At 42.4% G+C, this 72,089-nt stretch overlaps 2 protein-coding genes across 2 annotated transcripts; one reads left to right on the forward strand and one right to left on the reverse strand.

Moving 5' to 3' along the window:
* Positions 1-11,395: 11,395 nt before the first annotated feature.
* LOC308306596 (coagulation factor XIII A chain-like) lies at positions 11,396-31,966 on the forward strand (the record flags this gene model as incomplete). The annotated part of the gene is made up of 15 exons (XM_080751635.1): positions 11,396-11,546; positions 14,590-14,856; positions 15,800-15,918; positions 17,794-17,901; positions 19,970-20,144; positions 21,038-21,176; positions 22,383-22,486; positions 22,919-23,007; positions 23,122-23,275; positions 24,680-24,795; positions 27,120-27,285; positions 29,501-29,670; positions 30,664-30,803; positions 31,330-31,435; positions 31,928-31,966. The coding sequence occupies 15 exons, from the start codon at positions 11,396-11,398 to the stop codon at positions 31,964-31,966; spliced, it is 2,043 nt and encodes a 680-aa protein (XP_080607761.1).
* A 5,653-nt stretch (positions 31,967-37,619) lies between these two features.
* On the reverse strand, positions 37,620-52,903 carry LOC308306597 (apolipoprotein B-100-like; the record flags this gene model as incomplete). The annotated part of the gene is made up of 28 exons (XM_080751636.1): positions 37,620-38,621; positions 38,740-38,926; positions 39,127-39,238; positions 39,359-44,749; positions 44,858-45,222; positions 45,342-45,451; positions 45,541-45,704; positions 45,950-46,122; positions 46,271-46,475; positions 46,736-46,854; positions 46,970-47,149; positions 47,244-47,449; positions 47,555-47,722; positions 47,804-48,007; positions 48,112-48,291; positions 48,399-48,594; positions 48,710-48,921; positions 49,062-49,208; positions 49,298-49,412; positions 49,529-49,970; positions 50,100-50,185; positions 50,283-50,407; positions 50,544-50,696; positions 50,819-50,966; positions 51,573-51,718; positions 51,824-51,936; positions 52,446-52,472; positions 52,852-52,903. The coding sequence occupies 28 exons, from the start codon at positions 52,901-52,903 to the stop codon at positions 37,620-37,622; spliced, it is 10,728 nt and encodes a 3,575-aa protein (XP_080607762.1).
* Positions 52,904-72,089: the final 19,186 nt, after the last annotated feature.

Below are 72,089 nucleotides of genomic sequence, written 5' to 3' on the forward strand. Positions count from 1 at the left end.
CCATCCAGCCTAAAGCTGTATCATCAAATCCAATGGCCTTCAGCTTGTCCATTAGGATTGGATGATTTACAGTATCAAAGGCCTTCTGGAGGTCCAGCATGACCATGCCACAGTACTTGCCCGAGTCTACCTCTTTTTTAATGTAATCATTTAAAAACAGTAGGCATGTGTCAGTGGAGGGAGGACAAAATAAGTAGAAGTGGTTTTGCCGGATAGCTCCCAGTACAGGACTGTGTAGGTACTGGTCAGCTCCCAATACAACAGTAGAAGACTGTGTAGGTACTGGTCAGCTGTGTAGGTACTGGTCAGCTCCCAATACAACAATAGAAGACTGTGGTTGTACTGGCCTACTCATGCCTTCCTCCTGCAGATGTCTTGTTGTAGCTTTGATGGTTTCTTTCTCGTGTTGCAAATGCTTATGAATTGTAATTTGGGCTGTTTGACATTGTATTCTCCCTCACCCATCATTCACAACAAATGGTCACAGAGTGAGTCAGGAGAAAGTGTAAGACACAAAAACAGGATGAGGCAGAGGCAGGGCAGGCCCATGCGGAAGTGTTAGTAACACAAACAGAATGGGAACTTGGAAAGCAACTACTAGCACTAGGAACACAAGGTCATATTCAAGAGAACTAAGCCACAAGACCCACTCAAGGTACTGGAGTTAAAGGAGAATTTCCGTGAAAAACAACTTTAAAAGTATGTTTTTGGAAGCTTCCAGGGTGATCTAGCAGTTGTTTGGTCCAAAGCAGTAATTTATTCCATTTTTCGATCGCATGTCCTACCCGACCACGGCTCCATACAGGACTGCGTTAATCAACCATTAATCCGTTGTTTTATCTCTCTCGAAAGTCCATGTTTCGCTATGTGCAAGCATAGGTCATGTGTCTGTTGAATGATTGCCATCTCTCGTGGGACTTCCGTTGCAATGCAAGCAAACAGGCTCCTGAAGTCCCGCGAGACGAGATTTCACTTTGTTAGATATGGGCTTGTGTTTGTTGACATCGCGGATCTCTTTATATGGGCATAAAAGAGATTATGTTAGAGTGGTTCCCATGACATCACAACATAGATTCTCTTTTATGCCCATATGGAGATCTCTGTCTGAACCAGCCACACAGATATGGGCTGTCTTCCTCCATATATGGGCATGCCCTCCATATATGGGCATGCATTCCCATATGAAGTCCTGCTAGATATGGGCTTAATATTGATGACATCAGGGATTTCCATATATGGGCATAAAAGGGATTAGAGTGGTTCCCATGACATCACAGTGATGTCAAAGCGTGATGACAGAGCGGCAAACCCATAGACCACGCCTGACGCTGTGGTTCCCCTGACACATCACTGGGGAACCACAGTGTCAGGCGGTACCCATCCGGACGGACGTATACGGACAAGCTGTGGTTTTATTGCAACCTACGGTTGCAATAAAACACTCCTTCAAAACTGGCTGACGTCTACACTCACTGATCCTCACTCCAAACGTGGCTTAAGCCTCCTCTCGACTCACTATCAGCTCTTCCAAAGAAACAGAGCAAGCGAGCAATAATAATAAGAACAAGCAGCTGATTGTGGAGGGGAGAGCACGCCCCTATCATACAGTATCAGACACATTCATTCAACAGACACATGACCTGGTGAGCTGCTAGTTGGCTGTGTGCTGTTCACGATGATGAGTCACTTATGTTTCTATCTAACCTAACTTCTCTCTGCCCTGCTGGCTGGCTGTCAGATCAGAGGCCGCATTTATCAGCCATGAAGCCCAGAGCTGAGCGAGATGCTATTATACAGCAATTGTGAGGAGATGACAAAACAATGGGGACTGCCCATAAGTCTGAAGGTTCATTAGTCCGAAGGTTCATTAGTCCGAATTTAGTTAGGGTTACTGAGGTTAAGGTTAGGGTTAGGGTTAGAGTTAGGCATAGTATTCTTAACAAATTCGGACTAATGAACCTTCGGACCAATGCCATGGCACCGGACCAATGCCATGGCACCGGACCAATGCCATGGCACCGAAACAATGGATTAGAGATAGCCCACAGGAGCTTCAAAAGTAACACCCTTCACTCGGTCTTTGTTTACAGTTATAAGATCCCCCTCTCCTCTCCTCTCCTCTCCTCTCCTCTCCTCTCCTCTCCTCTCCTCTCCTCTCCTCTCCCCTATCCTGTGTCCTCAGGGTGTGTGATTGACAGGTGGTGGGAGGGGTCCTGCGGTAGAAGTGCTGACAGGACGCTGATCATCCACAGCTCATATCGATCTGCCAGAAAGATTAAACACAGTCGGAGGTGAGAGACACCAACACAGACACCAGACCAAATAACAGCTTCTGCTGATCTCACCTCTCTCTTGCTCTCTCTCTCTCTCTCTGCACAGGGTGGAGAGAGAGAGAGAGCTTTATCATCTTCATGCATTGCTTTACAGGTGTAAAGAAGTGGGTGAAATTAGTTTTTGCATCAGATCATTCTTGTTGTTTTCCAGAAAGGGAGGAGTAAAAAAAAAGTAGGGGAGGGAAACTAATCTAACATTAAAGGTGGTTACACACTGCACTGCGTGTTTTCGTTGCGTTTTGGAAATCCGAAAGCCGTAGGCCAGGGAGAGAGAGAGGAAAGAGAGAGAGAGCAAGGGGCTCAGTGCGACACCTGCGAAAATCGGGAAAAATCAACCCTGGTCCGAAAATAAATACGAAACGGGCGGCAGTGTGCAAACGTGATTGACATAACGTGAGGTTGATTTTTTTATTCACGCACTCCGAAATTCACTCCGATATTCGCCCCGAAAAACGCAGCAGTGTGCAAAGACCTTAAATAAGCAAAGACACCATAAAAAGGTCAATATATCTGCACTATCTCATTTGACCCTGTCTGTTATTTTTCCTCACTGTATGCCCCAAATGGTTACATATGGTCCCAAATGGTTACATTGTGTCGCATGGCGACACATTGTGAGCTTCTCGATCTGCTATTTGTGCTACTTTTATGTGAAGACTGCAGTATGACGAAGCAATACATGGATTTATGAAAAGAAAGCATAAAAAGTTGAAACATGGATTTCTGTCCGACAGTAATGGCTTTAATATTTGAAGACCAAAACCCCAAACTCCTGCCTGCATGCCTGATCCACTGTGTGCAATCTGTATTCTCAGTACAGGAAAGTAACTAAGTAGCCTACATTTATTATACTGTAGCCTACTGCCTACTTGAGGTACATTTATTTACTTGAGTATTTCCCTTTCTTTATACTTGAACCTTCTACTCCACCAAATCTCAGCGGCAAATATTGTAGACCTACAGGGTGTGCCAATGGTGACGCAATTGTAGTCCTAGAGCAGCCATATTTTGGGTCAAACACAGGTGTTTCAATTAGCCCTATTCACGGCCCGCCCACCTACTTCCGTTTCTCAGTTTTCCCCGGGTGCTGACTTCAATTTAGAAGGGGAAACTATACTGGACTTAAAGCCAGCAAATCGTTATTTCTAATGGTAAAGTAAATTATAATGCTTTGTGCCGTTTACTATCTTGTGTTCTTGATCATGCTAGCCGTATTTTATACTTTACTATTCGGAAATTGCATTAAATTTGCGATTTCTGTGCTAACTCTATAGGCTCTAGTAGGATTTACCCCTTCAAAACGGGACTTCAGCACCCGGGGGATGCTGAGTGGGCGGGTCGTGAATAGGGCTAATTGTCTGGCATAGAACTAATGATCTACTCCAATCAGAACACCTGTGTTTGACACAAAATATGGCCGCTCTAGGACTGCAATTGGCACACCCTATACTGTACTTCTCACTCCACTATTTTATACTTCGGCTATATTCGAAAATAGTCAATCGCAAAGTGACAGGTTTGTGAGCTTGTGGGTCTGCTGTTCCCGGAAAAGGTTTGACAAAATTAAAGAAATTGTTAAAACGTGCAGGTCTGTCTATAAAGAGCAGACAGACAGACACACAGACACGCAGAAAGGCAGGCAGGCAGGCAGGAAGGCAGGAAGGCTTGTCAGTAAACAAGGAAGTGAAAGTGCAGTCATTTGACCAATCAACAGGCGTGTCAGGGTGACCTGACATCTGGGTCGGCCCGGACGAGGAACTGGAGGTCACACATGCAAAAAATAGCAGATCTACAAGGTGGCTGTTTTCCGCTACTTAAAAAACACACAAATGGGAAACTGGCAGCATTTATTGGAGGTGTGCGTTGGCACTGGCCTCGCGATTAGATTAAATTATGTTCAGTGGTGGAAAAAGTAGCCTGCTACACTCTTTTACAAGTAAAAGTCTGGTAATCAAAATGTACAAAAGTATTGGCATCAAAATATACTTAACTTAACAAAAGTAAAAGTACTCATCATGCTGAATGAAAAAGTTATATGTATTCAAATATAGCCAAAGTCTGAAGTGTGGCTAATTTATGTTTTTTTTTTAACAAAATGTCTTAATTTTTATCAATTACACACCCCATGAAGTATTTAATTCATGGAGATGTTTTTGTCACATTCCTAAGCCAATAATTTGATGACTGGGTCATCAGTCATGCAGTAAGAGACTCAGTAGTCTGCAAGTCTCCTACTGGCTCAGGAATGCGAGAAAAAAACAAAAGAATCTCTGTGAATTCAAAGCTTTATGGGCAGAGATGGGCACAAAATACAACAAAGTATAACAAAATAAAAACTTGGTCAGTAGGCCTACTTGGTCTAATACTGACCAGATTACTGTCACAAGATACCATCCTGGTGACAGTATCCTGGTAAGTATTTCACATAGTATGTTTAATTTGTTTTTCAAATACATTTTTGTATTTTGTGCCCATCTCTGTGGGGTGTTAGTAGAAAATAAGTCATTTTTGGGGTGAACTACTCCTTTAACCCCTTAATGATTCAATTCTACGATGCATCTCGATGCATCTCACTTTTTGAAAAGTTTGAGTATGAGTCAAGCAGTCAGATACACATTGAACTGACTTTTTGTTTTTGTTTTTTTTATATATGGTTAGGCCCTATATGTATAATCACTCTCTCCTGGACATAGATGTCTTAACATTAAAATAAAATTGATCGTCTATAATCGATTATGTCATGTCACTGCATCGATGCTGAATCGTACACAGACAAAGCAGACTAGAGATGCATTCTAGAATAGATTATTTTAGTTGAAGTTCAAGCCTTTTATTTTAATCACTAAACCCCATACTTTTCTGTTCCCACTGTAGATTCATGCGACACATTGTGAGCTTGTAGATCTGCCATTTTCAAAGTTTTACCTCACAATGCGGAAGCTGGGGTTTAAGTGGTTAAAATGTGACTATAATATTAGTAGAATTAAGTGTATGATTACATTTGGCTCTGAGTGTGCACATTAATTATAGGTCTGGTGTGACTGCGCTGTACAAAAAACAAAAGAAAAATGAAGAAAAAACTGCAAGCTTGCAAATCACAGATAATCACTATTAATGACTGTTCAGATATTCATGCAAATGGATGCTAATGAGTTGCACATCTGCTGTGTCATTGGAAAGCAAAGACAATTAACATTGACTCATATTAATGGGTAAAATATTTATAATTTTACTGCACCTGTCAGAAGTATTTTGGCCCAAAGTTTAATGGGGTAGAAGTTCCTGTGAGCAAGGCAGTAACACTACCAGTGTTTTGTGTGAGCTTTTTTGCCAAATGTTTGAAGAAATCTTTGCTTAACATTTGCCTATTTTAGCTGAATGGTCATCTCAAACGTTCTCCTATTTTCACCAAATGGTTCAGAAGTGTTCATGTGCTGAACATTGAACCGTCACACAGATGATTCAGGAGTGAAAATCTACTTTGTCAGCATCAAAGTCCATTTTTAATTCACCCTTCTTCACACACCAGGAAACTTTGAGAGATGAATAATAATAATACATACTGACAAACAATAACGGAATATGAAAACAACACCAAACATTTCCATACAAATGAGAAACCCTGACCCTTTTTGAGAGAGAGAGAGAGAGAGAGAGAGAGAGAGAGAGAGAGAGAGAGAGAGAGAGAGAGAGAGAGAGAGAGAGAGAGAGAGAGAATGGACATTACTTACAATGAGTTAAGTTCTGAAAGGATGAGTGTACACTACAGGTGATGACAGGACAAGTGGAAGAAGTTGCTAGTTAGTTAGTTAGTTAGTTAGTTAGTTAGTTAGTTAGTTAGTTATTGTATTGACTGTAGTTTCAATGCCATTTCTACTACATGCTTGCACCTCATGGTTCACTAACATCTCAATGTCACTACAATCAAAACTACAAGCCTCTCAAAACAAACTAACTAGTAAGACATGCAACCTCGCCCTAAAGGGCGAGGTCAGGCCAATTCTTTGCCATCTGGCCAGTGATGTACTGTAAATCGGACCAGTTACCCATACTATATGGAGACCCCTGGTACCCATATATGGAGATCCATGTACTGTATGGAGATATGCTGTGAGAGCCCAAACATGCTTACTCAGTTATTCGTTATGTGAAAGTCCTATGATGTCTATGACATCTGACATCATACCCTTTTATGCCCATACATGGAGATCCCTGTCTGTAGAACCAGCCACACAGATATGGGCTGTCTTGGCCATCTGTCTTGGCCCTATATGGATTCTGTTAGTGTGGTACAGTATGTGGCCGATGTGGCCTCCATATATGGGCAATCCCATATGAAGTACTGTTAGATATGCGCTTAATATAATATTGATGACATCAGGGAAGTCCATATATGGTCATAAAAGGGATTCTGTTAGTGTGCCATCACAGTGTGCCATCACAGTGAAGCCAGAGCGTGATGTGCTGGTTTTCATAGTTAACTGCGACCTACGGTCGCGATAAGACTACTGCTGTGGTTAGATGGGTGGGCCGCGAACACGGGTGGGCCCTGACCCCTATAGCCAATCTACAAGCTTACAAGTTACAACACATTGCAACACGATGCAATGTGAGCTTGTGGATCTGCTATTTTCGCAGAGTGATCCAGTCTTTGGATCCTTAAGTGGTTAAGCTTGTTTGCAATGAAAAAGTAGTTGAAAAAGCCTTGTGAAGTACCGGCATCTAAGCTAATGTGGTGTTTATGAAGTTAAGTGTATTAGTGAGACGCTGGATCAATAAGAGTGTTTGACAGACAGACAGATTGAGTTGGCATCGATTGCTGTGTCATTGTGTGTGTGTGTGTGTGTGTGTGTGTGTGTGTGTGTGTGTGTGTGTGTGTGTGTGTGTGTGTGCGTGTGTGCGTGTGTGTGTGTGTGTGTGTGTGTGTGTGTGCTGTGCGTGCGTGCGTGCGTGCGTGCGTGCGTGCGTGCGTGCGTGCGTGTCATTGTGTTTTGGGTCTGGGTCACCTTAATCACAACAAATATCGACTCAGCACAATCACAAAACCGCACACTTCCCTGTTCTGTCTGAGAATAGGTCCGCTGTGTGTGCGAGCATGTGTGTGTGTGTGTGTTTGTGTGTGCGTGCGTGCGTGCGTGCGTGCGTGCGTGCGTGCGTGCGTGTGTGTGTGTGTGTGCACTTATATTACTACACTTTACACTTTACTTGTGGGACCAATTGTCCCCACAAGTAAAATAGTTGTAAAATCTGAAAAATAGACATTGTGTTCGGATCTACATTGTGTACCGATCTACAAGCTCACAGCACTTTGCAGAGTGACACATTTTGAGCTTTTAGATTTTAAGTGTTAGGGTTGTGGTTGAAAATGGCTAAACAATTTGCAGAAATGGCATTCATAAAATCCCGTCCTAAACTGCTGATGTCCTCACAACCGTTCCTCAGGTAATATTTAGTTCCTGAGTGGGGGTTGTCCGTTCCACATAATTAAGGGCCTGGAATCAAAATGTTTGATAAATAATAAAAAATAAATGGAATAAACTCTGTAAACATAATCACAGTAAAATCAAACACAATACATCAATACATTTAGGTCGGGGGGGGGGGGGGGGGGGGGGTTACTTCACTGGGAAATGTCAGCTTTTTTGGCTTATTTGTCAACTCGGATTTTGAGATCAAAATATTTCATCGGAGTGGATCAGATTTGGATTTTGCGAATTAGAAAAATCAAACTCACATTATTTTTATTGGCAATTCTATGATCACTGCAATGCAGTTATTGTTTAGTTTTGAATCCCCCCAAAGTTCAAACAGTGTTGAACTTTGACGAACTTTGACAAACTTTTTTGAAGGTGACACAGGGCAGTGAATGTCTGCCATTATCAAGGACCTGCAGTTTATGCAGTAGACCTCAGACTCAGACCCCCATTAGATATGATTTGTTTCTTAGTGTAATGGAACCAAATGAACAAATAAGGGTGTGTGTGTGTGTGTGTGTGTGTGTGTGTGTGTGTGTGTGTGTGTGTGTGGCAGAGTGTGTGCGCGCGCGTGTGTGTGTGTGTGTGTGTGTGTGTGTGTGTGTGTGTGTGTGTGTGTGTGTGTGTGTGTGTTTGCGTTCATGTGTGCGTGCGTACGTGTGTGACTCAGAGAAGAGGAAGCTGGGTGTGTATATAAGCAGTATGTGGGGAACAGTGAGACATTGGGTGGACCAGCTTCATCCTCCACAGAGACTACCTAACCTGCCTCTTCTTCAGGTGAGCAACATCCCACACTCCACTGCACCATTCATTTAACCCTTTAAAACCTGAGGCACATTCTACTAATGTCTTCTACAGTGGTGTAAAGTAACTAAGTATATTTACTTAAGTACTGCACTTAAGTAAAACGTTGAGGTATATTACTTTATTTGAGTATTTCCTATTTCCAATACTTTTACTTCTACTCCATTCATCTCGGATGTCGTGATGTTGCGATGCGACCCATTAAGAGCTTGTATATCGGCTATTTTCAAATATTTTTTATACATTTGAAAACTTCAAATGGGACATTCTGCATGACGACGAGTACTATACGACGATTACTTTCTGCTTTTGTTACTTTAAGTACATTTTGATACAAATACTTTTGTACTTTTACTCAAGTACATTTTGAATTCCGGTCTTTGACTTGTACCAGAGTATTTCTGCATAGCAGTATTGATACTTTTACTTAAGTAACAAATGTGAACTTGTGCTTCTTCCACCACTGGTCTTCTAAATCTTACCAGTTTTCTGAGAATGCTTATGTTTCTATATCAGTGGTACTAAGACCTTTTCCTGTCAAGGACTCACAAATTGATATGTATTTGTGTTCCAGGGACCCCCCAGAAGCAAAGATTTTAGTAAAACTAATAATAAGTTTGCTTTACAAAATGTACATATTCAACGTTTCCACAAATGTTTGTGATTTTTCAAAAATAGAAGATCTACAAGCTCATAGCGCAGAAGAACGTAGTGACGTGCTATACGAGCTTGTATATCTGCTATTTTTTAATAGCCAAGTATAAAATATGCTTGAAGTGCTTAAAAGATAAGTGATGCAAAATAATGTAAAATGACACAGAGGCTTATTTGATTGTCAGTAATTTCGCAGTGTTTTGCCAATTATTTTGAGGTCCACTTGAAATATCCTCACGACCCACCGGTGGGCCCCAGTCCACAGGTTGGGAATCACTTGTAGGCCTACAAGTATTAATATTTAGTTGAGTTCATGTTTTTATGTTTTATGAGTCCGAGTTTCCTGTCAGAAACGCTTACTTGATAGAGGCGTCATTACAGTAGATAGAAAATCTATATTTCTCTCTCCCTCTCTCTCTCTCTCTCTCTCTCTCTCTCTCTCTCTCACACACACACACACACACACACACACACACACACACACACACACACACACACACACACACACACACACACACACACACACGATTCGGACAATTCTGTGCTATTTTTAACCATTATTCTCTCTCTCTCTCTCTGCAGTATTTCAGTGACCTCTGAGTGACATTGAAGTTTGACCCTACAAAAAAAATGTCTCGACCACCCGATGCACTATTCAAGGGGCGCTACAACGGTGGACGGGTAATCAATCAATCAATCAATCAATCAATCAATCAATCAATCAATCAATCAATCATGTCATGCCATACCATAATTTCTGCCCATCCCATATGGGATTATTGCGACCGTAGGTCGCATTTACTACCAAAACCTCCACCGGCTGTCCGTGGGTGAGTGAGTGAGTCAGTCACACTTTTGCCCTGCTCATATCTCCACAACCGTTGCCCCCATCCATGCCAAATTGTGCACACACACTCCTTGACTGCCAAACTACAACCTCCAGGGACCCCCAGATGTAAAAAATGACCAGATGTGCTCACACGTCACACGTCACACTTTTTCCCTGCTTATATCTCCGCACCCGTTGACCCGATCCATGCCAGATTTTACACACACACTCCTTGCCTGCAAAACTACAACCTCCAAGGACCCCCGGAGCCCCAAGATGTAAAAAATGACCAAATGTGCAAAAATGACCAAATGACCACCCCAACGGGGCTGCTCACGGGGAATTCCCGGGGACCACCGACTCCTGGTGCTCCAGAACGGATGCAAAAGTGGTGGCGCCCCCCAGTGGAGGACCCCCTGCCACTGCAGCGCACATAAAATGCCGTAACTCGGGCTAGGAGCGTCCGGGAGAGCCGGGGCCGGTACCTATTCGTCCGCCAAGGCAACACGGAGACCCTCATTTCTCACATGGCCCTATTCTAGCGCCACCTTCAGGCCGATTTTAAAACACATTTTTGGACACTGCTCCTACAGTTTTTGCCCTAAAATCACGAATATCACTACACAGCATGTCTACACTCATGTCATCAACATGGATCAGGAAGATTTTGGAAAAACAAATTTTTGCCCTATTTGTGGAGATAAGCCACCTACGGTCGCTTATCTCCCGATTAGGGAGTCTTACTGGTATGACAAGACAATGCAAATGTACGTAAATGGCCCTCCTCCTCATTGACCTGGCCTTTTCAAGAATCTCTCTCTCTCTCTCTCTCTCTCTCTCTCTCTCTCTCTCTCTCTCCTTGTATAGCAGCCTGACAGTTCCAATAAGGAAGATGATGAATTTGACCTGCCAGAGTTTGAACCATTTGATGAAGAACACTCTGAGGCACCTGAGACCCCTGAGGCACCTGAGATACCTGAGACACCTGAGGCCACGCCCAGAGCATATTTACGTGAGCATATGTGCATATGTGCATGTGTGTGTGTGCACGCGTGCGTGCACGCACTTGTGTGTGTGTGTGTGTGTGTGTGTGTGTGTGTGTGTGTGTGTGTGTGTGTGTGTATACTATAGGCTTAAAGCCTAACACTAATGACGCCCCTCCCTGTTTCTCTCTATTTCTCTCTATTTCTCTCTCTCTCTCTCTCTCTCTCTCTCTCTCTCTCTCTATCTCTCTCTCTCTCTATCTCTCTCTCTCTCTCTCTGCAGCCGATCCTCTCACTATCGAGTCAAGAGACATAGACATGCTCACACATGTGAACAAGCCTCAGCATCACACAGAGGACTATGACAACCTCAAGCTGATCATCCGCCGGGGCCAGGAGTTCTACCTCCGCCTGCGGTTCTCCAGACCCCTCCACGATTGGGACGACTTCCAGCTGGAGTTCCTGATTGGTCAGTTTGAGTCAAGCTTATGGGGCTTTTAAGCCGTGACATCATTTTGTAGTCAGACCTCCAAGCAGATTTATTGTCAATATGTGTCCCTCACTATTTCAACAGATCCGAGACAAAAATAACGACTAAAGTATAATGCTACCACTTTCCTGTCAACAAGAAAGAGAAGCCAAATTAGTAAATAGTAAAAATAGTAAAAAAGATCCACGGGCGCTGGGGCCTTTTGGCCCCAAAAGTTCTCTGTAGTTCTGAATCAATATTATTGTAGTTCTGTAGTTCTGAATCAAGTTTATTGTAGTTCTGAATCAAGATTATTGTAGTTTTGATAACTTTTGAAACAAGCGTGAGTATGTAGATTCATTTGCATTTATTTATTTTTTGTCAATTACAGCAAGTGTTAAGGTCCGTACACACCGCCGGTGAATTGGCGAATAGCGAATTAGCGTATAATTCGCTTTTTAAAAAAAAAACCTTATAAAGTCAATGGAAGCGTCCACACCAACCGCGAATTTCATGTCGCTTTCGCTAATTCACCGGTCTGTACAGAGCTTTAGTCTTCATTAGTTGTAATGCATTAGGTTTTCTTTATTGTAAATTGTAATATCATCATGGGCATAACAATATAAAGATATCAATTCTCACTTAGAGAGACAGCTTGGTGTCATTATGGAAAGTTGTGCTACAGTGAACATGATCCTGTGTGTGTGTGTGTGTGTGTGTGTGTGTGCGTGTGTGTGTGTGTGTGTGTGTGTGTGTGTGTGTGTGTGTGGGTGCGGTGCGGTGCGGAGCGTGCACGTCTGTCTGTGTGTGTGTGTGTGTGTGTGTGTGTGTGTGTGTGTGTGTGTGTGTGTGTGTGTGTGTGTGTGTGTGTGCGCGTGCGTGCGTGCCTGCGTGCGTGCGTGCGTGCGTGCGTGCGTGCGTGTGTGTATGTGTATGTGTGTGTGTGCATGTCTGTGCACGTGTGTGCGTGCATTTGTGCGTGTGTGTGTAAGTATATAGGGAACTAATTACAGTCTCATTAAGGAACTTGACTGCATGCCATCAGGGGAGAAGTTTGATTCTTCATCATTAATTCTCTTCAAACGATAATTAAAATATCTCCTCCTCTCCTCTCCTTGTGGATCTAGATTTCACCTGTGAAAGTAGTCGCCCTATTGTGTACCATATGAACCTGACAATGCGTTGATACTCCTTTGACCCTTAATATTGTGTGCAGGGGCGTCACAAGGGTGGGGGGGGGGGGGGTGCATGGGACTGAGTTACTAGGGCCCAAGTTGAAGGAAGGGCACTAATTATTTTATACTTTAGCTATTGAAATATATATATATGCAATTTATTGAAAATTGCAGATATACAAGCTCAAAGCAAGCTTGTAGATCTGCTATTTTTGAAAAGTCATGAACATTTGTGCAAATCCTTTGAATATAGGCCTATTAAGCAAACATTTGTATCTCAAATTTTGCTTCTGGGGGGTCCCTGGAACTGAATATTTTGAGATTAGGGTCCGTGGTCAAATACATATCATTTTGGGGGTCCTTACATGAAATAGTTTGAGCACCACTGACAGAGAAAAAACATAGGTTTTTCAAAAATCTACAAAATCTACAAGCTCGCAGCGCGGCACTCGGTGCCGCGCTGTGAGCTTGTATATCTGCTATTTTTCAATAGTTAAAGCACAACATATAATGAGTAATAATGCATTCCCAGTCTAAATGGGAAAAAACCCTCCCCCATTAAAGGGGGAGACCACCCATTTTCAATATTGAACTATGTCATTAATATACCTTAGAGGAGTTGTGTGGAAATAGAAAAAAAGTTTCCCCCCTTCTGTGTTGCCTAGAACTGGAGGATCGATTTTGGGGTTTGTATTGCAAAGTACAATGGTGTGATGTCATCAAGTTGTACTTTACAATACAAACCCCAAAATCAATCCTCCAGTTCTAGGCAACACAGAAAAGGGGGAACTTTTTTTCTATTTCCACACAACTCCTCTAAGGTATATTAATGACATAGTTCAATATTGAAAATGGGTGGTCTTCCCCTTGAAGAACATTCATGGGGGGCCCGCAGTGAATCCTTGTACCCAGGGCCCAGAATGTGTTGCGACACCCCTGCTTGTGTGTAAAACATTGATATTCTTATGCACAGTAATGTCATGTCATGTGCATACTGTACCTGCTGGTTTATGCCATGTGTATAGATGTCGATATCTTAGATTTCTCCTTGATAATTTATGTTTACTTTACTGTTAGATTTTGTCCTGTGATCAGTGTTCTAAAATAACAAAGTATATTTATTCAAGTACTGTACTTACGTAGTTCACCCCAAAATGTCTTTTTTTCTATTGATTACTCAAGCCATGGAGACTTGAGTTCAATAATATGAATAGGAATAGGAATGTGACAAATACAAACAAATATTATTGAACTCAAGTCTCTATGTCGTGAGTAATCAATAGGAAAAAAAAGTCATTTTGGGGGTGAACTACTCCTTTAGTGGAATATTTCCAATTTTCATTATTTTTACTTCTAGGCTACACTGCCCTACAAAGGCAGAGTGCAGTAACTACGTTCCTGAATTTCACCCAAAAATGGGTTTAAAAGTGTTACAGCTGATCAGCCAAATGAGATAAAGGCATTTAAGTGATATTACACTGATTGTAGGTCTATATCTGTTCTTGAGCTAATTGCTCATCCCCCAATATCATGAAGGCTAATTTGACCTTTGTGTCCGAAAACGTAGTTACTGCACTCTGCCTTTGTAGGGCAGTACAGTACTTCACTAAATTCTAAATATTGTACTCTTACTCCACTATGTTTGAAAACGATAGTTTTACTCTTGATTATTATTACAAAACATACATTAACCACTTCAGCCCTATATAGCCTACATTTCGTCCATTTGAAAATAGCCGATCTACAATTTGAAAATGCCCACACCGAGCACACTCACGTATTAGTTTGTATTGGCCAGTGCGTTCCGTGCTGTATTTTCGAACGCACCCTCTGAAGACCCTGGCCTCTCTCTCCTCTGCCCCATGCAGGCTCCCACCCCACGGTCAGTCAGGGCTCTCACGTCCAGGTGATTTTCGGGCCTCGCTCGGACCCGGCCGCTGCTTGGCGGGGTCGCGTGGTGGTGGGGAATGAGATGCAGGGTGCGGAGGTGGTGCTGGGCATCACGCCGTCTCCCAACGCCATCGTGGGCAAGTACAGGATGTACGTGTCCATTTACCGCCAGAGGCTGGGACTGCATCGCACTCAGAGGGACCGCAACAAGGACTTCTACGTGCTCTTCAATGCCTGGTGTCCTGGTGAGTTTTATGACGGGCGGCAGTTATAGGGCTGTCACGATGGTGACATTTTACATGACGATTAATTGTCACTCAAATAATTGCGATTAACGATTTAATTGTTTCGTTGACAATTAGGTCTACATTTCTGTTTGGCTTTTAGGCTTTGAAGTTGCACATACATTGCAATCACATATCACACATAACATAAATATACAAAGCAATTACTGACATATTTGACAATTTTATACAAAGAACATTGATAGTGGAAATAGCCGTTCTACAAGCTCACAACGCGTCGCATCACATTGTGAGCTTGTAGATCTGCTATTTCCCCTACTTTTTGAAAGTGATTGTAACTATATTAACATTTCTCAACATGGAAACGATTATGACGATTATGCAAAATAATTGCGATTACCTCAAATAATTGCGATTAGACGATTATGTAATAATTGTGACAGCCCTAGCGGCAGTTGCTCAGGGGTAGAGAAACTGTCATTAGCAACACGGAGGGTTCCCGTAAATGGACAAAAATAGTCTGTGTTTGTAGTTATTTAGTCACGTGTTAATATATTATATATATCGTCCCTGTCCATCAGAAACCAAACTCCCTTTGTCATTTTTTCATTTTTTTCATTTTCTTTTTTCTTTTCATAAATCAGTGAACAAACATCCTTTACGTCTGTAGCCTATGTTGGTTAAAAAAATTGAACCAATGAAAAGTAGTAAAAAGCACTTCGGCCAAAACCTCTCCACTTGTGCTGGATGTTGTTATTTATTTTTATTTTTCATTTCCTGAAAATGTTAAAGTTTGGAGCTGGTATCTCCCTGACAGCAGAGATATATATTTTTGGAGCGGTGTGAAGCACAGCTAAATAAAAACACATTTGTGTGTGTGTGTGTGTGTGTGTGTGTGTGTGTGTGTGTGTGTGTGCGTGCGTGCGTGCGTGCGTGCGTGTAGAGGATCCAGTGTATCTGGCAGATGAGGCAGAGAAGCAGGAGTATGTACTGAACGATCAGGGAACCATATACCAGGGAGACCCCACGGCTGTGTCTGAGAGGAGCTGGAATTATGGACAGGTACACACACACACACGCTCACACCACGGAACCAAGAGAGTTTTTTGTGAGTATTTAAAGGGATATTCCACTTTCAAAAAAACGTTTTTTGTCATTTTATCGTCTAATCATCCAGGACAGTTTTTGAATTTCTTCATTCAGTATTTAGATATTTGATATTCATTTCCCCCCTTCCATGACCTTCCTATACAAACCCACTGTATACTTCAAACTCCATTATGACCATGATAGATTCAATGAAAACAACTGTCCTTTGAGCAGGCCGTGTTTTTTCGCTAACTTTTCTCATTTATTTTTTATAATCTTTTATTGTATTTAATAATTTTTATTTCCCACAAAAAATAATAGAAATCAATGAACACGGCCTGCTCATGTATTCGGAGCATGTCAGGAAAAAAGGACAGGTGTTTTAATTGAATCTATCATGGTTAAAATGGAGTTTGAAGTTGTAATGGGTTTGTATAAGAAGGTCCTGGAAGGGAGGAAATGGGGGGAAATGAATATCAAGTATCTAAATACTGAATGAAGAAATTCAAAAACTGTCCTGGGTGTTCATTAAAGCCTGATAGTGAGATATCCCTTTAACTTACAGCCCAAAGCCCTGGGTCCTTCCACTGTGGAGAACCAGCAATTTACAATTTAGGCCAATGGTTCTCAAACATATATATATAAAAAAAAAAGAAAGATGTCACAGACCCCCTTAACTCTCAGAGTTAGAGACCTGTAAGGGACGGGTCCATTTGGAACCGCCTCAAGGATCCCTGGGGTCCCTCGACTGATGATTTAGGCATTTAGCAGACACTCTTATCCAACAACAGCAACAGTGTATAATGCCTCTGTAAACAAGGATCACAGTTAAACCAAGAAACTAGCTTCATTCAGTCTTAACACATCGGATGCCCACGTGATCTCTGACGTCTAATTTGCTGGTGCCCATGGCAACGCGTCATTTTACCTACCGGCGAGAGTACTGGCGAGAAAAGTAATCCGAGTAAATGTAATCCGAGTATGTCCTGTTTATTTCGCGAAAATCTTTTCTTTCAGTCAGGACCGTTTTTTATCATTTCTAAGCCACAGTGTTTGTGTTACGGCATGTAGAAGAGGCTGCCGTTTTGAGAAAAAAATGAAAAAAGGAAGGGAATCCGGAGAAAACAGCACTTTTGTGCAGCCGGTAAACAGGAAGTCAACGAGCCACACAGCACGTCCGGGTGACGTAATTGCGCGCTGCATGTTGGGAAATGGAGTTGTTTCATCACCGCGGTAGCCAAGTGCAGTAGCTACAGTACAGTATAGTTTACTGTACAACGCGTCAAACGCGTCGTTGGGCACTCGTAAAGATCAAAGAGATTGACGCGTAGACACCACGTGGGCACCCGATGTGTTAACAATATACTATCAAAAGATGATCTGTAAATTGAAAGTATAGGATGCCAGGTAGACAGTGAACCTAGCATCTATCTGATAACATGCAATCCAAATATTTGTTTTGACATAAAAAAAAACTAGCCAAGTAGCACACAGCAGTATCCATAGTAAACACCTCAATGAGCTGGTCAGTATGGAAACAAATTCGCTTCCATAGGTCAGGGGACCGGCACTGCAGGCGCTGTACTCTTTCCTCACACCTGCTCACCTTAAACAGCGACACTCCCACATCACACACATGTTGGAACGTATATTACTATACTTGTGAGTACATCAAAATGCACTTGTAGGACATTTTGTCCCCAAGGAAGATTTGGTTCTTGAAAGTATAGAAATACAAGCACACACACGCACACACACACACACACTTTTGTATTTTTTTCTGTTTATCGTTCACTCTCTTAATTTCTCATCCCTTACTTACAATACTCCCTGTCTCTGTCTCTCTAGTTTGAGTTGGGAGTGTTGGATGCTTGTATCTACATCCTGGACGCAAGTCAGATGCTGATCATCAACAGAGCAGATCCAATCAAGTTGGTTCGGAAGGGATCCGCCATGGTGAGCAAGCTCTAAAAAATATAACCCCTGGAACAAAATATTTTGAGATAGCGGTCCGCAACCGCGGCCAAATACATATCGTTCTGGGTGGTCCTTGGACATGAAAAAGTGTGAGCACCACTGAGATATTCTCATAAAACTGTTAGGATTTAGAGGACACTTTTGGAATCGGCCTCAGGTCACATTGTGCCGTGATTCCCCCCTACAACCATCAGGTATATGATTTTTTTCTTCAAATAAGTCTACAGAAAGTGTTAAAATTGTTTAACCCTAACCCTAACCCTAACCCTAAAAAATGTTTTTATGTGGCCACACCCACCAGTTCATTAAGTATGCCTGGTGGTGACCCAGCTGAAGTTAGCCACAATCACAATGTTGATGATAGTATGATGTCATTATATCAGTGTATTTCAGTGGAGTGTTTTGACTCAGAGGCTTTCAGCTTTCAGGAAGTAACCAAAAATACACAAGAAGGACATATTTGCATATTATACCGGTAACCACACCTATGGGTCTATTAGAGTAATTTTAACTCCATAGACACGTACAAAACAGAAAAAGTACAAAACTATGGCCCCACCTCTTTAATGTGTTTAAGTGGTTAAGTGTTAATGTGTGTGGTTGGTTGGTGTCCCATCTGGGGTCATCGCCATGTTGGCTTGTGGTGGACATTCTTGTCAAAATATATATATTTTTTGCCATGGACATGGACATACAAAATGAGCGGACAATAATATTACCAGAAAAAGGGCACAGTGGCGCAGTCGGTAGCGCTGTCGCCTCCTGGGTTTGATTCCCGCTAGGGACGCTGTGGGATGTGTTCTCTCCTTCGCGTCATCAGGGCCCATACCCTAGGTGGGGTTGTGAAAAGGGCCTTTCTGTGTGGAGTTTGCATGTTCTCCCCGTCCCCTCACAAAAACATGCAGTAATCCTGGTTGGTCATTATAATGCCTCCCCCTGGCCAGCCGGGGCATCTGATGGAGGGGAAAGGAACTGGTTGGAATAACGTGTTCCTTCCACACGCTACGTCCTACCGGGGAAACTCCCCCTGTCAGGTGATAAGAAGCAGCTTGCTCACTCCTTATGTACTGAAGGAAGCACAGGCTCAGTTCGGGGCCCTCCCCAGGTTGGCAGAGGGAAGGGTTGGCCAGGATTGGAGCTTAGGTATTGGCACTGGGTAAAAAATCGGTTACAAAATCTTGGGATAAAAATGTATAAGAAAAATTATATTACCAGAAACACACAAAGAGTTCTGAATGACCATAACAGGTCTTTGTTATGGTCCCTTACTTGTCCATTTGGTTCCATTTGTACACTCAGTATTACGGGGTAATTGCAAATAAAACATTTGAGAACCACTAAGAGTGTCTGGAAACTTGTATTCAGGGTCTTATGATGAAAATAAGAACATTAATAATGGTGTGTAAAACAGAAGAAAAACATTGCCACAGACAAGGCCAAGTCTTTGCCACGGACACATTATGTCCGTGTACGGACACATTGATGACCCCTTGTGTCTCTCAAATATTTTTCTGTTCATCTCTCACTGTCTGCATTTCTCGGGTGTGATTACACACACCCGAAGTGAGTTTGAAAACATGACCAATGATGAAAAACTCCCATACCTACTGGGAGAAATACAACAATGTGCGAACACAGCAGCAAGATTTGTGAACTGTTGCGACAAAAGAAGGCTAGAAACACAACCACCCTATAAGGACTACAAACCATGGATTGACATCTAGACCTATACTACTGCACATACAGTATGAAACAGAGCTGCTACCTTTAAATGCATTTTGAGAAAAAATAATGCTTTCTCCAAAAGCTTTATACCCTGTATGTATATATATATATATATATATATATATATATATATATATATATATATATAATGTCACAATGCGACATAGCTCTGTTTACATGCTGTACCCCCTCCAACTGTATATATTATGTTCCCCATTTTCAACAGTTTTTATTTTATTTGTGACACTTGCTTTGGCAATGTAAACGTATGTTTTCTCATGACAATAAAGGCGCTTTGAAATTTGAATTGTGTCTCATGCAGCTGAACAGTCAGGATGACAACGGGGTGCTGGTGGGGAACTGGAGTGACGACTTCTCCCAGGGAACAGCCCCCACCCTGTGGACCGGCAGCGTGAAGATCCTCCTGCAGTACGCCCACACCGGCGTTCCTGTCTGCTTCGCTCAGTGCTGGGTGTTCGCCGGGGTCTTCAACACCTGTCAGTCAACAACCAGGGGCGTCACAAGGGGGGGGGGGGGAGTGGGACTGAGTTACTTGGGCCCAAGGTGGAGGGGCCTTCATTATTTTATACTTTAGCTATTGAAAAATAGCAGATCTACAAGCTCGCAGCGCAGCATTTAAGTCGTGAAAATGTGTGCAAATCTTTGAATATATGTGGTCCCTGGAACTAAATATTTTGAGATGGGGGTCCGAGGTTAAATACATATAATTTTGGGGGTCCTTCACATGAAAAAGTTTGAGCACCGCTGACATAGAAACATAGGTTTAAAAAAAAAAACTGGGATTTAGATTTAGATTAGATTTAGGATTTAGAAGACATTAGAATCGGGTCAAAAATATTCAAAAATAGCAGATCTACAAGTGAGCTTGTAGATCTGCTATTTTTCAATAGTTAAAGCACAAAATAATGCGTAATAATGCGTTCCCAGTCTAAATGGGTTAGACCCCCTCCCCCTATGAAGAACATTCATGGGGTGTCCGCAGTGAATCCTTGTACCCAGGGACCAGAATTTGGTGCGACACCCCTGTCAACGACAACAGCACGCTCTCAACCTGTGGGCCCCCGCAGATGATTAGCTTAATGTGCAACTTTGTTTTCTCACTCAACAGTAAACAAGCTCCTTGTGTCACAAGTGATTCAACTTGATCAATCGCAAACAAAAAGATGCACGCATTTCTGATCGCAGACACGTTGCTCACACTCATCTGCCATTCTCTCTCTCTCTCTCTCTCTCTCTCTCTCTCTCTCTCTCTCTCTCTCTCTCTCTCTCTCTCTCTCTCTCTCTTCTCTGTCTCGGTCTCTGTATCGGTGTCTGTCTGTCTGTCGATCTGTCTCTCTCTCTCTCCAACTCCATGTGTATGTACATCCAGTCCTGCGTTGCCTGGGCATTCCAGCCAGAGCGTTGACTAACTTCAGCTCAGCTCATGACAACACTGGCAACCTGAAGACCGACCTCATCTTCAGACTGGACGGAACACCTGATAAAGAGAACACCAGAGACTCCATCTGGTTGGTTCACACAACTGTCAATCATGTCTGTTATCTGTACCATTGGTCAGTTTGTCTGTTAATTTAATGAATAATCTTTTGTGCCGTGCGTTTACACTCCATTGTCTTGTAGTGTTCTGTGAGAAGAGAGGAGAAGTAGATTGAAAGATAGAAAACCGGTTAAATAAATAAATAAACATAAATGGTAATGGAAAGTATTAATATCCAGTCAGGGTGAAGGTTGACCATTTATTTGAAAAGATTAAGCAACAGAAACAGCATTTACAGCAGCCCCAGACAGCCCGTCGGGTAGAAGCTTCTCAAGCACAATCTCAGACCGTTCTTAGTGTCCACTCTAAGAGATTCTATTATAAATAGTCTTACAAGGATATGTGCTAAAGATAAAGGACACCAATACTTACAGAAGTCTTTACAGAACAGTATATGTGCTATATAGACAGATTATGCTGACAGAGGGTAGTAGCAGTTTGTGTGGGATGTCACCTGCAGGATGGACAGCTGTAGTAAAGTCAAACCAAACCTTTGGTTTGAGAAGTTGCCGACAATGCATTTAAACTATATTTAACACAGCTGAACACAGTAGATTAATACATATATGTTGCAATATGTAAATTCAGCCACCACAATATACATTGCAAATACATTATTATCATACTGTATGCACTGCAGATGTGTAAATGTTCTTTTAGAAACATTAGCGTCATATGCAGGTGTGTACATGTTGCTTGTGAAACATTAGCATCACATTGTCACTGTCGGGCAGAAAACTCGTTTCTCCAAGTTTCAAATGTGTATGTTTTTTCCCGTAAAATAAGCCTTCATCATACAAGACTGTCGAACAAAACTAGTGAAAATAGCCGATCTACAAGCACACAATGCCTTGCGATGTGAGGCTATTTTCACAATTTTAAACCATTTTTAAAATTATAAATACAGGTTTTGGACATACAAGGTTTTTGGACATACAAGGTTTTCCACCCGACAACGAGATTATTATTTTTACTACTACTACTTCCACAACTATTAGGTTTACTAGTAATAGGCTAATATTGCTGATGTCACAATGTGATGTCACAACAGGTCAGCAGCTATAGACATTGAGAGGCGTTACAGACAAGATACGGACAAGATGTGACCGTTTTCATAGTTAACTGCGACCTCAATACGGTCGCAATAATGTTGATGTGACTGCTGTGTGTTCCACAGGAACTACCACTGTTGGAATGAGGCCTGGATGACCAGAGCAGACCTTCCTCAAGATCTGGGAGGCTGGCAGGCCGTGGACGCTACACCTCAGGAGACCAGCGACGGTACCACTATTACTGACTCACTTCAATTTCTTTTTTTTAACAGCTTCTCTAAACACTATTAAACACAATTTTATTTGTGAGTGTTGGTGGATGCTTGGACGGACGGACGGACGGACGGACGGACGGACGGACAGACAGACGGACGGATGATTATCATTGTGTTCATGCCTTAAAGGGATATTCCACTTTCTTTTTCTTTTCTTTTTTGTCATTTTCTCCTTTAATCAGGCTTTTATGACCTCCCTGGACAGATTTTAATTTGATTGATTCAATATTTTTTACTTTTTATAGTTATAGTTACGTAAGTGCTCAGTGTGAATGGTCCTTTAGAGTAGACTAGACAGACAGACAGACAGACAGACAGACAGACAGACAGACAGACAGACAGACAGAGAGACGGACAGACAGTGACATATTGCTGTATTTTCCCAGGTCATTTTCGCTGTGGTCCTGCATCAGTCAAAGCGATCAAGGATGGCCTGATGTATCACCCATTTGATGCTGCATTTGTCTTTGCTGAGGTGCGTATCGCAGGCCTAGCTATGTCACTGATCAGTGGTCCGACAGGTCAACACTGCTTTTATTGTAACTATAGGGATAAACAGTGACTCCATAGTGATGTGGTTTGTCTTCAGGTGAACAGTGATCTTGTCTTCAGGAAGAGGGACAAGTACGGCGTTCTGAGAACCTCCCGGGTGGACAAGACTCACGTGGGACACGTCATCCTGACCAAGGCTGTGGGATTTGACATTCCCTTTGACATCACACGCAACTACAAGTACATTGAAGGTATAGCCGTGGCAAAGTAACACACACAAGCACACACGCAAGCTCGCAGTCTCTAACACAGTATCTCGCTTTGTCTCCGTCTGTCTGTCTCTCTATATATCTCAATTCAATTCAATTCAGTTCAAATCAATTCAATTCAATTCAATTCAAAGGGGATTTATTGGCATGAGAAAACATACGTTTACATTGCCAAAGCATGTGTCAACATATAATAAAAACAGTAGAAAATGGGGAACGTATATGTTACAGTTCTTTTGAGGTACCAGTAAGATAGGTGTTGGAGCACTTGTTTTGTAGTTCACCACACCCCCCTACCACCACCACCTGATTAATTCACTTTGATAGTGTCTGTAATCAACACGAACAAACGAAATAATGCACGTGCAATGAAAAGGGGATGCAGAAAAAACAACCAGTACAAACCCTTCCCCCTCACTCTAAATTAATTACTGTTGGAAGCCGGAGTAAAATCAATACATATTAATGCCCTCAGCCGGTCATTTGACCTTCTGTCTCACTTTCTTACAGGAAGTTATAATACATAAATAGCAACATCTCCCTCTGTGTGTGTGTGTGTGTGTGTGTGTGTGTGTGTGTGTGTGCAGGGGTGTCACCAAATTCTGGGCCCTGGGTACAAGGATTCACTGTGGGACCCCCATGAATGTTCTTTATAGGGGGAGGGAACGCATTTAGACTGTGAACGCATTATTACGCATTTTTTGTGCTTTAACTATTGAAAAATAGCAGATATACAACAAGCTTACAGCTCACATTAACTGCGAGCTTGTAGATCTGCTATTTTTGAAAAATCGTGAACATTTTGTGCAAGTCTTTGAATATTTCAAATCGTTCAGTTAAAAAAAAAAAAAAATCATTTTTCTGTGTCAGTGGTGCTCAAACCTTTTCATGGGAAGGACCCCCAAAATGATAGGTATTTGGCCACGGACCCCAATCTCAAAATATTTAGTTCCAGGGACCCCCCCAGAAGCAACATTTTTGTTACAAATGTTCGCTTAAAAAAATAAGAAAATTCAAAGATTTTCACACATTTTCACGACTTTTCAAAAATAGCAGATCCACAAGTCGCGCTGTGAGCTTGTATATCTACTATTTTTCAATATCTAAAGTATAAAATAATGAAGGCCCCTCCACCTTGGGCCCTAGTAACTCAGTCCCACTTTCCCCTCCCCGTTGTGACGACCCTGTGTGTGTGTGTGTGTGTGTGTGTGTGTGTGTGTGTGTGTGTGTGTGTGTGTGTGTGTGTGTGTGTGCGCATGTGTGCGTGTGTGTGTGTGTGTGTGTGTGTGTGTGTGTGTGTGTGTGTGTGTGTGTGTGTGTGTGTGTGTGTGCGTGTGCGACTGTGCGTGTGCGCGTGCGTTTGTGCGCCCGCGTGTATGTGTGCAGGCTGTGTTGAGGATATAGCGACTATGGCCTTGGCCGAGAAGTATGGGCTGAAGAGGGAGCTTCCGGAGTTCCTCGCTGCCGTGGACAAAATGGCTGTCAACCTCGACTGCCAACAGGTACATGGGTTTCCCAAAGTGGTGCCGTGATGCCAGTTCTGATAATATTTGGAGTGCATCAATACCACTTCAGTAAAACAGACCTGATTTGCACTGTACTTGAGTTCTTTTTCCATCTACCCCATCTCTCTTCACCCAGGGACGTGCTGGCCAATGGGAAAAGCGGGACAACTCCCGAACGGCCGGTTCATTCCCGGCCGGTCCAGGCCGGCCATTAGGAAGAAATTTAAAATAAAATGTCGGCCTTCGTTCCATTTTGGGGGCTGGGCGGCCAAGTAAATCGTCACTGTCGGGCAGAAACCTTGTATCTCCAAGTTTCAATTTTTTTTCGCAAAGCAAAGCCCTGCTTCATCATACAAGGCCGTTGCACAAAAGTAGTGAAAACAGCAGATCTACAAGCACACAACGCCTCGCACCGTGAGGCGTTGTGTGCTTGTAGATCGGCTGTTTTCACTAGTTTAAATCATTTTTGAAATGATAAATACAAAACAAACGGTTTTGGACATATAAGGTTTCCACCCGACAAAGAAATTAGGGCCTCTCCAACTCTTTTTCCTGGGCTGAATCAGGGGCCCAGCACGTCCCTGTCTTCACCAAAAATCAAAGCAGATCTACAAGCTCACAACGCTCTATTTTTGGTGAACCTTCCCCAGGATAGAGATGCTGGGGTTCATTCAAGTGGTTAAAAGGTCAAGTATAACGTTATTTTCAGTCAGTTCTGATGGAAACGGATATTTCTCATTGACATAGCCTACCGTATCTCAGGTGGAAAGATGTGCATATTTACCTATAGCGTAATATGATATACGATTAAAAAAATGTACGGCGTAATTCAGGGGTGCCATGGATGAAAAAGCTATTTACTGGGGTGCCCTGAGTCAAAAACAATGCACTCTACAGATGTCTGTCAGCATCGACTGTAAACAGGTACATTATACAGGCGAGGTCGCGACAATTCTTGGCCATCTGGCCAGTGATGTACAGTATATACAGGGTTCCATCCCATTTTTACCAATGAAATTCCAAAACTTTTACAAAACTTTTCCAGAATATTTCACTGAGTCGCTTACTCAGGCAATGCCCAAAGACAGGCAGTTTAGCAAAAATAAAGCATGCACGCTGCGAAAATCAATAACCTTCCAGGACCCTTGATCAATTCCAAAACTTTTCCAGTAATGGACAAATATTTTTCTAATTTCAAAATATTTCCAGGAATTTCATGACCGTGGGAACCCTGTGTATATCGGATCAGTTACCCATATATGGAGACCCCTGCATGATAGTCAACAATGTTATGTCAAAACATGCCCATATATGGGCATTACCAAATATGGGCATTCCCAGATATGTCCTTAATATTGATGACATTGGGACAGGGATCTCCACAGTATGGGCAAAAAACGCATGTTAATTAGTAAAGCAGGGCATCAGCATTGGACAATGCTGATGAAGACAATGTAGGTCAAAACGCGCCCGTTGTTCTCTGTCCAAGAGGTAAATAAACCATGTGAAAAGGATTTCCTTGTGTGCTGGCACCTTCTTTTCTTCATGTTACTATTGAGCCGTGCACCTAAAAGACTTTACTTAACTTGGAGTGGTGCGGGTTTTCTGCTCTTGTGCAGTCTCTTTCTCCCTTGGCGAGTTAGGGCCTGGGTTTGATGCCTGGGGATCTCCAAATATGGGCATAAGGGGGTACCCTAACAGGGCATCATCTGGGAATGCCCATACTGTATATGGACATTTTATTTATTTTATCCTTTATTAATATATATATATATATATATATATATATATATATATATATATATATATATAGGCCATTGAGGCCTGATCTATTGTCTGATCACACTGGATTGAAGGCGAGAAACTCTGATGTTTCCCCCTCTCCTCTCCTCTCTCAATTCAATTCAATTCAATTCAATTCAATTCAATTCAAAGGGCTTTATTGGCATGAGAAACATATGTTTACATTGCCAAAGCAGAAATGTACACAATACAATACAATACAATCGGAACAAAATATTTACAGGTGTAACAGTTTTCATGGATCAAGGTTACATGCAGGCAGAGCAGGGATATATACAATGGTTTTTAAGGTGGTTGGGTTCCATTTGATATCCTTCTCCTATCACAGCAGCTAGCTCACACATCTTGCTGCTGTGCTTGCACATTGTTTTACTTCACCAAGCAGGTATGGGAGTTTTTCATCTTTGGTCATGTTTTCAAACTCTCCTTGGGTGGTTATGATCTGTGGGATGTATGTGTCTCTGATCTCTCTCTCTCTCTCTCTCTCTCTCTCTCTCTCTCTCTCTCTCTCTGTGCAGGTGTACATGGGCGAGGGCTTCAACCTGGTCTTAGACTTCAGCAACAAGGCGGACCGTGAGGCCATCGTCCACTTCACTCTCATTGGCTCTGTGGTCCACTACACTGGAGTGGCAACCATGCAGATCAAAGACCACCGGCAGAGCGTCACTGTGGCACCGCTCCATTGTGAGTTTTGTGTGTGCGTGCGTGTGTGCGTGCGTGCGTGCGTGCGTGCGTGCGTGCGTGCGTGCGTGCGTGCGTGCGTGCGTGTGTGTGTGTGTGTGTGTGTGTCAGGCACGTGCACACAGACATCAAAGGGGGCTTGAGCCCCTGCCCTTTTCCCCGTCTGTAAAAAGTGACTACCTCTCCAGACCATGAGTGCAGTTTTCACTATGGTGACACTGGCCTAAACCATTCAGTTATGTTACAAACAGTAGGCCTGCCACAATTATTACATACTTGTCTATTAAATCCCAATTATTTGACATAATCACAATTATTTTGTCATAATCGTCATACTCGTTTCCATGTTGACATTTTCAAAAAATTTAAAAAAATTGTGGAAATAGCAGATCTACAAGCTCACAACACGTCGCATCGCACCTATTCCCACTATCAATGTTATTTTTTAACACATATGGTGCCAACCCCGAGTTTCCCGAGTTTGTATTGGTACCAACGCTGTGCCAACCCCGAGTTTCCCGAGTTTGGGCCGTTTTTGAAAAAAAAAAAAAAAAAAAAAAAAAAAAATTTTTGGACCTCCAGAAATGTATTAGGCATGATCGCGATCGCGAAATTGCATGTTTAACCCCCATACCAACCCATTCTTTCAAACATGGCAGCCATGTTTGTTTACATCTGAAGAAAACATAATGGCTGATAAATCATGAATGCCTGAACGGATTTCCAAGCGGATTTTTTTGTTTGAAAGCTGTGAACAGTGCGCACACACGTGGTGCATCATCTAGGCATGGGCGTGCACTTTTTACACAATTGCGCAATTACATGGAAGTCTATGGTAACCATGGCAACGTAGGACATTGAAGAGAAAAAATCATGGCTACATATTAAGTATAAAGTTGTCAAATATGTCAGTAATTTGTTTGTATATTTAGGTTATGTGTCATATCTGCCACGTGCAACTTCAAAGCCTACACGCCTAACAGAGATGTAATTGTTAACAACAAAAAACACAATTAAATTGTTAATTGCAATTTTGTGAGTGACAATTAATCGTCATGTAAAAATTAGTGAAACTTTTGAACCACTTGAACCCTAGCTTCAACATTCTGAGAACTTTAGCCAAAAATAGCAGATCTAGAAGCTCACAATGCCTCGCAGAGCTTGTAGATCAGCTATTTTCGGCAAAGAGGTTTGGTGTAGAGGGAAGGAAGAGCAGACTAAGTACAGAGTGAAAGGTCAAGTTTTTTTTAAGTATTGATAGTTCAAGTGGTTAAATATATGAAAACACAAATTGACATGAATCCAAAATCAATGAAACTATATGGAATCTATGAACAGGTTGTGGGGGTCCCTGCTTCATATCGCTCTCAACTAAGGGGTCCTTGGCATGAAAACGTTGAAGACCCCTGCAGTACACAAATCTGCAGCATGGAATCACTTCAAAACATGCAAACTACAAACATGTGATCGTATAGTGGTGATTAATACATTTCTTTCTTCTTCTTTTTCATAGAGCACCTAACCCAGTGAGAGCTATTTTCATATTTATATTATTAATTATTTACAGAACATTTCAAAATGTCACATGTGTGTGCGTGCGTGCGTGCGTGCGTGCGTGCGTGCGTGAGTGCGTGCGTGCGTGCGTGCGTGCGCGTGTGTGTGTGCAGGCACGTGCACACATAGACATCAAAGGGGGCTTGAGCCCCTGCCCTTTTACCCGTCTGGTAGTGCCCTCTCCAGACCATGAATGCAGTTTTTTACTGTGGTGAAAGAAACCAACTAAGGTAAATGCCCCCTTCCCATACCATACCTGAAGGCAGCATTCAAGAGAATTGCCTTGTCCAAACTGAACTTGAATGCAGCATCTAATGTTGAAAGAATTGCCCTCTCTGGGTAGAAATCCCAGTATTCACACTTGATTATCCTTAGTTCAGTGTGGTATCAAATACTGAAAATAGCCGACCTCCAAGCTCATAACGCATCGCAGCGCGACACGTAGTGAGCTTGGAGGTCTGCTATTTTCCATATTTCCACCAAAAGGCCCTTTTAGAAATGTCAGCCCCTGCCTCTCTAACATTCTCTGCACGTCCCTGTGTGTGTGTGTGTGTGTGTGTGTGTGTGTGTGTGTGTGTGTGTGTGTGTGTGTGTGTGTGTGTGTGTGTGTGTGTGCGTGTGCGGGTGTATGTGTGTGTGTGTGTGTGTGTGTGTGTGTGTTCAGCTCACCGTGTTTACGTGGTCATAGAGAACAGGGATTACATGCACCATATGGGCTCACAGAACAGCCTGCAGTTCGTGCTGACTGGAGAGGCGGACATTGGAGACGGGTTCAAGCAACCGCTGAGCGCCATCAGAGTTGTCACCCTCAAGGCCCCACAAATCACAATCTCGGTGAGCCCCCCACACCCACACCCACACCCACACCCACCACACCCACACCCACACCCACACCCACACCCACACCCACACCCACACACCCACACAAAATACAAACCCATAAAAAAGTAAGTAAAAGCAACAGCTAAGCTAATTGTCTTAATAACACAGACGAGCAAAGCAATGGTTGATCGTTTTGAACTTTGCACGTGTCACTATCCAGCTCCAGTGGCCTTGTTGCGACCGCTAGGTCGCAAGTTACAATGAAAAGCTCCACCGGCTGTCTTTCTGTCTGTCTGTCTGTCTGTCTGTCTGTCTGTCTGTCTGTCTGTCTGTCTGTCTGTCTGTCTGTCACGTCACGTCACATCACATCACATCACATCACATCACATCACATCACATCACATCACATCTGATCACGTCACGTCACGTCACGTCACGTCACGTCACGTCACGTCACGTCACGTCACACCTTTGCCCCTACTCTTATCTCTGCCACCGTTGGCCCTATCATTGCCAAACTTTGCACACACACTCCTTGGATGGCAAATCACAACCTCCGCCCCTGATTACTCACATGGCCCTCCTCTAGCACCGCCATCAGGCCGATCTTTTCAAAACACATTTTTGGACACTGCTCCTACAGATGTTGCCCTAAAATCACGCAAAGCGGTACACAGTATGTCAGTATCTCTAACGTCATGTCATCAACATGGACTGTCCCATTTCCCATATTCCCTCCTGATTGCCTATGATTGCCTTCTAAAGTTTGTGTATGCGACGTGATTGTGTCGGGTCGGGTCATATACCAAAGACAGAAGAATGGCACCCAATGCCTCCCTGCTTGGCACTCAGCATCAAAGGTTGGATTGGGGGTGAGTCCCTGCGACATACTAGACATGGCGCGACCTCACCCTGAGGAGTCTTACTAGTAACCATATCATCTTTTTATTGTGTTGTGTGACTTGTGAATTGGTGTGGTGTGGTGTGGTGTCATGTTGTGTGTAGATGAGTGGCGTGCCCAAGGTGAACTATGAGATGTTCAGCACCCTGGAGTTCACCAACCCTTTCAGTGACATTACACTGGTCAACGTGTACGTCGCCATGGAGGGAACTAGACTCATGCCGTACAGAGTCAAATACTACAGGTACACACGCACGCGCACGCGCACACACACACACACACACACACACACACACACACACACACACACACACACACACACACACACACACACACACACACACACACACACACACACACACACACAGCCTTGAAATTAATGGACAGCACCGCTCAGTTCACACTGGTGTGATTTTTAGAGTAAAGTATAATTTAGATCATTTAGTAACTAGTAATGTAACTAGTAAAAAAACTTGCCCAACACTGCTCACAACACAATGTTGTGAGCTTTTTGGAAACATTCTGAAGGAAATGTGAGCACAAAATATTTTCAGGTGGGGTGTCCGCAGCCAAAGTCAATTTGGGGGCCCTTAAAACGTTAGAGAGCCACTGGCCATGGGGTCCTGTAACCCTTGTTGCAGACCCCTGCAATATTAGAGAATTTATCACTAATATTTTGTCCTTTCTTCGTGTGTGTGTGTGTGTGTGTGTGTGTGTGTGTGTGTGTGTGTGTGCGTGTGCGTGTGCGTGTGCGTGTGTGTGTGTGTCAGGGAGCTGGCTCCTGGAGTCACCATCACTTGGAAAGAGCCCTGCTATCCCAGGTCACCTGGACCCAGACGCATGTTCGCTATCCTGGACGCTGACAACCTCAAACTGGTACACACACGCACACACATACACACAGTGTTGTATTGGTGGTGTCACGCGCATATACAGTACACGCCCTCCCCGAATCCTTTTGAGCAGGAGCATGCCAAAGACATGCACAATGTACAACAAACCCTCAGCAACTTTTATAGAAGCTGTAGTTTCACACCAGTCTTTATTATGAATTCACATAGGAACAAACTTGGATGCATTTCATTGGTCTGCTAACTCCATTAGTGTAGGTGTTAAGCAACATTAAATTAAGCAATATTACACAAGAGGGTGTGGGTTATCATGATTATTGACAAGCCTGCGTTTCTGCAGGAACATGCCACACACACACACACACACACACACACACACACACACACACACACACACACACACACACACACACACACACACACACACACACAGCTTTCTACACATCTACTGTATATTACACGACCAACAACATAAATTAAACAACTATACCTAAACACACACATTGTGTTCTTATAGGTGTGGGGACACGTTGATGTCAACATTGAACCCTACTGAGCTGATTGGTTCACACCACACCCGCCAGCCCCGCCCTACAGCACACTTTCACCCTATCAGCGCCTGAGCCTCAGATGGAGTGGGTGGGGCCAAACTGCACCAACCTGCATTTGACTGGTTATTCTTCTCATTGTTTTGCTTAATTTCATTATTATTACTTTTTTTTTTTTTTATCTCACACCTCTTGATTTGACCCATTGTCAGCCCTCTAATTGATTGGTCAATAACCGACCAACCAGCAGGCTCCTTCCACCTGGTTCCAGTAAGACTCCCTAATCGGGAGATAAGCGACCACCATCAGGTCGCATAATGCATAAATTGGCCATAGCAACCTCATGGTGGCGTTAGAAGAGTGGAATGTGAGAAATCTTGCCAGTTATTAACCAAATGGACCCTTACAGGTCTGTAACTTTTAGACTTAAATTGTCACTGATAATTTTACAGTATAGATTGGGATCTCAGAGAATTACTCATTTAAAGGACAACTCCTCTAAGGCCGAATCCTGACTCATAATCGTGTATCCTGTAAGAGTTCTTTCTCCTGATTGGACGTAAATTGGTATCCTGACCTGAAAATGTATTTTATTTTTACTAAAGAGCTGGAAAGACGGGGAGATGAGCACTGTTACTGAACAATCACTACCAATCAGAATATAGAGCTATTTAACACTTTTAATAAATAAATATCACATATTAACACCTTTAACACTGCAGCTGGGATGTTGACCAGTATAACCACTGTGATATTAAAACTGTATAGCTGTGCACTGCCTAACTCTGCCAATAAACGAACATTGCAAAGACAGAATGGTGTTAGTGTCTCTCTCTCTCTCTCTCTCTCTCTCTCTCTCTCTCTCTGTGTGTGTGTGTGTGTGTGTGTGTGTGTGTGTGTGTGTGTGTGTGTGTGTGTGTGTGTGTGTGTGTGTGTGTGTGTGTGCGTGCGTGCGCGCACGTGTATCACCACCAGGTGTCACCACCTGCATGTTATTCATGGGAAAACAAACATCTAGCACTCACTCATCCAAAGGTGAATCCAACCAGAGGTAGAAGTAGTACTCAGATGTTGCTTGCTGCTGTTGTCTTTTTATTCGAGTAAAAGTACAAATAGCCTTGAGTAGTGGTTCTCAACCTGTGGCACATGTACCACTAGTGGTACTTGAGCCCCTCTCTGGTGGTACTCAGAGGAGTCTCCCAAAAAAGAAAAAAGACATAAGGAGAGTGAAATGTTTATACTCTACTTAAAGTCCCAGAAACGAATCTTGTCACCATGGGTGACCGTGCTTTCTCGGTCCGGGCACCCAGGCTCTGGAATGCCCTGCCTGAGGCTCTTAGATTAGTTACGTCACTGTATTCTTTTAAGACACAACTGAAAACTCACCTGTACACCAAGGCTTTTAATTAGCCTTTTATGTACTATGTTCTATTTTCTTTTATTATTTTGTTTTACTTATTTTGTTTAGTTGTTTACCTTTTAAATGCTACTGTTTACTGTTGTCTTATCTCATTGAATTTTATTGCACTGTATTTTATTCTGCCATTGGAAAGCACTTTGTAACCTTGTTTTGAAAAGTGCTCTATAAATAAAGTTTATTATTATTATTATTATTATATAGGTAGTTCTTCTGGCCTAGCAATTAGGCCAGCCGGTCATTATTGGCTTAGGAATGTAACAAAAACAACAAAATCTCCATGAATTCAAGGAATCAATTGAGGGACTGCCCATAAGTCCGAAGGTTCATTAGTCCGAAGGTTCTCCTCCTCCTGGCCATAAAGGACTCTGTATCTTTGTAGCACAGGGTTATCTTTGAAGAGCCAAACAAACTAGATGGCTATCAGTATCCAATTGCAAGAAAGGGCCAAGCATGCAGAGTGGAGACTAGCTATTGAGTAAATGAAAACACAAAAGTTTAAGATAAATACAATGTGGAAATAACAGGACATCTTTTCTTCATTGCACTGTGACTTAAACCTTTGACTCTGAACATCTGAATTGGAAAACAGTCTTTGTAAGTGTCGATGACTGATTAACTTGAGGAGTTTGTGCCTTGAGGTATTCGTTATATTTGATCCCACTGTTGTGGGTTTGTGGCCTTATAATAACTGTTACTCTCTTTGCCTCTTTTCCATTCATACACAGAGCCAACTGTTTCGTGTACAGAGAGAGCATGTTATTATCATGCACTGCTCCAGCTAACAGCTCCACTGCTGCTTGGAAATTTCCGTAGAGCAATCCTTGTCTCCTGTTTGGGGCCTGGCGTGTATGGGAGGGGGAGAGAGAGCGAGAGAAGGCTGTTTAAACTTTTTACTGTGGATTAATGACCAAAGTGGTCAAGAGCTTGTATGGGACTTTTGCACCCTGGATCGCCATGTCTCTCAATCTGGGACCTATGGTAATTTATGGAAACATACCTTCCTCAGATCTCTGGTTAGCTAATCATTAATTTAATATAGAATAGACGGAGTATGCAGCCTGGGCTTTACCTGGATGCATTTGCAATGAGAGGGTTGTGATTGCATAGCTTCATTGTCTTTCAACTTGTTCAGCTATCCTGCTCTTTATTGGTGGTTGATATCATTATTATGGACGGAATACATTTTGAAGGTTGTGTATTGGATGTTAGCAGTACAGGTATGTTAATAATGGCCAACTAGTACATACCAGGCAAAATAAATCTTTGACCCATTTAAAGTAAGATATGGACTGGTGATCAACTGATTCATCTTAGAGCAGTTCATAATAGGCCATTTTAACCTGTGCTAACCTTAAGTGGTGGAAAGTAAATACCATAAGTACCTTTACTTGACAATTTTGAGGTAGGCTACTTTTAATTTACGCCCATTTTTCAAAACTTTATACTTATACTAGACTACACCTCAGAGGCAAATATAGTACATTTTAAATGTTCCATACTAGTTAGTAGTTAGTTTGCTAATTTAGATTTGAAAACATACATTAACCATTTAAGCTCTATTTTATATTTCGAATATTCGAAAATAACTAATGTACAAGTTCACAATGCATTGCAAGCTGGTATATGAAAACAAAAAATGTATATTTATTTTTAAATAATTGTGAAATAGGCTGTTCATAATAAGTACTTTTATGTTTGGTACTGTAAGTACATTTGTATGCCAATTGTGGTATTGCTCCTTGTTATGACCATAAAGATAACCTGATGAATGTCTACTAACAGACCGAAATGTTGTGATTTCCCATTATAACCTTTTAATTATTTGAAGACAGTGTTCTTTTTCAGTGCTTTGGACACTGTTTGGTCTTCTACGCACCAAGAGACTTGCTTTATATTACTTCTAATATATAAGAATTCTGTATACCTCTTCCACCCCTGGCCATAGGCGCAAATCGCGGGGGGACAGGGGTTACGTGTCCCCCCCCAGGTCCAATTGGTACCCCCCCAAAAAAAAAAAAACCATCCAGCAACAACAGCAGGAGGGAAGCTAAGCTCTGTATGAGGTGGCCACTGGTCAAATCATGTACAAATCGTTTTATAATAGTAGTAATAACAGTTGACTCTCAGTCTGAGAGTCTCAGAGTGAGTGATGACATCATAATGTGGCGACTTTGTTTTGGCTGTGGTGGATACACTCTCTTGCTGTGGTGTGGAAGAAGCCAGAAGGACAGCATGATTTTTTCATTGGACTATGTTTTCATTGGACTACATTTATTGGAATTAAATGGATACCGACCTCACAACCTGTCCCAAGTTGCTACAGAACTAGAACTGTACATTTCGGGAGGACCAAGTTGACCAACAAGCAACAATGGTAACTATTTACTTTTTCATGTAAGCTTTGGTTGTGTTGGTTATTGCAGTAGTGATAACTTGAAAAGTAAATAAATAATACATCATAAAACCGTTAAGGCCCGTATCTGAAGGAAAATGAGGGGGTAAAACTGGCCGAAAACCGATCTCTGCAGGCCAAAAAAACGAAATCGCGCGCGCGCACGCGCATCGCGCGCGCAGGTCCCCCCCTATGCATTTCGTGCATCTACGCGGCTGCCCCTGGCAGGCAGTTGTATTACTAATATCTGCTGCATAATCCATAAAAGCAAATGTATATCATCAACAAGGTTCAGACAGTCATGGTAGGGAATCTGTTTAAAATATGAACCTTTTTTGTTTTGTGCTAGACTACAATGGGTGGTTGATAATATCAATTATCACTTCTGCTAGATGGCAATATTGTTATAATTTTAGAGTAATAAATCATCACCTTCCAAATCGTTAGGCTATATCTTTGAGTCTTTGTGCATGTAATATGCATACTGCGATATTCTGTGGTTATTAATTTATAATTCGCCTACAGTAAGTTTGATGCATGAATGTTGCAGTGATGGAACAATTGTAATATATAGTTGGGTAAAAAATGTCTGTTCCGTGACCACGAGAGCAAAGGTCCGTTTCTCAATGGATTTGTCATTTTGTCATCTAGGAGGGCTATTAAACAAATTTGGCCGGGGTGTATTTTTTAAAATGGCTGGGAAAATGTTTGACAGCTAGGGTAATTTTCAGTCTCAAAAACCAAGGATTTTGTGGTTCCGGTTCCGAACCAACTTTTACGGTTCGGAACCAACTCCGGTTCTCGGTGGAAAAGCACACCTCTGGTTCATCCCATAGGCGGGAGAAAGAACCGGAACCGGTTCTTTGCCGATGGAAAAGGCCCCTGTATGTGTCTGTATGTACCATGGGCTTTTTTTGCAAACTGTTAAAGTATTCAATCAATCAATCAATCAATCAGTTTTTGTCCAAAACTCACACAAATCGGTACACATTATCTCTGGGGTCATCAGATCACCATGTAGAAGTCTGATTTTGTGCGGGCCCTGGCGGAGACCTGTGCTCAGAGGAGCAAACTTTTCTAGTTCCCTCATGAGTTTGTTAAACTTTCCAAGATTTGACAGTGAATGACAATGGGACTGCGAGGGCTGTATCTGGAAGGACAGTTGAATTCAAATAGTCTGAATTATGTTTGCTCTACAGGGAAATAGCATATTAGCTATACTAATGAGCTATAAATAAGTATGTAGGCTACCAATTATATGGTATATATGAAGACGGTTTGAAAATGGGTGAACTGGATAAATCTTTAATTAATATCAACAATGGGTAGGTGGGTGATCCTGCACAAATTGTGCAAAATAGTCTACTGAAAACAGTGCAATGTTTACATATTGTGCCACAAACCATCATGTTAAGCACTGAAATGAGAAAATGTGCAAGCAATGTTAGGGAATTATCATTATAAATATGATAGATGCATATTACAGGTTAAACCTGGAAAGGACGTGCCCTCATCCTTATACTGTAACTGTGTCTAGCCAGGCATAGTGTTGGCAGAGGTAGATAAACCCAGGGAAGTGGAATCTGCCTGCACATAGCGAAACATGGGCAAATTACTGAAGACCTTTGGATGATAATAAAAGAGCCATACAAAATTAAATAGTAAACAGATTTTTATTTCATACTGATATTGTAGAAAGGTAGGAGAGTGGGAGAGTTTCAGAATATTGTTATACTTTATATACTAAGCAATAGTACTGTTGGAATGTTATTTGAAAATCTGTTTTATAAATATAGCTGAATGTCCAAAATTGCTGTAGGAAGGTTGTGTTTTAATCCTTGACACTCGCTCACTGGCGGAGGTAGAATGGAAGGTCGATCTCAAGCCTTCCTCCCTCAACCCTCACATACTCCTGGAACTCAGCGGGAGCCTTCTGCATGAATTCAGAAACGGTGTTGCTCAACAGGCCCACCACAGATCTGACAACCTCCATGAGGTAATCAATGGTGCCATTCAAATACTCCATATCCAAAATGGTGTAGGCCTGATCCATGACCTTCTTCAACACACTGACAAGGTTGCCATAGAAAGCATTGATGTAGATGGCAACAGCATCAAGGATGTCAGACTTCAGGCTGTTATCAACAAACTCCTGAGCTTTGTCAACGATGACCTTCAGGGTCTCGCCCAGCTTCTCCAAGATCATGTCCAGGCTCTCCATGTTCTTAACCAGATCCACAACCTGGTTAAGGAGGGCCTTCACTGTATCTCTAAGCTGATCGATCATCTGGGCTCCGGACATGACATCACCGATGGGCATGGTGACCTGAATGTTGCTCAACATGTCGACCATGGCGTTGAAAGTGAGCTCAGCATTAACAAGCATCATCTGGATGGCCTTCTCTAGTACAGTGGCAACTGTACCGGTCAGCTTCTTGAGGAGCTCAGGGAGAGTGGTCATCTCATCAGAGCCAGGCAGCTTGAACTGGGTTTCCCTCAGGAACTTGACAGCAGTATCCAGGAAGACCTGGACAATCTTTTGGTACTGAACAACTGTGTTTCTGAAGAGAATGGACAGCTGGCTGAGCTCTGTGGCCTGGTTGTTGACGGTTATGTAAGTCTCCTCAACCAGATTGACGATGGCACTCTTCAGTCCGGTGACGTGTCCAATAAGCTGATACTTCTCACCAAAGTCGTTCAGGGTAGAGACGATGGCAGGGAGCCTCTCCTTCAGTCCAGTGATCATGATTTCAGGGGCCTCCATGTTGAAGGCAACCTTCAGATTCATCTTATTGCCCTCCTTTGCAGAAGCTCTAATGATGAAGATGTCCACATCTTCCTCAGGGGCAGACTGGCAAAAAGAACAGAACAACAAATTGAATGCATTCTCATTGACTTACAATCTTAATGTGTAGAGGTAAGCGATGCAATCATAATTTTGTTTGATAATATAAATGTGAAATACTTACAGCATAACGACCATAAAGCCTGGCATTCATCTGTGATGGCACCCGGCCCTGGAACTGAAGACCAAGGAAGCCAGTTGATGGGGTGGAGACAGAGGCACTTACACCATCTGTAAGTACAGCATAGCGGAGGCTTGCATCCGTGAAGGTGGGACTGGTGATGTCCATGTTCAAGGTGAGGCGGGAGTCACTGAATAGAGAAATGGGCATTATAAACTTCATATAGTAAAGGACAAGATAACCATAATGAAAGTAAAATACGTAAATAAAAACAAGTATGGAATATTTACCTCGAGAGAAACAAAAAGTGAGTGTTTGAATTGTCTAGGAACAACTACAATTGTCAACTTCTTCTAAATTAGACACAATTCATCAGACAAAAGTGGGTACCTCAGAGCGTAGGACAGAACATGCTGAATGTCCATGTTCAGGTCAGCGTGGGTCAAAACAGCCTTGGCAGTCAGAGTCAAGCCATCATTTTCAGAGCTTACGGTGATGGCAGCTATAAAAGCAAACGTTTTTAAAATGAAAAATCACATTTTAAATAAATACTAAATAATATTTATATATAATACAATGCAACAGTGGCATCTAGTTTCATGAAGACAAAAAAGGCACTCACAATCCAGATCATAATCCAAGATGACAAAGACTGAGGTAGCAGTGGACTTGAATGTCACTTTGAAGACAGGGGCATCACCCTCCAACTCAGCTGCTAGGCTTGTGGTGTACACTGGAGAGACAATCTTGGCACTGGCACTGATCTTCTGCTTTGGGGCTGTAAACTCGACAATAGTCTTCTCAAAGATGGTGAGTTCACCCACGCTGCTTGGCTGAGACATATCAATCTCAATATCAGCGGTCAAGGAAGAGGTAGGTGCAAGGTCAACGGTAGCCTGGACAATATGCTTTCCCTTAGTGTTGAAGTCCATGACATTTGCCTCGTTGTTGCTGGCAATCTTCAGAACTGCATAAACACGGCTAAGAGAGGCCTCAATAGCCAGGCTTTCATCCAGATCAATCTCAAGGAGCTTGATGTCACCCTGGTTGAATCTAGTGTTACCAAGAACCTTAATTGTGGAGCGCAGGCCATCAGCGTTCAGGTACAGATTAGCCTCATTGTTAAGAGCTGCCAAAAGTGGATATTCTTCAAACAATGTGCCCTCTATATTTACCATGGTGGTCGTCTCCACAGATGCATCCTCAAATGTTGCCTCCAGCTTCAGACTGTGGTCTGCCTCTGCCTTTCCAACAGCCTTGACAATGGGCAAACTGAAATCACCCTTCAGCTTCAAGGTGGAGACAGCATTTGCCTTGGTCTTGGTGTCTGCAACCAGGTTCTGGCTTGCTTCCAGGTTGAGGATGGGCAGGGCAATCTTACCAACAGTAGCTACAGAGACAGCAGCTTCCAAGGTCTCAGGATTCACACTGATGGTGCTGTCATGGGTACCCTCAATATGGGGGTTCTCAAGAGAAAGGGAGTTGGCCAGCTTGATTCCTCTTCTGGTGGTCAGGCTGGTGGTACCATCAAGCTTAGCCTTCAGGCTCTCAAACACTGAGGTGGTTGTTGCTCCCAGACGGAACACAAGATCCTCCTCATTGTAGAGTCCAGCGTTAAGTTTCAGGTTTATAATACCAGACTTAAAGGACAGCTCTGTGATCAGGTTACCCACAGAGGGAATCTGGATCAGACCCATTACATCAACAAGAGGGGCATACTTGCTCTTCTGATACACAATATTGGTAGCAACGTCAACATTCTGCTCTGTGGTGGTCAAGATGTTCTTCAGACCAGTAAGCTCATACAAGTTTATATCACTGATGGCTGGTGTGCGTAAGTCAACAAATGGCAGATTAAGCTCAGGGATGCTGAGGGGGGTTGCCAGGAAATCAAGATTAGTCTCACCATCTAAATCAGCAAAGATGCCAAACTCCTTCTCATTGTTGTTCACTGTGACATTGTAGGACAGTTTGTACTGATTGAGACGTGCCAGAGCAACAGTGTTGATCCTTTGGGTGTCAGGTTTGAAGATAGCTAAGTAATCATTCTGGAGATAAATTTTGGCTGTCAGAGCATCTGTGAATCCCACAACGGTGTTTCCCTTGTTTTGGAAATCAAAGACAACCTCAACGGGACGGATGACAACGTTGACTGCATTAGACAGAACTCCACTGAGTGTGCCAACCAGCTCTGTGTCATGGGTCGCCTTCAGCTCAATCTTCATATCATAAAGGTTGACATTTCCAGATGCTACCAGAAGGCTGTTCTTGACAGCTGGGCCCTCTGCCTCAGAGCGGGCATCAAACTTGAAGTAGCTGAGGCTGACAGAATCAGCATTCAGGGTCTGTTTCATCTTCAGAAGAGCAGTGTCTGTATCGCTAGTGAATGTCAGCTTGGCAGTGTTGGGATTGATGGTGAAGAGCAGGTCACTCTTGTGGACTCCATCATGAGAGTTGAACTTGGCAGTGCCCTCATTTCCAACAGTCAGGGTAATGGTGGTTCCCTCCTGGCGTGCAACAGCCTTTTGGGTTAGGGAGGTTTCACTGGTGATGCCAATGATTGGGAAGTAAAGCATGTGAGTGTATGTGGTGTCAATAGTGCCAGACAAACCACCTGCAGTGGCAAAGAAGGCTTCATTCACAAGCTCGGCAGTGTAAGGTGAAGTGATGGCCTTCAATGTGGTCTTAGCTGAGGCCTGGGCCGAGAGGTCTTGAAGAGTTACAGATGCCTGGTGCTCAAGCTCAAGAGCCGAGTGAGTAAACTTAAGGGTCTCTGCAACAATCACACGGCGTGCCTCTGGGACAGCAATGCGGGCTGTAGAATCCAGTTTGAAATTGAGGATCTCAAAGCTGGGAGATGTTGCCTGGGAGGTCACGAATGCTGTCACCTGAGGAGCATTCTCACCATCAACAGAACTCTGCAGCTCAGCAGCATTTCTGATAGTGTAGATGGGGGAGTTGACTCTCATCTCACCATAGAGTTTTCCAAATCCTGGCACCATGATCTCAGTAGGGATGTTTGGCAACTTGAACTCAGGGATCTGGAGAGTCTCAATGAGCTTCTCAACAGGAACTGCAGGGATGACAGGGAATGAAATCTCTGGAAGGGTGATCTCAGGGAGTGAGATCACAGGCAGGTAGTTCATGTTCAGCTGTTCCAGGTAGTTCATGACAGTAGACAGAGCAAAGTTGATAAACTCTCTGATGGCTTCAAGTTTCTGGGGGATTTCAAGTGCCTTGATCAGCTCATTTACTTGAGCGTAATAAGCAGAAATCATCTGGTTGACCTCATCAGCAAAAGCATTGTAGTTGAAAGATTTAAGCTGCTGTACAATGGTGTCAAGGTAGACATTCATTTGCTCAATCACTTGTTTAATTTCTGTGGCCTTCAGATAGTTGATGGCATTTTCCAGTACCTGCATGATCTTGCCTGGCATGTCAATGGCCTTCAGGTTGTCAGCTAGAACTTGGACAGTTTCATCAATCTTGAACTGCTTGATGAGCTCCACAACCTTTTCCAAGATGGCCTCAACCTTCTGGTCAACTTCAAACTTGACAATCAACTCTCTGAGTTTAGCAATGAGTGTGTTGACTTTTCCAAGGATGTCAAACTGTTGGATCAATTCTTTGAGAGTTTCAACTGCTGTTCCAAAGAGGTTTGTTGGAAACTGTGCCATCAGTTCTTGAAGGTAGGCATCCAGGTTGAGGGATGAAATGTACGTTTTCAGCTGTTCTGCAAACTCAGTAATGTCAAAGCTGGCAATGAACTCCTTCAACTTGCTGACAACCATTTCTAGCTTAGCCTTAACATCAAACTGAGCATCCAGATCATGAAGGAAGGAAAGGCTACTTTCACTTAGCTTCTGCAAGTCAATCTGTTTGATGACCCCTTCAATGACATCAACAATGGCAACAATCATATCCCTGATATTATACTCGTCAAAGAAGGTATTCAGCTCCTGGTTCAGTCTCTTGATGACAGTCTCAGACAAGGTGCCACTTGCAATCATTTCCTTGGTAGCAGAAATAATGTCCTGCATGCGGGAAGCAATTTCAGTCAGGATTTTCTCAAGAACAACCTTCAGGTTGATCAAGGAAGCTTCCAGTTCTTCAATGGTGATAAGATATTCCTGGGTGAAATCAACCAGGGTCTGCTTGAGCTGCGCTGCTTTGCCTTCAATATTCAGTTGGGAAACAAAGTCACTCACATACTGAGGAATAGCCTCAATCTTAGCCTTTATGTCTTCATTGTTGATGTAGTTTTGCAGTGCTTCTGCCATGCTCACAACAATGACCTTGATGTCTTCAAGGAGAGCTGGGAAATTCTCAATGAAAGGCAACATAATCATATGGCTCTCAGTGCTCTTATCATATTTAAGGAAGCCAGAGATGGAAAACTCCTGGTTTTCATTGGAATCTGTGTTGAGAAGGCTAGTAAGGAGGTTGTTGGACATCTCCAGTCCAAGCCTCTCTGCATTGTTGTAGGCATTGATTTCCTGGTCAAAGGCATGGTTGTTCATCTTAGATTTCAGAATCAGTGTGGCCTTCTGTTCCTGAGGAGTCAGCAATGCATGCACCTTGTTGTCAACAGTGGTCTCAAGGGAGAATCCATTGTTCAGCTGCTGGGTCACTGAGGCTCTCAATTCATTTGAGGTGGCAAGAGCCAGTGGCTGTGCCCTAAGAAGGAACTTGCCATAGAGTTGTCCACTCTGCTTGCCATACAGGGTCAGGTCACCATCAGCATTGAACATGGCATCAAGGTTGAAGTCAAAAGGAATGATGCTAGTGCGGATGGTGTGATCGTAGCGCAGGGGCTGAGAGTTGAAGCGGGCATCATTGGTGATCCTGGCAGCAAGACCAACAACTTCAAGTTCGGTTTTCTGGTTCATGTTGGCTCCAAAGACCTTTCCAGTAGTGCTGCACTTAGCATTGGCAGTCACATCAGCATAATTTATCTCATAAGTGTGCTTGATCTCCTCTTCACCATAGGTGGCTTTCAGGCTTCCACTCAGATCCATCTTGTAAAGCTCTGCCTTCAACTGAGCCTCATTGATGATGTTGGCTGCCAGCAGTTTCAGGTTGTTATTCACATTTGCAGAAGCGGTGTAGGGCTTCAGGGCAATGGTGATGTCATGAGTATAAGTGGCATACTCACTGACGATGGCCTCAGCCTTGGTGTCGATGTCAAGGCTAGAGAGAGTGATGGTCAGAGTGTTGGCATTATCAAGCTTGATGTCACGCACTTCAGCCTTGTTGATAATGGACAGCTCAGCCAAACCTTCCTTGGCAATTTTCAGAGTAGTTTTCTGAACAGCCTCGTTCTCAAGGAGCTTCACAGCAGCATCACTGCTTAGAGCCAGGCCATTTACATCAAGAGTGGCAGTAAGCAAGGAGTAGATGCGGTTTTCAGAGTGGTCAGCATTGGTCTCCATCTTGATGATGACTTCATCGGCACCAGCGGATGCTTCAGCCTGGTTGCGTACCTTCATGCCAAGTACAATAGCATTTGTATCGCATGTCAGGGCCAGTTTGTTTTCCTTGAAGGAAAGCTCTGCAGCTTGGGTCAGGATGTCCTCAAAAGCATTAGTGTTTGACACAACACTGACCTCACCATTTACAAATGTGGCTGCAATGGTGTTCTGAGCCTTAAGAATGGTGGTATCAATCTTCAGAGAGGAGTCGATCTTTGCTTCTGGTCTGAATGGGAAGATGCTGAAAGCTTGCGTAGAAATGGTGTTGCCATAGATGGGTCCAGCTTTGATGGATCCCTCAAGGTTGCTGTCAGCAGAAAGCTCTTCAGCATTGAAGCCAACTGTGCCAGTGTGTTCTAGCTCAATTAGCAGGCCTAGAGGACTTGTTGCTTCAATCTTGCTGCTGGACTTGACACTGATTGTGTCAGCGAAGGTTCCAACTTCCATGATGCTCACACTGGCTTCAAGAAGTGTATGGCTCACAGCAGCTTTCATGTGGGCCTTGAGAGAATCAGATGGAGTGCCAACCAACAACCCAGAGCCTGAATTAGAGAATACAGTGCGTTTGTGAGTTTCAGACAACATTTGAAAATCAAACTTTAGGTTATCTTTTATTACTGAATTTAATAATTACATAAAGAACATATTACCTTCCATCTTGAGGGACAAGATGTCTACTGGGGAAGTTCCTTCCATTTCAAACTTGGCTGAGTAGCTTGGTGTATCAGCAGCGTCTTTGCCCAGAGCCGCAGAGACCTCTAATTCATACAGGTTGGTGCTTGCTTTAGCTGAAACCTCAGCCTTTCCAAAGAGAGGAACAGAAATGGTCTCAGGGACAACCAGCTCTGGGAGGGGAATTTCCATGGAGGCAACCTCCAGACCAAACTGGGGCAGTGACAGGCTTGGGGTGGCCAGGGCAGCTGGGAAGTTCAGGTCAGCTGTTGTTGACTTTCCTCCAAGAGGGATGGTGACGAGGAAGCGTTCATTGTTGAAGTTGTAAAGAGCCTTGCCCTCACTGCCAAAATAATTGGATATATGACATTTTATGAACACATCTTTATTCATACGTAAACTCATGTCTGGTTATTAAAATATGGCAATTAATATTTTTTGTCGTAAAAACGTTTAACTTACACATTGAAGAAAAGTTTCTCTGGCAATGTAATTTCAGGCATGGCAGGTATCCTTATGTAAGTGATGTATGGGATATCAGAAACATATTTGTCCATGTAGTTGTTGGTTGCCTAAAAGGACACATTAGTACAATTTGTTAAACATATCCATTCATGTTGAAGTGAAGGATAAAGGGTTATTTGGGTAAAGGTCCGGTTACCTCCACAGACTTGGCGAGGATTTGACGGACCTTCATGTCAGTCTGTCCAACCTTCATATCAAGAACTTCATTGATAATCCTCTCAACTGCCTCAGCATTGGGGAGCAGTTTCTGGATCTGAGAGTTCATCTCAGACTTGACCTCAGCCTCAATTTTGCTGTTATCTACAAAAAGTTATTTATGTCAGTTTCACATACAATATGTCAGTTAAAAAAAAATGCAAGATGAATTTTGCAGTTAATACTTGAAGTGAGTTAATCAACCTTAGGGAGCGGGAGGGGAAGTGGCGTTGTATGAGTTCTATGTACCTAAGCTAACTGCTGTGATTAATGGGAAATCTATTTGGGTGCCATAGCGGCACATAACAGAGGATTCTATGACAAAGAGCAATGTAATATTCATATCTTACCATATTTCAAGGAAATCTTCTGCAGTGAGGTGGTCTCTGGGAGCTTGATGTCACTTGCCAGCTCTAATTCCAGCGTCTCACCACGCTTCAGGTTTGCTGTGAGGGTGGCATCAGCCTTCACCAAGGGAACCAGCAACTGGAGCTGCAGCATAGCTTCTTCTATCGTTGCCACCCTAAGAAGGAGAACCCTATGAGTTACTGGTCTCAAACCAAACATTGATACAGTACACTGATATTTGTTTCTTGGAGGCAAATGTACATTTCTGAACATGATACATTTTGTTTCATTTCATCAAGCTCATGTTTTGATTGATTTCTTACTTGGCACGGGCAACCAGGGAGAGCTGAGGGATGTTCTTGTTGATAAGGTCAAGGGAGACTGCGTAAGCTCCATTGCCCTTGGTGTTGGCATCAACAACACCCAGCCTGAATCCAGCCTCCAGGTCGTAGTCAGGGATCTGGAGGTCAGTAGTGAGGACATTCTTGTTCCTGTTGTACTTCACAGTTGCTGTGGCCTCACCAGCACCTGGTAAAAGGGTTCACATACGATTCAGGTGTTTACACTACTGTGCAGTTATAATAATTAGATACAATTTAATAATTTAAAGTTCATAAAAACATTTGTAGAGTATATGTACCTAACAAACAGCATCACATTTTAGGCCCACATTTCAACCCCATCAAATATGATGTGTATAAATGTATGTGACAATACCGACAGCTCCATGTCAAAGAAATTCCATATCACATTTAGCTTTGAAATAATTAATTGCTAAATCTTGTTACCTTCAGCTGCCAGGACCATTTTCACGGTATCAACCTTCTCATCCTCTGTGACGAGCTCATAGGTGAAGGTAGCAGAGTATTCAGTCACCTCGCCAGTAGGATGGAGCTCCACAGCCAACCTGAGTGGTAGATCCATTTTACGATTAGATTTGACTTAAATACAATACAATTCAAAAGGCATTCGATTCATAGATGCTGTCTTAGCACTTTACAAGTTGCAGGGGTTTCACTTACTTGCTGTCTCCAGTGAAGGGGAAGTAGGGGGTCTCATAGTTGTAAGCATCAGTGTACATCAGGGAAGTGCAGTACTTCATTCCAGCGAAGAAGGGAGTGCACTCACTGACATCAACCTTGTCCTCCACCATAGGGGGGATAGTTTTAATCTCAGCACCATTCACAGCCACAAAGGTGTTTCTGTCATTGAGAAAAAAATTAAGTTTATATTGTTGCTTTTATAGATATAAAATTCCATATAGACAATTTGCATACATAGTCAGTTTAGGCTTACGTAATGCTGATGAGCTTGGTAGGATTCTTGGGAGCAGGCATGGTGAACTTCACTTCACCACTTCCCATGGAGATCTTGGCGCTCAGTCCGCTCTGATGGAAGAGGTTGGTGTGCATCTCCAGTCCAGAGTTGACGTACTCAGGAATGAAAGAGCCAATCTGAGTCGAAAACTCAATGCCAGCTGAAGGCATGAAGGCAATCTCGCTCTAGAGGGAAAAAAAAGTGGACAGCCAGCGATGGGTTATGAGAGCTATACCATATGGAATACATTTCATTATTTTTCATTTTTGTGAAAATGAGAAGATTCTTACCATGTCACGGGCAATGTTGAGTCCACCCTTGATACCAGGAGTGAAGGTACCAGACAGTTTAATCCTCAGAGGCACACCAGTAGCAGTGGGCAGGAAGAACTCATTGTCCATGAAGATGTAGTGAGCGAAGACTTCATTGTCAGCTTTGGTCATCAGTCCCTTCATCAACTGTTAGAAATAAGCTGTTGTAAATTTCCCAAATTCCAAAGTAAATCACAGGATTCTTTAGAGCATTTTGTTTTTACGTACATCCATGGGGAGCATCTTGAGCATGTTATCAATCATCATGGCAGCAGAGTAGGCCATCGCCTCCATGTCACTGGTCTTGAGGTATCCCAGCTCATTTCCCAGGAGTCTCAGGTAAACCATAGCCTCAGGGGTCTGCTGGGCTTTCAGTTCGGTCACCAGTTTGTTAAGGTTGCGTCCGATTTCTCTCATGATGTTCTGGGTGGTCTAAAGATATAAAAAATAATGAGACGATGACTTATGAATACTTTGTAGAAATAATTCAAAGTAATACGTAAATTATCAAACATCCAAACACCTTTGTGACTTACCTGTCTCTTTCGTCTGTCATTCCTGAGAGCGGGGAGCAGGTTCTTCAGGACCAGGCTGACCTCCTGGGGCATTTTGTCAGAGACAAAGTACATTGTCTTCAGCACTGTGTCTGGGAAGAATCCATTCTCTCCAAACAGGGCCTCCACAGTTGGCTCAAGTCCGGTGCCCTCCATGCCGATCTGGAAATGTAAGAATGCTCATTTTTAGTGTGGCATTTGACAGTTAAGTTTGAATAATTGAGCAATTCGTTATTATATCTTACAAGGAAAGACTGGGTTTTATCTACCTCCATCATGTCAATGTCAAAGCCAAAGGCTTTCAGGGTCATCTCAAGCATGACTTCCTTGGGCAGATAGCTGGCACCCTCAAAGATCATGTTTCCTTCCACAGATCCAGCCTTGTAGTTGCGGGAGAACTTGGTTGGGTCCATGACAGTTCCGATCTCATTACCCTGCAGGGCATCAAGAATCTTCTGTCTCAGCCTATAAGAAAGATAGATGTACTAATTAGAGGTAAGCATTAAATATAATTAAATCCTCTTCTCCACATATATTTTAGCAGTTAGATGGATATTTAGCATTAAAATGCTTTACTTACTCCTGTGTCTTGGGCTCAGTTGAAGACAAGATGTTGGTAACATGGGAGATGACAAAGCTCTTTGCTTGCTGGTCAGGTTCATTAGGCAGGGCAGCAGCCAGCTGGGCGAGTTCGCTTGGTTGGGGGTCTTTCATCAGCACCAGGTAGGCAGCAACACGCTTCTGCAGGGGGCTGGCACTGTCCAGAAGAACCTGCATGAGAACCTCTCTGCCCTGTGACAGAGAAATACATCCTGCATTAATTAGAAAGAAATCTCACCCAGTGTGAAGTGTACAGCGCATTTTATGAGTTCATTTGATTAAGCCTCTAAGCGTCAAAAAAGAAAAGAAACTGTGAAAACAATTTGACTTGCCTCCTCTGGGACAGGGGTCAGCCTGTAGGCCTGGATGGCAGCTTGCTGAACAGCAAGGGATGCAACAGGTTGGTTCACACACTCGATCACAGCAGTCCTCAGGGCAGGGCTGGCAGCACCCATGGCTGCAGCCATGTTTCCAATTACCTAAAGTCATGAAACCATTGATGTGTTTGATCTGTCATCTACTATCTTTCAATGTATTTAGAATAAATCTGATAGATATCACCACTCACCCTCAGAGTCATGAAGGTGTGGTCATTGTCACCAGTGCAGTCACCCAGCTGGGAGCCCATGAAACGAGCAACAGCATGGATTTCAGGGGTCAGTTTGCCTTCGGCTTTGTAGAACCTAATAAGGAAATAACATTGAATTTAATATTATTAACATGTGGCAGTTGAATTATCTACTCGGTAACACTAAATAAGCTAGTACTAACAGAGTAAGTTAAAGATGTGGTTGCTCACCTCTTGACAACATTGCTGAGGGCATACATGATGGGCTTGCTGGGCTTGTACTGAGCCATCTCCAGCATGTCATTGATCAGGAGGGCAGAGGGGTTGGACACCATTCCCAGACCAAACACGGTGGCATCAACCTCAACAGCAGAGCTGTCGTAGGTCCTCAGGATCTGCATGATGGCACTGCTACACTCAGGGGTACCGCACTGGGCCAGAACCTGGTAGCTCAGTGGACGGGACACCTCAAGAGCCTCGGGAATGGCAGAGCTCAGGGTCTCGATCTTCCATTCACGGACCACATCCACCAGGATCTGGAAGAGGTGGGCCCTCTTCTCTCCCTCGGTCTCAGGCAGATTAGCCAGTTCTCTCAGGAGAGCCAGACCAGCATCCTTATCCTGGATAACATTCTTGTCAGTAGGAGTCTCCATGTTCAGACCCTTGACATTGGCTGCATCTATAGTAATCAGAGAGTAAATATTTGAAATGGCATTGTCAATGTCAGTCAAATAAAAAACAACAAAAACCAAAAATACATTCATACTGTGCATAAGAATGACAAATGCAAAAAGCTCCTTACCAAACTCAAAGACTCTGTCGTTGTAAGCAGAAACCTCCAGCAAAGTCAGAGACTGCTTGCCAACATTGGTAACACCATACTGACCCCTATGGGCAGACAACACATAGTTAAGTTAAGTGTAAAGATCCATACACATCCAAAATCATGTATAGTGTGAGATAACCGTGTAGATGGATGACTTACTTGTGAGAGAAAGGAATCAGGATGTGGTTCTCAGTGCAGGCACCAGAGATCATGTGCATGTTCTCATTGTCAAACTTGTAGTTGCAGGTCTGGGAGCTCCTGACCAGCTGGGCAAGAGGGTAGTGCTGCAAGTAAACAATCATTTGTATTAGCCTATTTCTCAGACTCACAGTTTGGTTGAAGTATTGTTTGAAATATACAGTGCATGCCTTCATAGCATTTTCCAAACCACCAAACAACCACATTGCTTCGATGTCTTACCATGCCAGAGATCAGAGCCAGGGGGCTGGTGTGGTCTCTCATGGGGACAAACTTGTCACATTTGGACAGATCCCTGGTGAGGCTGACGTCAGTAGCAATGTCCTCCCGTGCGTTGACAGAGTAGGAGGTCCTGCATTTGCCATGGATGGTGGGCTGAAATTAAAGAACAGTTTTGTTATTTTCCCCTCAAATATCAAATCAAATATGTTTTCTTCATGCTGGTACCATATCATGCAGATGTCTGCAGGTATAAATTAAAGAACAGTTTAATGTACCATGTTCTTGTTCTTTTCCTCCTCCAGCAGAGGCACGGCCAGGGCAGAGATGATTCCTCTCTTGATGTTCAAGATGGTCGTCGTCTCACCCTCCTCAGGGTACAGTTTGACATCGTACTCTCCCTCAACCACAACCTTCAGAGGATATCTAAGGGGGGGGTGGGAGAGACATACAATAGGACTTACTATCAAGTCTAACTTGAAAACTATTTCATCGCTTTAAAGGTTTTGTTCCACACAATCCACAGGTCTTATTTTAATTGAACAACAATCATGTGTTCAGTCACATAAAAGAAATGATGTGCTCAGGGGCGTCACAAGGGGGGGGGGGGGGGGAGTGGGACTGAGTTACTATGGCCCAAGGTGGAGGGGCCTTAATTATTTTATACTTTAGCTATTGAAAAATAGCAGATATACAAGCTCGGTGCCGAGCTGTGAGCTTGTAGTTCTGCTATTTTTGAAAAGTCGTGAAAATGAGTGCAAATCTTTGAATATATGTATTTTTTTTGCTTCTGGGGAGTCCCTGGAACTAATGTTTTGAGATGGGGGTCCATGGCCAAATACATATGATTTTGGGGGTCCTTCACATGAAAAGGTTTGAGCACCACTGACATAAAAACATGGGTTTAAAAAGAAAAAAACGTAGGATTTGAAATATTCAAAGACAAATCTTTCACGATTTTTCAATAGTTAAAGCACCCAGGGCCCAGCATTTGGTGGGACACCCCTGGATGTGCTGCATGGCATAACTTACTTCTCCATTTCAGCAGCAAAGGCCTCAGAGCTGGGTGCAGGGACCACCACAGCATTGCCTTCTGCATCCATGTCGACCACCTCACTCAGGCTACAGCCTGTTGTGCGGACGATGTAGTTGCACATCTGGGGCACTTCAATCTCGACCTGTGTAGGTGTCATTTTAGCTTTTAGGATATTACGATGAAAGATATACACAACTAAAATGCATACATATGCGTACGTATTATTTAAAGTTGGTGAGCCATGTACCTTGCAAGAGCCCTTGGGTCCATTGCGAAGATTTGAGGCACCGTTGATGGCATTCAAGGATTCAGCTTCATAAAGGTATTCATATTTGTTGAAGGCCTTGTACCTTTGGTTCACTGTTAAAAAATGCATAATTTTTAAACTTTAGCACCCTGACAGAACAGAAAGTATTTTCAGCAATCCAATATGGTTGTGTGACCGGTTAAATTAATTGCAGATGTCAGAATTTATCAGAATTAATTTGTGGATAGCCCCTTGCGATGTAGCATCTCATTTTCGAGGGTGTCCTATTGAAGCTGTACAATGTAACTTTTTCTGTTTGTTGAGAATACAATGTTATTTCATCAAATCTGTATGGTAGTGTATCTTATTACAATATAACTATTACAATATAACATTTAGGTTTGACACGGCTGGTTGGCAAGATGTAGGAAGGTCAAAATTAAATGTATCCTTTGAGCAATGAGGCAGGCTCTATTAGCTCAGTGGTGAAATATTCAGCACTTGCACAGAAGACCAGGGTTTGAATCTGGGGTAGAACGTGAAAGTTACAAAGTGCAGCTTTAAGTCAACAATATGAGGAAATCCATGTGGATTTTGTTTAATAATAAATATTGGAACGTACACAGGCATGATCCCTCCTCTTGGGCATCTATAAGGAAAACACAAGAAATGTAAATAAAGTGGCACCACTCAATTAAATGAAATGTATATTAAATAAATGTCTCTTTTAAGGAGATATCACATAATTATCATCTACAGCATTCTACAGTATATCTATCTACATCAATCATATCTAAATGTTATCTCAAGACAATCTGTTGATTTGATCGTTTTTCATACTGTATGAAAACTCAAATTAGTATACAGTATCTACATCAATCATTTCTAAATGTTATCTCCAAAAAACCTGTAGATTTGATAAAGTTTTTCATATGAAATTTCAAAATTAAACTTCTAACATTTCACTATAGGCCTACAATTACTCAATAATTAACTGCAATGTTTGAAGCAATTACAAAAATACTTACAAGCCAAGGCAAGCGTGCTTAAAAGCAGCAGGCAGAGCTTTGCGTCCCCCATGATGGGTTCGTTGAAGCTCTCTCCTTTAGGGATTGGCGAGTACTCAGACGAGACTGAGGCCCTGGTGCCAGCAGAGCTCTTTTATAGCTATGCTTTTCCATATGAGAGGAAGGTGGGAGTCGCTGAACAGACACATTGTACAGCTGTTCCAGCTCCAAAGTCCTCTCCATACGTGTTTGAGGGACAACGGCAAAGTTTCACAAGCATTGTGTGCCAGTGTGACAGCAACTGACAGATAGGACCAAGTTTATATGCCATCTTAACATGAAATAATAATTCCAATACAGGGTCATAATCAGTTATATTACTATGCCTGTGTGAGTGGTCATGTTGAGCATACTAATGGCACACAACTATCACTGGTTTTCAAGGCCCACGACCTGCTTTCGTCTTACATTGCATAAATCTGGTTTGGCCCTACTGTCATAATGTAATAATACATAATACTTTATTCAATTTTAGTAAGGGGATCTGTCCTGTTGGTTCAGAATTATGATTCATGCCATTGTTCATAGTCAATTGAGTTCAAATATTTGATATTCATTTTATCAGACAGACTCCCCTCCTATGAACCCATTGAACTTAAAAGTACATTTTAACTATGATAGACTCATAGTTCATAGAACGAAGGGAAAGTGGGGACAGAGCAACAAGGGCGACTTCCAGGGGTCCCCTCAGGTACCACTCAGACAGAGTGTGTTTGTTTGGTAAAGCAGGGACCATTCACGGACCACTGTTAGAGCCCCCCATCACTGTAATTGTCTCTCTACTGAAGTAAGCGAGACCACCAACTATCTTACCTTCAAATTCAACCTTGGCTTCAAGTGAAGTGGCTTAAAGCAAACCAAGCAACCACTTGTTAACCACCTTTTACAGCCTGCTCAGGGACTACAGATGAAAATTAGTTTCTGGCTAACTGTTGACCATTTACATTATGTGAAAACTGACGTGTTGATCAATGTGCATTGTCCCTGATAAATAAATAAATACATTGAAAACACACATCCCTGGTTCTGGTGACTCATATTGAACACAACAAACAATGACGATCCATTAGCACATTAGAAAGGACACTACCAGTAAGACTCCCTAATCGGGAGATAAGCGACCGTCAGGTCGCAGCGTGATTTTAGGGCAAAATGTGTTGGAGCAGTGTACAAAAATGGGTTTGAAAGAATCGGCGAGATGGTGGCGCTATATGGGACAGATCCATGTTGATGACATGAGTGTAGACATACTGTGTACCGATTTGCATGATTTTAGGGCAAAATGTAGGGGCAGTGTCCAAAAATGTGTTGGAAAAAATCGGCCTGATGGTGGCACTATATGGGACAGATCAATGTTGATGGCATGAGTGTAGACATATTGTGTACCAATTTGCGTGATTTTAGGGCTCAATCAAGGAGTTTGAAGTTCAATGGGCTTATAAAGGAAGATATTTGATCAAATAAATCTAAATATTGAATAAAGCAACTTAAAGATTGCCTGAGGTGCACAGGCATTCTAAAGTGACACATCCCTTTAATAATCAAGTTAACAACATTGCAGTTACTAGTTGCATTGTCACACGGTAATGTAAATTGACATCCATTTGTGAGAATCCTTTGGTGCATGACATTTATTGCTCAAGCTGTATTCAAATCTAGCCAACTGAGCAAAGCGAGATGATTTTACTTGAATATTGTTGGTTTAAACCAAAAGCCAAAACATAGTGATGTTACGTAGTCTGTGTACAGAAGGTCCATGTGCACGGATAAAGACCGTTTGCATCGGGCACAATCAGACACAACCCATACACTGTGGTGTTTTTTCCCCTGGTATTAATAAGGAGTAATTACATTAAACTAAAGTGGATCTGTCCATTTGGTTCAAGATTATGATGATACATCATTGCTTGCAATGTGGCAACTCAAAAAGTTCATGGAGTGTTGTCTCAAAATGTGTCTAATATGCCACTCTTATAATGAATGCAATCAAATAACATTACATTAAATGTAAAAAAGGCAATAGAAATAATCTTTCAGTGCAAAGAACTGATTTTATAATCACTTTAAAATCAACATGGATAGGGTAACTAAACAATTTGTGAGAACACCTTGGTGAAATCATTACACAGGCTATATTAACATCTTGGCTGCTTCTAGGAATGGTCTGTGCATGATGATATAATTGTACTGAATAGTGATGCTGTGTAAGCCAAAGACCAAAACCCAATGTGACCCCAGAAACTGGGGCTTTTGTCCCTGAGCATTGATAGGGACTAGGGAGTAGCCTAATTACATTACGTCTGCTTGTTATCATCAAACCTCTGAGGACTATTGCACTACAGTCTCTATCCTTGTGTACACATGGTCGTGCTTACATTGAGTTATTTTAAATGTTCTTTGACATGGCACGTGTCATGTAGCAATAATGTATTGATCAGACTCACCTTTCTTTCAAAAATGTTTGAGGTGACTGATATATGGCTGAATGTTCCTTCCTTTATGTAGCTTTGGGTTTTTTCATAGAAGTTCTTTTACGTATTAATTATTATGCACTCACAACCCCAAGGCATTCCCAAATCAGTTTCAAATTTATATTTAAGAGGTTTGTTGAAATAAATCCGGTACCAACCAACCATTTGTACAAAGAAATTGTGTCATAAACAACGTATAACCTACAAATAAACAACAGGTTTGCAGAAAAAATATAGTGTGTGTCTGTGTATATATATATTTTAATAGAACTCATGATCACTCTCTAAACTACATGTCTTTATACCTTATGTTTACTTGGGATGCAAACTTTGTGTTTAACATGTCATTATCTTTGCTTTCAGTGGGACAAATATATCTATAAACTTTAGTCCCAAGATACCGTATAGGTCTAGGTATCATTCCTGCATCACAGCCAGTGACAAATTAACTAGTGTTCCTATGATAATTTGCTGGTGGGTGGAGGCAAAGCAGATTGTAAAAGTCTTTACAAACTCTCCATGCTTACCAGGACAGCTAACTCGGAGCCTGGAGCAGAGGCTGATTGACCACTGAGAGAGGACTTGCTCCATGACTTTCACTTGGAAATAATATTTCTGCAGACATAATATGTCTGCGTGAAGACTGTCACAGCTGGAACCAATCTTAACACCTTCTAAGCCTGGCCGTACTCCCTCGGACTTCCTACTGGGTCCCATCAGCCACACGTCTATTACCGGACTTTTGATATAAATTATAATAAAAAAAAAAAAAATCATCGGAAATTCTTCTCTGTGTCTTTTTGGAGCGATCTGAAAGGGTTAATATGCTCTGACAGTCATTTTCTGGTGCTGGGTGTGATACTCCTAATATCCAGCAGGCCACGCCGTTGACTCACATTCTGGATGGATGGCTGGCCAGGAGGAGCCTCATCCTCTCCCCAGTGTTGAAACTCAGCAAGAAGCTCAAACAAGATGGCTGGTCTTTGTCTCTGTTCGTGGATCGCGGTTTCAATCACGTTCGGGCGCCGCTTCTCTATCGCTCCTTTCCCTGCTTCGCCGCACGTAAACGAATGGAATTGATCTCCCCTCCGTCTCGCCAAAGTAAGATCGCCGACCTCTGCAGGATGAATATGTACGCTGTGTCGAGCACTCCAGTACGTGTTGTTATCATGTGGGCTTTGTTTTTTTAAAACATGTTTGTAAATAAATGGCTTATTTCTTCGGCGCTACCTCTGTTCAGAGGGTTCTGCCGCGGCTTGCAACGTGTTAAGAAGGCGATCTTTATTATATACTGGGAATAAACATAGCATAACAACAAAATGGGAAAAGGGGGTATTCAAATATAGTACTGGACTAAAGGTTGAAGAAATGGATAATATTCAAAAGTCAGGTAAAACCTAAGGGATGAATTAGTTAATGTAGCCTCATAATAAATTGCTTTAATTCAATTTTATAATTTGGCTATTAAAAAATTGCTGATCTCCACACGTTCAAAATGTGAGCTGTAGATCTGCTATCTTTGAAGAATTATGAAAAATCTTTACTTATGGCCGTCCCTGACACAGAATTCTTTTTCGGATGGGGTCCATGGCTAAGTATCAATTTGACGATCCTTGATGTGAAAATGTTGGAGAACCACTGCTTTAGATTATACCCCTGACTGAGTAGCTGCAGATCCTTCATTTTATATACGGTATATATATATATATATGAGGCCTAATCATACTGTACGGTGTACCATTTTGAGCTTTTGTAGCTTTAGACCTTTATTGATCCCACTTTGTAAATTCATCTGACAATACAGCAGATAGGCTAGAAAACACAAGGCAGAAGAAAAAAGGAAATACAGCAAAGCCTGCAAAGGGTATCAACAAGATCACAGTAATGGAATTATAGGCCTACACATCTGATATAAGATGCACGTCTTTTCCTTCACCACCAGATGGCAATCCCCACACAGAGACCAGGTATCAATCAGGAGAGCAAGGCAACAGATTAGGCTACTTATGCTGGTATTAATATTGCTTACTTACAGTATTTAGGCTGTTAATTCTGCCATGCTATCGCCGAACAAACAAAGAGCCACCTTCATTTATTGATGCTTTATTATAGCTGACAATTGCTGGGTTGTCAAATTTGTTTTTCCCCAGGATACATTTTAACTTCAAGAAAATACTTATATAATGGAAACATTATATAAATATGATTGTGTTTTTCTTCCAGAAATTTATGGTGATAATAATAATGACGATGCAACGGGAATGCATCATAAATATAAATATTGGATATGTTTCTGACTAACAGTCTTTTAAAAATGACAGCCATAAACTTAAATGCATGGTTGATGAATGATGATTCTCATAATACTGTTCATAAAGTGTATGAACAGAGATTCTGTTTCACCAGAAAAAAATTAAAATAAAGTTGACGGCAGAGACTGTGAAAGAATTGTCCAGAATGTATGATTTAAAAACAATATAGTAATTATTTCGCAAATAAATTAAATTTGTGTGAAAGGTGTCGATCGTGCAGTTTTTTAAAGGGAAAAAAATATTATTATAGATATAAATAAGTATACACAGTGGCAAATACATGGACATTGTATTTCAACACATATGGACAAACCCGCACCTTGACATGAACACAGAGATAAGACACATTTATCGATAGACCTTCTTTTTTCTTCTGCTAAATACAAGTCACAAATACTTAGTTTCCATACAACCAATTATTTGCAATGCAAAATGATTCATACTGATTATCTGCATTGTTAAATTATACGATACGATACAAAACCAAACTATACAATATTTTGTGGTTTGCATATGATAGGCCTAGTAGATCGTTGCAAATTAAAATCGATTTTTTGGTTACTATATTGTTACACCCCTATTACATCATTGAATTATTTATTAGAGAATTCTGCCTTTCTCTTGAAGAGAGCTCACAAGCAGTACTCGGAATGGTAACAGGGCACCAAAACCAACTGGGTACTAGGGATATCTGGGCACCAAAACCATCTGGGCACTAGGGACAGGTGGGCATCTGGACAACTGGGCACTAGGGACATGTGGGCACCTGGACTACTGGGCACCAAAACAATGTGGGCATGCACTAGGGACATGTGGGCACTAACCCTAACCCAAAAGTACAATAAAGATTATATGGCCAAAAAAGTAGCCTACTGTTAAAAAGTGGAACAAATTAAGGAAATACCAAAAAATGTATATATGTATTTGCCCAAATAGAATTGGGAAAATTGTAAAATACCAAAACAAACTAGAAAATATTGTTCCTTCGAAACAATTGTGGGCTCGCTACAAGCCAAAAAACAACAGCTACAATAGTACAAAATGTCAAGATTGCAGGCAGTGCTTTCTTTGACGTTACTGAAGTAAAATGGTAATCGAACTACAATGCAGACAAGCAGTGTTATTACATGAACTTAACGGTATGATTTGAGGCATTTTGTTCCAAAAATGTGTTAAGCAAAAGTTGACCCGCTGGTGGCGCTATAACAGGCCAATGTGAGAAGGGTGGCATCTGTTCCTTGACCTAGTGGGAATGTGCTTGCAAAATCCCACGCACATCGCAGGCTGTGTTCATGATTTGAGGTGTTTTGGCCACTTTATAAAAATTCTGCACTTCATAGGCATAGATAAAGGTCCTTAGATTGCGTGTAGAATGTTTCATGCAAATTGCTCAAAAATCCCAGGCTAAAAACTGGTTTAAGCGTTTTACAAACTGCTCAAAATTATATAGCGCCCCCCTTTGGCCATTTTGGGGTAAGATTGGTTTCAGTGATATTTGAACTAACCCTCTACACTATTTCGTCATGAAAATGTGACTTTGCATGTATGTTTAGAGGCAGAAGAATAATTTGCATAAAGCTGCAATATTCATTGAATTATTTTAAAAAATCCGATCAGACAGATGTTTAAATATCGGTCCAAAGTTCATGTAAAAAAAGCTCTGTGCTATCTTTACTCTAACTCATTAAGTAAACTTAAAAAAGCTACAACCAATCCTATTGTTAAAAACATGATTAAGGTCTGGCAAGATGTTCGGAAATATTTGTGCGACACCATCCCCATTTCTCGCTTCAGTCCGATTTGGGGGAATGAGGCATTTGTTCCGGGTAGGGCGGATGGAGGTTTTAAGCTTTGGGCTGGAAAAGGAATCAAACAACTAAAAGATGTTTTTGGCAAAAATAAGACTCTGCTTTCATTTGAAGAACTTATGGCTAAATTTAATATTCCTAGAACACACCTGTTTAAATTTTTCCAACTCAGGGACTTTATAAAGGTTAAACAAGCACAGTCTCTGACGATTCCTCCTCTGTCGATAATAGAAAGAGCTCTCATCAGGAATCCCTTTGAAAGGGGCATCATATCTGGGTTTTATACTCTCCTGGTGGACTTCTCGCCTGAAACATCTGAATCTAGATTTAATGCCTGGAACTCTGATTTACAAGGGGAACTAACAATAGATGAGTTTAACACAGCCTGTGAGGAGGCTCAGGCACAGACTAGTAATACTCGTTTAAAACTGCTGCAATATAATTGGTTGATGAGGGTGTACATCACACCAGAAAAAATAAACAAATTTAATTATAATATCCCGGACACTTGTATCAGATGTAACGATGATAAAGGCACTCTGTTCCATTGTTTGTGGGCATGTCCAAGAATAAATGAGTTTTGGGAGGAGGTTAGAAAGGAGCTACAACGGATACTACTTATTAACCTTGAGCTAGATCCAAAACTCTTCTTATTAGGCCTTTACCCGATCGGCCATAGGATAAAAAAACAACGAGATAACATTTCTGGATCTTGGGTTCCTACAAGCCAAAAGGGTTGATCGCCCTTTCATGGAAAAAGACAGGGAAACCTAGCATCGCTCAGTGGTTTAAGGAACTGTCTTTGTGCCTTCCATTAGAAAGAATCACACTCTCAAAAACAAACAAGAGCTGTTTGAGAAAATATGGGGGAACTTTATTCAGTATATAAAGGGCAATGATCTTTCTCACTTAATGGAGGAATCGGAAGTGGGGTAATTGCACTCTCTTCAGACACTTGTTCGGCTTTGTGGCATAGGACTTTGTGGGTGTTAATGGTATATGTGCTCATTTTAGTAATTATTTAATACCTTTATGTCCTGTTAGTGTCATGTACTATTTTTGTTTGTTTTTATTTTTTTTTACGTTTTTTTGTTTTTGTTTTTTGTATATGGTGTCATTCAAGTTATTTTATTGCAGTTTGTATTTTCATTTTCATTGTCATGTATTTGTATTTGTTATGTGAGTCTTTAAAAAAGAAAGAAAAAGAAAATAAACATATTGTTAAAAACTTCTCAAAATGCCGGAAAATCTAAGGGCGGAGCTTACTTAACAAAGACATAGATGTCTTCCACTTGAGTCAAGGCACGCGTGTAAGCAAGTTGCATGTCTTCAAACGAAATGAGGCATAACTTATGCCTGTTTAAAGTTTGAATTTTCAAACGCTTCGTATAGTGCCCCCCTTTGGCCGATTAGATAAGATTGGTTTCAGTGATATTTGGACTAACCCTCTACATCTTTGCCAAATGCCATGAACGTGTGACTTTGTATGTATGATTTAGAGGCAGAAGAATAATTTGCATAAACTGCAATATTCATTGAATTATTAAAAAATAATGTTTCACTTTAAAATAAATCCGACCAGACAGTTTGACCATATTGGTCCAAAGTTCATGTGAAAAAAAAAACGTTTCGTGCGTGTAATGCGAAAATCCCAGGAGGAGATAGATTGTTACTGTTTTTCATATAATTCAAAATGGTGGGAGATCAAAGGTCAGAGGTCAAAAGTCAGAGTGTCAAAGTTGTTCGGCATGAGGACACGCATATGTGTGTCCAGGTTTCATGGCTGTACGTCAAACAGAGCATGATCTATACCTGTTCAAAGTTTGCACTTTCGAAGGCTTCCTACAGCGCCACCATTTGGCCGATTGCTGTAAAAAGTAATAACACACATCGCCACAGTAAGCTGAACACATTGATGTTTTTATTTTCATTTTCTGTCTAAGTATGTAGGAGTAGAAAGGTGCCAAAGTTTTGAGGAGAACTTGCTATGTCCGCCTTACAAATAAATAATGACAATATCTAAAGTGGGCTCGCCTGAATGAGTGGCCTTTGCCACTGCGTGGCTTGGCCACTAATAATAACAGGTAAAAACATTATTGTGATAGTAATCATTTCTATAGTGTTTTACATTTATTTAAACATATTTCACTTACCCTACCTTTAAGTTGGTTTCATAAATAACAATGATCTTAGAAAGACAATAAAAACAGTAATGATATAATATATCATTCCATAAATAAATTAATGTAATAAATACAGGTCTTACAGGTTTTCTGAGCACTGAGAATAATTAAACACTGACTAGCGTTGTATTAATAACTTAAAACCCGTTAAATCATGTCACACAAAAATAAGGCTCTGAAATAAATTGGTAGCAGTCAACTTTCAACAGGTCCATTCACAGGCTGCTTCAGCGAAAATGCTGATTCATCCTCTCTCACTTCCCGGTGCCCTCCTCATTGGCTGGGGAAGAGAGGACGTCGTGCTATTGGTCCGCTGGCCTGCTGAGCTGAGGTACAACTTCAGACCTCACTGGGACGATGAGGAGACTGAGGTAGGAGGCAAGGAGGTAGGAGGCAAGGAGGTAGGAGAAGAGTAGGTAGGAGAAGAGGAAGAGGTGAGGAGGGAGAGGAGAGAAGGAGTAGAGGAGGTAGAGAGAGGGGAGGTAGGCTTGGCGTTCCTGCGTGCGGCCCTGTCATGAAAACAATACAAAACAACAACAGTTAAATTACATATTATGAGGATACGTTTATTTGAACTGCAGTGTGTGTGTGTGTGTGTGTGTGTGTGTGTGTGTGTGTGTGTGTGTGTGTGTGTGTGTGTGTGTGTGTGTGTGTGTGTGTGTTAAGTGAATGATAGACATTTTGAGTGAGGGAGTGCGTGAGTGTGTGAGTGCGTGAGTGAGTGAGTGAGTGAGTGAGTGAGTGAGTGAGATAAATATTGTTTGTCTTACTCAAATGCTTGGATTGTGTGTCGCACCCAGGGAGCGTTGAACTGACTGCAGAACACCCCTTTCTCTGTCTGAAAACTGCAAAAACACAACTGTTTAGAACCGGGGGATACCCACTACAACAGACCGACCGATCGACCGACCGACCGACCGAGACAGACAGACAGACAGACAGACAGACAGACAGACAGACAGACAGACAGACAGACAGACAGACAGACAGACAGATAGATACTCTTACATGACAGCATTGACACATGGCAGGTTCCTCTTCTGGACCATGTATCCAGTGATAGGTTCACTTATCTTCTGTCTGCTTACTGTAGTACAGCAGGTCGCTAGCTTCTCAGCTGTAAGGAAACAACAAATGGATTAGAAAGGGCTAGGTCATTTTGCTATGACACGTAACATAGTGATTATCACACCCATAATGCTCTGGTCCTCAGGTACTGTCCTGGTACAGTCAATCCAGGATGTTGATTGCATTCATTGATTTTGACTGTCTTAGTGACAAACTTCCAAGTACAGTGTGGCACAATATGTGTTGAGAGGCTGTGTAGTACAATGCATTGAAATTAATCTTGGTGTCCTTGTAATTCAGTCTAATCAGGGAGCCACTAAAAACAAGTGGCACAGCACTAAATATCAAGATTCATCAGAATCTGAATTGTCACATTTAACACCTCAACCACCTCAAAGAACCACTGAGGAACCAATATATACAATATACTGTATATAGTATACATTACATGCATAATAGTACATACAAATACTGCTATACTACTGCATACTCACCGGCTGAGGCCATGTCGACCAGAGTCACCAGTACCACACACATCGCAACAATCTTCAGCAGGACTCCACAGGACACCATTTTGACTAGATATGACTCGATGTGAAATGAATGAATTAAATACAAGTAAATTGTTTAATTCAATCTTCTCCTGTCCTCTCTCTTCTTCTGAGTGCAGTCTAGTGAAGTGACAGGCTTGAAGAGTGGCTGATACTTAAGGCCAAGGAAAAGCAGAAGTGCAACTAGGGTACATAGGCGATGCCCCACAGCAGTGATTATGAGCAATCAATGAACAGTGAGGAAGTGTCGCGCATGTGACCGGCAGCTACGCTGCCAACAGGAAATTATTTCATCAGCGACTTTCTTAGGGATTCTCCACCACAAGTGAGAAACCCCATGTATCAGACGTAAACGTGATGTCACACTTTCACTAATTGTGGGTCAGAGGGCATCAGTTCTTAGAAATGAGTGTTGGCACAGGATGGACTGTATGACACACAGTGTCATTTTGGAAGTTAATGTAGATGCTATGCCAAACTGCTGTCTTCATCAGCACACAAACAAAAAGAAAGAAAATAAACTTTAGAGTAGGCCTTTTTGAGGAGTTGTTTCTATATGATTTTCATGTCATGTTACCGTCTCGTCATAAATTGAGTAATTAGCATAATAAGCTAATGTAATATCACTTAAACCCAAGTCCTTTTCCTAAAAAATGCCTGTCATGGCTCAACACCTTATTTTTTCCATTATGTCTACAAAAGAAAGGAACTTAAAAGTCCTGTTTAGGAGTCCTCAAGGACCCCCAGGGGTCCTTGAGGGGGTTCCAGGGGGTTGCAACAAATAATTTTGCATTGCAATCAGTTTAAACAATTAAAACCCTATAGGGCATAGCAGTAGTGAGCGTGGTTTACTGGTGCCACTAGAAAATCGATCCTGGTGAATCATAAAACCTTTGATTCAGTGATATATATATATATATATATATATATATATATATATATATATATATATTTAATGAATACCCTTTGTTTGGCGGTTTTAAAAATGTTCTTTTCACAGAATCAAAGGTTTTCATCATGATTTACCTGGATCCTGGAAGGCTTGATTCTAGGCTTAAAATAATTGATATAAATATCTTTGTAAATCTCTATGGGAAAAATGAATGGCCTACTTTTTAGTGGCACCAGTAAAGCCATTCCCACTGCTATTTGAAAACATCCGATCTATAAGTCGATCTACAACATACATGGGCAACTGGCGGCCCGGGGGCCACATGCGGCAGGTTAATATTGGAGTACTGATATATTATTGATTTCAGCTGTTACAATTCCAAACATGGAAAAAATGACTGGCTTTAATTACTTCAATCTAGATTAGTAGCTAATTGACTAGTATTAAAATGTTATTGTATTTTTTATGTCCAATGTATTTGTATTTAACTCATACAGGGCCAGATTTCCAAAATATGAATATGAATGTGCGCTTATAACGCCAGGAAATAGCTATTTTGTATCCCCCCAGACCACCTTAACCAGACCACCTTAACGAATGCACGTTCAACATACCATACCACCAGATGACCACTAGAGACCACCATACACCATACACTGACATGGTCCCATGTTAAGCCTGTTTAAATCCACATAACAGGATGAGACGCTGACTTGGTCCTCATTGACTTAACATGGACGGGCCGCCGGTCACCATTTCAGCTCAATACTGTTCAATTCGTGCTTGATCGTCTCAAACCACCATTGGTATGGGCATCGGGACGTATATAGATGCCACACAGAAAGTTTCAGAATCAAAATCCGACCTAGTGAAGCTACGTGAGGGTCGGATGGTTGCATTGAGGCTAACGCTAGCAGAGGCCTGTTGTCAACAGGAAGCCCTGGTTTAAAGGTGACGTCATAATCGTATCCTTTTTTTTCACGGTTTACGTGTGGACATTAGCTGAGGTAAGCTAACCATTTCGCTCCGTCTATAAACACATATTAAAAGCTTAAACAATGCTTTTATATAAAAGTCGCTCCGAGTCGCTCGGCACCAAACGCCATAGTGAACTAGTCGCTCGTAAAGTCGCCCGGCGCTAACTGAGTTAAGTTCATAAAGTTAACATAAGAACATATAAATGCATTTGAAATTTTAAAACAAAAGAAGAAAAGAATCTTACTATTGTTGTTACTGTTACTGTCCTATTCAAAAATACTGTCCTATTCAAAAACGCGTTGCCCTGTGACGCGTTTTGAGCTTGTAGATCGGCTATTTTTGCTATGTATATGCATTGTGGCCCTCTGGAGTGAGTGTGAAAATGTAGTGGCCCTCTCCATCATCAAAGTTGCCCACCCCTGATCTACAAGCTTGTAGATCGGCTATTTTTGGTGAAGAGAGTTGTGGTAGATGGAAAAAGAACTCATCAAGTACAGTGCAATTCAGGTCTGTTTTTAAGCATATAGTAGAGGGTCTAAGTGGTTAAACTGAAGTGCTATTGATGAATTCCAAATATTATCAAATGATTCTGCGGCACCCCTGGACTGGCATCACGGCACCCACTTTGGGAAACTATGCTCCTCTATCCATTCAACTCGACCCAGTGTTATCTGACTCAGAAGATTACAGTCATCAGTTCTTCAAAAACGAAAACGATCGCCCTAGTCTCATGATCAGCCAGTTTCCACTATGGAAATGGTTCGTCATTTGCGATGAATAAGCGATGACGATAAGCGAGTACTTTTACTTTACTAGAGTATTTCCAATTGTCAATACTTTTACTTCTACTCCACTACATCTCAGAGACTTACTACTTTGTAGATTTTAATTATTATTGCAAAACATATAGGCATATTAACCACTTCTGCCTATTTTAGCTACTGTATCTGAAAATAGCCGATCTACAAGCTCACAACACGTTACATCGCGTTGAGCTTGTATGCCGGTATCTGCTATTTTCAAAACATTTTAATACAATACAATACATAATTATGATACCTTGTGAGACAGGACATTCTGCATAATGAATCATTTTACTTTTGGTACTTCAAGTATATTTTGATTCCAATACTTTAATACTTTTACTCAAGTACATTTTCATTACCGGAACTTTTACTTGCAACAGAGTGTTTCTACATCGCAGTAATGATACTTTTAGTAAAGAAATGTAGTACTTTCCACCACTGATTCTGAGTAAGGGTGCCCTCACACCAAAATACCTATGAGAGTGGAATCCGCGTTCCGCCAATGCATTTCAATGATAAGGGAGCATTTTTTGCAGAAATCCTCTGCTGGCATGAAACCGCTTCACTCTCATTGAAATGCATTGGCGGAACGCGGATTCCACTCGCATAAGTACTTTGGTGTGAGGGCACCCTAAGCGGTGAAACACAATGACCCTTGTACCCTTTGCAGTTAGTGTTGCAACAACACACTGACTGTACGAGATCAGGTAACTCTCTCTCTGCAAATGAATTAAAGCTAGAACTGTTGAACAGTATGAATGCACTGCAGTGGATTCAAACCCATATACCAGGGGTGGGCAACTTTGATGATGGTGAGGGCCACTATATTTCCAGACCTGCCAACCCTGGGAATTTTTTTTGAGTACTCATGCGCGGGCACGAAGTGCCCGCGCGGCGCCCGCAGCGCCCGCGCAGCGGGCGCGGCGCCGAATTTTTGTTGTTTTCCCGCACAAAACAGCGTATATTTTGGGGGGTTCCATGCACCTTTTTGGGTGGGACCTTTACAGTTATGTTAACAAAATTTCACACCAGAAATGTAGCACATTGCATGTCTTAACTTACACTAATAGGAGGAGGCAAGATGTTAGAACAACCTTTTAAATAAAAATGCCATTTGGTCTGGAGAAAAGGTAGGCTAGTATTACCAGGCAATACAGTAATGTTGCTTTGGCAATATTGTTGACAAATCTTTAATAAAATATACTAACTGCACTTGCTCAGAGTTAGTTAACAATTAGCCCAATAGACTAGCAAAACAGTCTCACCAGTGACTTAATGAATGAACATACATCAACATAATCATGTTATTCAAATAGCAAAATAGCTTTACATTGTCAGGTAGGCTATTTACCTTTAAATATTTACCTGTGTCTTTGTTAAACATTGTTAATTGAGCAGCCTAAATAAAACCACCTTTCTGTGCATGATTTGCATGAAGTTGAAAGTATTCAACTCATGTAGGTTTCTAGTGCATTCATTAATTGATATATAGGCCTACATTGTGTATAGATCAAATACCGTCTAGTCTGTATATTCATTCATAGAGGATACAGGCTACTCATTGTTAACAAACCATTAATGTCTTCATATATTCACAGGTGATAAATAACTTGTTCACCTTTAATGTTTTTGACAATACACATAGTCCCCCTATTAAATTCCTCCATTCATACTCATTTAGAGATAGTGGAACAGGGAGCCCAGTATTTTATTTTCATTCGTTTGGATCTTTACTCTAAAGCCTAATCATGGTCAATGTATGCTACAGTTCATTGTACCTGGTCACAAGTTTTGACATTTCCCGACTTCGCTCACGTGCAACACCGTCGTATGACGAAGTATAACACAGGCTTCATACACAACAAGCTGTCGCGGGGGCGACCGCAGTTTAATAGTATAATATTATTGATTCACTTGATTAAAACCCTAACCGCGTCGCGGAGAGGAGCGACAACACCATAACAACCATTTCATTCTCACCATCGTGGCTGCTGACATGTGAATTCACCTTAGCTGAGTGTTATCTTAATATATTACCTGTTAGTCAGACTACTCGTTGCACGGCAGCATTGTAGGGGCGACACCGATGAATGGCACAACACGGCCATTCTCCGTTTATCTTCTTTATAAATTAATCGTATTAATATCGCCGTTGTACAAACCGGGCGGCGATAGCTATGAGATGAGATGAGTAGCTTCTTATTATAACTCTATGATGAGTACTGTAGCGTAAGTGTACATGCTGCACCGCGCTGAAAACCAAAACACACGCATGGCATCCGGTTCAATTCTTCTTCTGCCGAAAAAAACGAGCATATCTTCTGTTCTAGTGCTCCCCAGCGCCATGCGCCCCATTCACACACCTTTCAAGTGGTGCCTGGGAGGAACTACACGGCAGGTTGCAAAAATCTTTGCCTCGTTTGCTGCTGCAGAATGTGTTGTTATACCACGCCGCGGGCCGCGCCCATTCCCCGAAATTGCGTAGCAATGAGGGGAAATATCGTACCTGCGTACAGAGCCTTAAAATGCGTGCTTAGTACGCAAAATGCGTACGGGTTGGCAGGTCTGTATTTCCACCTTCACTCCAGAGGGCCACATTGCATATTGTTACGTCCTACTTTGTCATTCTAGTATCTCATACAAAAGAAGCAAAAATAGCAGATCTACAAGCTCAAAACGCATCGCGCTGCGATGCGTTTTGAGCTTGTAGATCGGATATTTTTGCTTCTTTTGAATTGGAATCCTGAATATTTTTTTTAAATTTTTGAATTAGAGTCCTGAAACATTTTGATTTAATTTCAAACGCATTTAGTTATATAATACAAATGCATTGGACATAAAGAAAATACTACTATACTAGTCATTAAGCTACTAATATAGTCTGACGGAATTAAAGCAGGTCATGTTAGCAATTGTAACAGCTGAATTCAATAATACATCAGTATTCCGGTATTAATCTGCGGGCCCCATTAAGCGAAGGTGGGGGCCGCATGTGGCCCACGGGCCGCCAGTTGCCCATGTATGCCATACACAATGGTGGACGGGTAGGCTACCTTACATTTTTCCGAGGCCCTCTCTGACCCTGCAAGCCAATTGACGTCATGAAGACGTTATGATATCATCCTCCGGTGACTCCGGTGACGTTCAGAACTAGGCCAGATCTCAGACCATATGGTGATGATCTTGACGTCATTACCATATGGACTTTTTTGTTTAACAGGATTATTGTTATTGTTTGTAATGTTAGTTGAAATATGAGCATATAAGGTTATATTCTGGGACATATATGACTAGTTCAAGGTTGTACTTTATTGTTACGTCTTTTGTACAGGTACATAAGAGTAAAATTTGTTTTTGTTTGGCATCCTTAGTTATGATATTCATCTGACCTCGATCGGACCCTCTCTGATTAATCCAGGACGTCCGTTTTCGTGGGCAGGATTTATGTAGGTTGAAATCAGGTGATATTCTAGGCCAGATCTGACTAGTCATGGTTTGACTTGATCTGGCCCCAATCGAGATGTCACTGATTGGTCCAGGTCCTGACCATACTTGCTGGGGAGTAAGCGATGAAACATGACATTTGCCATTTTAAACATGAAATAACCCCAGATAAAGACCCTATAAAGACAAAAAAGTAAAGATTCTGGGAACTAAGTAACTTTTTTACTGAATTGTGGACTAAGATTTTTTTTTTTTTGAGGGGGCGGGATGAAATTACACACCACGGTGTCACCACGTGATTGTAACTGTATATACTCTTCCAGAAAATGTAAATCCAGACCCTTTCGAACCCTACCCCATTCTCACCCCTCCCATAACCCAGAGCCTTGTATTAGACTAGTTCTGCCAATGCGAGGTCAGAAACAGTGCCGGTCACGTGGTTCATGTACGCCGGAAATGTCACTTTTTCCCCCATAGACTCCAATGCATTCCGTAAACCTCCGGTTCAGCGCTTTGTCACAATGTCACTATTCGTCAATTCACTAGTAAGAAACCACACCTCTGCTCAAGTTTAACAGATTTTATTGAACAATGATTAGAATGGATGGATGGATGGATGGATGGATGGATGGATGGATGTGGGGACGATGAGGAACCCAGGTAGGGCGAGACTCAGGGTGGGGTCGGAGAGGATGGCCATCGGTGCTCGCTCGGGGAGCGGTCGTCTCTGCTCCGACACTGCCCCCCCTGGGTTCCTGGAGAAGTAGAGAAAACAAGGATGAGAAGGGCGAATTTGAGGAGAAGGAGGAGCTGGGGTGGATGGAGGGGTTTGTTCAACTACGAATGCAGTGAGAACAAGTGAGTGAAGGCTTGCAGGTGTATTTATAGTGTGGTGATTGCGAAGGGGATTGGTTGATTGCTAAGAGAGGGCAGGTGATTGTGATAGGTGATAGCGAGGGGGAGTGGTTGAGATGAGCAGAGGGTGGCCTCCACTCCTGAACCTACGTTGTATAAATACAACTCCCTTTCACTAGTAAGAAACCACACCTCTGCTCAAGTTTAACAGATTTTATTGAACAATGATTAGAATGGATGGATGGATGGATGGATGGATGCGGGGACGATGAGGAACCCAGGTAGGGCGAGACTCAGGATGGGGGTGTAGTCTCTGGAGAGGACGGCCATCGGTGCTCGCTCGGGGAGCGGTCGTCTCTGCTCCGACACTGCCACCAAGAGAGCTTGCTGGAAAGGGACGAAGGCCGAGGGAAGTGAGAGTGAGTGAAGTTAACGTTCGGGAAACGCACGCGGAGATAGGATTGGACGTTTAGATTTGGCCTAGGTGGAGATGGGCGTTATGGACGTCTTGGATATTGCTTCTGATATAATTAAGATAGGCTTGTGAGTACCAACAGCCGAGGATGCGAATTAAGTGGTCAGAGAGACCTTGCCTGGCAGCGGTGGAAGCTGCGCCTATGCAAAACGAATGGCCGGAGTAGAGCTGAGGTGGGAGGCCGGGGAGGAAATCGTCCAGTAGGTGAACGAGGTGAGGTATTGGATGGTTGTAATGAGTATCCAGCATAGTGCTTCGGACACAGAATTGAAAATGTTGGGACTGCTCTTGCATCCGAAAGTCAGACAGACTGCAAAGTAATAGAGCCCCTTGCACTGCACTCCAGAATACGGCCAGACATTGGGGTGAATGAGGAGGACTTTGAACGCATAGGTGATGTCGGCTTTGGAAAGGAGGGATCCGCGGCCTGTGAGGTGAATGAGATTAATGGCGTGGCTGACTGTGTTGAACTTCATGGAGAAGTCGTGACTGGGGATGAGGCTATTGATGCTGGGGATGTGAGAGTTGTGAGGGGAGGAGAGGTCCACGATGAGGCATTTCTTCCCTGAGTACTTCCTCATGGCTATGACGGATTCAGTACATGAAGAAGGGAGGGGTTTTGAAGGGCCCCATCATGAACCCCTCCTTGACCTCCTTGGCAATGAGTGTGTCAACTGCCTGCCTGTCGTGCTCAGCGGACAGAAGGTTGTGGCATGTGTGTGGGGTGGTGGGGGTGGCTAGCAGACCGGGGTGGAAACCGTTGGTGAAACCGTTATGAGAAAATGAACAAATGGCCGGTCGGGGTGGTGACGGAGAGCACGGGCGAGAGCGGGGACTTTGACTGAGGTGTTGGCATAGTCACGATGTAGGGTCGTGCGGACGGGTGGGAAGGGAGTGTGCTCCTCCGCAAAAGGAGCATGCATGTAGGAATCTGCAAGCAGATAGGGCACATCCCAAATGGTTAAGTTATTATCGCCCGAACTGGTAGACAATGGGCCTGCCCTGTTTGTCTGTGGCAATGGTTGGTGTGATGTGGCCTGCTGTGGCTTGGGACCTTGGAACTATGGAAGAGGGGGGGGCTGCGGAACGGCGGTAGGTGGGATGTTTGTACTGGGAGAGGGAAGTGGAATCTGAGCTGCTTGGGCAGAGCTAGGCAGAGGAGGAGGAACCGTATTGAGGGGTTCCTGGCGGTTCTGAGCGGGATGCGATCGGAGACGTGTCAGTTGCTGGGACGGAACTGCGTGAGCAGGTGGTGGGGGTGGGGGAGGAGTGCGATGGTCCCTGTGCCGAACGTGGCGGCGGGCAGGGGAAGGGGGCGAGGGGTTGGGGGGTGAGCGCCGACGAGGCGACTTGGAG

The sequence above is a fragment of the Nannobrachium achirus genome (genome assembly GCF_963921795.1).
Source record: "Nannobrachium achirus genome assembly, chromosome: 21".
In the NCBI taxonomy this organism is placed as follows: domain Eukaryota; kingdom Metazoa; phylum Chordata; class Actinopteri; order Myctophiformes; family Myctophidae; genus Nannobrachium; species Nannobrachium achirus.